The sequence below is a fragment of the Aulonocara sp. 'chitande type north' Nkhata Bay genome, linkage group LG17 (assembly GCF_057382095.1).
Source record: "Aulonocara sp. 'chitande type north' Nkhata Bay isolate Kocher_YH1m ecotype deep benthic linkage group LG17, A_spYH_male_GT1.1, whole genome shotgun sequence".
Classification (NCBI taxonomy): Eukaryota; Metazoa; Chordata; class Actinopteri; order Cichliformes; family Cichlidae; genus Aulonocara; species Aulonocara sp. 'chitande type north' Nkhata Bay.
In genome coordinates this window covers 12,052,465-12,122,580 of record NC_141360.1, presented here as the reverse complement: position 1 = coordinate 12,122,580, position 70,116 = coordinate 12,052,465, and the positions used below count along the sequence as shown (strand labels likewise).

Here is a 70,116-nt window from a genome sequence, read left to right as displayed (position 1 = left end):
GTTCAGCTGGTTTGCTAAAATAGAGTGGTGAAATAAATACATTCACTTATAAGAATAAGAATTGTGTGTAGCATGTGGACATTATCAAAGATGGACTTAGATTCCAGGCCTAAAAAGGTTAGACAGAAGGAAAAAGCCTTAAACTTGCGTTCTGTTTAACTGCCAGTAGGGGGCAAACTCTAGAAGTCTGTAAGAAAATGATTTGACCTCAATAAATACTTTACAGATGAGTTTATGGCTCCAGTCACTAATTTCAGATCATATTTAACAAAAAGAAACAAACAAAAAAAACATAGTCAATTTTCTAAATTAGAGTTATTCTAAAAGCCAGAGCTGAGGATTAATAATTGGCCTATGAGCATGAGGTTTCACAGTCAGGCATGCCTCCTGCTTGTCATGTTCCGTTTCAAGATGGTGAAGGTAAAAACACTCAACCTGAGGACTTACGTGGACCATTTCAAAAAGAAATGCTGCTGCAGTAAATGAAAGAAATCAGTCAGCACGACTCTTTGGCCTTTTTTGTAGGAAATTGTAGGAAATACACATGTAAAAATGTCTGGAAACGTTCTGGTAGCTTGTTGCAATGATTGTATTGTAATTATACAATACATTTATTTTATTAATTTATTAATTTTATTGTAGACACATTGTAAAATACAGAAGACTCTATAGTATATAGTATACTTTGTTATAAATATACATTTAGGGCGCTCAACTGTCGTCTTTTCCAGGTTAATTCTGGCCTCTGATGTTTGACACCCATTTTATACCGTCTATGGTAGGTTTGCACTCTTGCCTTGACTGTTATATTTTTCTTATAATCTCTAAAACTGTAAATGACTTGCTCCAGTTGCCTGAATCAGGTCCGTGTTTGCACAAATGGAGAGTTAAATGTCACGTGTCACAGCGAGCCTGACGCAGACAGCCTAAGTTAACAGATAAAGTTTAAACTCATCATCTCTAGATAACATTTGTTGATGAAGGCTAGGTCAAGCTTGCTCCATAGATAGTACACCCCTCAGAAGTAAGGTAAATAACACCTAGTTTGAGCCACTTTGGGTATGAAGACATATTGTGTACTTGTGTGGTCTCGTTGAAAAACAGGCTTTAAGAGAAACAGAATCTCTGCTGTTTTATTCTCAAGCAAAGAAAAAAAAAGAAAAAAAAAGAATTAAAATAAATTACTCGCAAAAGTGTTTTTGAGGACGAAAAAAAGCTTCTACAACTTTCTCAAAAGTGTTGTTTAAAGTACAACCCATACTGTAGCTACTGAGGTGTGAAAGAAGGACAACAGGGACCTAACGACGGTGACAGAGGTGGGACCAAGTCATTGTTTTGCAAGTCTCAAGTAAGTCTCAAGTCTTTATCCTCAAGTCTCAAGTCAAGTCTCAAGTAATGTCAGGCAAGTCAGAGTCGAGTCTCAAGTCACTGGTGTAAAAGTCCGAGTCAAGTCACAAGTCTGAAATTTTGAATTTCAAGTCCTTTCGAGTCTTTAAAAAAAAAACGAAAAAAAGAATGTTGCAGTTATGCTAAATGTAAATATTAGACCATGTAATTTTTAAATCTGTGTTTTTCTCAACACATGACAAAATAGTGAACTTAGAAAATATACACAAATTGTGAAATTGCACCTCTTTAAAATGCAGCTCAATTAAACCTAGCTCCAAGAATAATTTTCACCGACAGTTCTGAGATAAGCTGCATGTTATTCTTGGATGCGGTTGTAGGACCGGCTTTAAAATCGCATGACAAAAATATCATACATATTAAAAAAAACTGCATCACCAACGTAGCCTGGACAACATTTGCTAGTTAGATGAAGTCAGCTATCTCATCTTAGCATATTTATATGCATATTTATAATTATACGCTTCTTGGAATGAGTGCATACACTCGTGAAGTTTAGTAACTTCAGGTCACTGCAACAAGCCCAGGTACAGTTTACCGCCGGATGGGTGCAGGACCTTGAAATGCACCGTGTAGAACGAAAGACCATCGTACGTATCATAAGTTTACCAGTCTCACAAATCGTCGTCATGAATACACATTCGTTAACCGTTTATTAATATAACCTTTGAGCTCAACGGTAATTAATTAGCAGTGGAAATAATTTCTGGTAGCATCACAGAAATGCAGCAGTGACAATAATACTGTATGCTGTAATCGTACTGGGCAATTAGTGATACAAAACAACTGTTTTACCCTGTGAATAAAAGTATATGTTTTTGTCAGTGTACCATAATAACAGAAGCGAAACACAATATTGTGTCAGGACAATTCACTATTTATGCACAATAAATAAAGGCGCATAGCGCGACAATTTCTGTTCAGCGCCAGACTTGCTTGTAACCTATATCACCAGTTATGTTATGAAAATGACGCATTAACTACAACAGCAGACTGACCTTTGTGTAAATGCTTGGAGCAGACTAACCTGTGAGCTGGAGTGTTCTGGGACGTTATATTTGGTCTTTGAATGGCTGCAATCCAGGCCACCCGTCGCCTCTTTGTTACTTCGGAAACATGGCTCGAACAATTTCTCTTCAACGACGTAATCCGATAACAACCGATCTCTTTACCCGTCGGCTTCCCGTGGCTGTCATGCGACCGGCTATTGCAGTTAATAATACAACGGCTTCTTGACATTTTTGTGTTTTTTTTTATCGCTGTATAACTGATTTTAATTGAAAGCCTGCGTGCGCTAGTACCTCTTGCCACGAGTTCCCAGAATCCTTTGCGGTTTTACCCCTGAATGACGTCACATTTTCAATCTCTATATAATATGCATGTTAAATTTTATATTTGGGGTAAAATATCAAGTCTTTTCAAGTAAACCGGTTCAAGTCCAATTCAAGTCCCAAGTCATTGGTGTAAAAGTCCAAGTCAAGTCACAAGTCTTAGAACATTTTTTCAAGTCAAGTCTAAAGTCATAAAATTAATGACTCGAGTCTGACTCGAGTCCAAGTCATGTGACTCGAGTCCACACCTCTGGACGGTGATAATACTACAAATGTTCAGGGCTGCATTACATGTGTAAAAAAAAAAAAAGTTCATATATTTGTGACATGACTTATATCAACTAATGGTTACTTCCATGGCCTCTGTGAAAGAGGCTTAAATCTAAGAGCCAAGCTAACTAAAGATAATGTCAGTTTTCAAGATGTTCATTATAAAAATATAAAAGTCTTCTGCCACCTTATAAGTGGTTTAAAGCATTTTGAGGATATGACCTCAAGTGCTTTCAAGTGCAAATAGAGCCTGACAAGAGGTTTGATTTCCTCTATGGAGGACAGTCACTGAGAATGCAGAAGAGATACTGTAACCATACATGAAGAGCTGATGAACTGCAAGTGCTGAAGAGTCATGAAAAGCTTACTCTGGAAATTTTGGAATGAAACTGAAAATGTAAGAGGCCTTTCAAAGAGAAAAAAAGAAAAGCATACACCGAGGTGCTTTCCAAAGTTACTGATTCAGCTATATGAATGCTTCTCCTAATCAGCACACCACAGCCTGCTATGAAAAGTAAACAAATCCAACAATGGACATCAAGAGTCCTGGGCCTGATTTTATACAACAAGTGTAAAAAACATGGAAAGTAACATGTTCCAGCAAGGAGTCACTATTTGTAAGTGATTTAAGACTTAATTCCATAGTGATTTTTTTCATAGGGAGCTAATGTCACTGAATAAGACTGGAATAATTTCCATCAGCCATTCTCAAAGTCAAAGTGCTGCAGCCCACTTCAAAAGCAGAAAATCCCACAGAGGCCCATCTGACCATAAATGTTCGGTTGAATCCAAATACAAGAGAAACTGAAGTATCTATCTATCTATCTATCTATCTATCTATCTATCTATCTATCTATCTATCTATCTATCTGATAGATAGATCAAGAAAACTGTACATACCTCTGTACACTGTACACTTGCAGTATACGTTTGGTCCACCAGAGGGCCACGGTCTACATAATGGGAATCAGTGATTTACATGAATTTTCCATAACACATAGCACCACTGCATCATCCATGTAAGCAATGAAGCATTCTTCATACTCTTGTAACTTCAATATGTGAAGCAAGCTGACACCACCATGCTGGTTAAAATAGTTATTTATTTACTTGTTTATTTTTTATTTATTTTTTGTGGGGGAGGGGGGTTATGGGTTAAAAACATTTGCTTTTAAGCATATAGTAAATTCCAGCTGAAGTGACTTTTTCTAAAAAAAAATAAAAATTAAAAAAATAAAAAAAATAAAAAAGAAGAAGAAGAAGTGAGTTTATTTCTCAAGTTTGCAGCCCATGCTGATTGAACATGTCCCTTTGATGGAGATGCAGGAGGTTCTCGGTTCAGTTCAGGTAAGAGTGACGATTGGACCCAACATTCAGAAGACTGCTTCCCTCACACACGTGTCCTGCGTTCAGTTAATGGGTGCTTAGTGAAGGTTAGAGAGGATTTTTCATTCTTTCCATCACGTTCTCTCATGCACATAGAATAAAATAGCCCTTTACAATGGAACATATATTGCACAGATATCGTTATAGTGAAGAATGCTCAAATTAAGCACGGTGCATGTAGAGGTAATGCCTCTAAACCAAAAACTCAGGCTTCAGCTACCAAAGAGATGTCAAAATGACAGATATGGATATCCTTAATATGGTCCTGTCAGGCAAACAGCCATGATCCGTCTTTCAGATTTGCTGCTTCCAAGAAGAATCCAGATCTGAGGGAGGGGAGCTAAACCAGCTACCTGGCTATAGAAGGTGGACTGACAATCAGAATTATCTCTATTGGCCAAGTATGTGCACACATACAAGGAAACGTGCTATTATTTTGGTCCCAGTGTTCATAACAGAACAGACAATAGACAATAGTGACAATAACAACATGGCACAGACAATAACAATATGTATAGCATAATCTGCAGGATGGCTGCTGTGTTGCCTGGGGTTACTCCTCGTCCCCTACCCATCCCTGTGGCTTGTCATGTCTTCCACAATGTTGTGCTGTGAACATTCATGTGCTTTTTTTGTGCAGAGGAGTTTTTTTGTTTCCTGTTCTCGTGCTGTCCTACCATGGAAGCACAGCATGAGTGGAGGTCTCTTTTTTTCCTCTTGTACCTTCCCGTTGTTGTGTACATTTCAGTCAAAGGAGCTTGCAAAGAAAAGCGTCTGGACTTCTTTAAGTTGCTTGAAGATGTTTCACCTCTCATCCGAGAAGCTTCTTCAGTTCAGAACTGAAGAAGCTTCAGTTCTGAACTGAAGAAGCTGACCTGGATGACTGAGAACCTTCACAGACATATGTACATTTCAGTGTTTTTCTGCAACGCTACTGTTACGGATTCAAATATTGGGGATGGATACAAGAGGAAAAACCACAATAACAACACTGGTCCGGCCGGGTTGAGTCAAACAATGATTTTAATGATCACACGCGTGGGAGATGGACACCATACGCAGACAGCATCAGATCTCAAAATGGTGGAGCATTGATCAAACTCTTATAGCCTCTAGTGGCCCCCACCTTATCATAAAAGCCTAAACATTCACATGCTTTCTCTCACACAGCGCCTAAGCTACGACCTTGGCTCCCTGTTTATCTGCTCCTGCCGAGATGGAGCAGAAAACTCCAGTATGTTCTGTTCTATTCCAATCAGACAAATAAGGCGATGACTTTCTGCGAACAGTATTTCTTATAACTCAGCAGTATAATGCATCATAAAACAATATCCTTCATTCACAATGTAATGGAAATCAGTTTAACAAATGCAATAATTATCACCTTCTTCTAATTCAGGAGAATAATGCAAACTAAAACTACATAATAATTCACAATCTTTAATTAGGGGTCTAACATGGCATAAAAATAATATTATAATCTCACACTACCGATCTCCGACTTGTAACCCCATGTGATGTCTGTGTTATGTGTGTAAGGTCGGGGGGGGGGGGGGGGGGGGGGGGGGGGGGAGGGTTCCCATTTCACTGCAGGGCAACCTGCTTGTGACAAATAAAGCTTTCATTCATTGATATTCACTGTCATGGTGCAGAGTGCAAAGATGGCCCAGCATCTGCTACTTTGAACGGTGAATTATGCAAAGCTATTCTGCTACCACAGACGAGTTCAAGAATAACTACATGAAGTTGGAAATGAGCAGAACAGGTCCTCCTTGGGTTGCTAACAACTCCAGTAGTTAGCATGAAACTTGTTAATAAATGATGATCTTTCCAAATGTACCGACTCTCTGTGGACATCTGTGTTTCTTAAGCATAGTCAGTCATGCGCTTTTTAGTGGCTTCTGTTATATTGTGTTACTTTAACAGCAGAGTAGAGCTTACAGATATTAATCTTTTAGTGGTTACAAGCATCCCACACAACAGCAAAGTATGTAAATGTGTCATTTATTTTCCCTAAAAGGCAAAATATCTGTTTTCATAGCACAACAAAAAAAGACAAGAAAAGTATAAGGTAAAATGTAACAACACACATTTCTCATGACGGAAATTAGCATCTAATTCCCAACTACCGTCATTTATAGTAAAAGGAAAAAAAAAAGATGTATCAAAATGAGGACGGCATGATATAAACAAGAGATTGTGACATATATTTTCTGACCTTATGTTGTGTTTCCTGAATGAGCCATGCACGGAAACCTTTTGTGGACCTCACACATGACATCTGCAAAATGTAGTCGCTCTGTGCAAGCAATCCTGCAGGGAACTAGCTTCTGCCTGTCTGATTGGTCTGGCATTATCTGATTGTATTTCTGGTGCTAGTGGAACTCAGCATGGGCTTAATACTCAGGAGAGACAGGATAGGATGGGATGGGAGAAAAGGGGCTTGACAGCGAAGGTCAAAATGTAGGAGGAGAAGGAGACAAAAAGAAAAGAGAATCTGTAATTTAGAAAAAGGAAAAAAAGGAAAGCAGAGAAGGATTAGGAATAGGGAGGAGAGTGGAAGATGGGGAGACAAGTAATGAGAAAAAGAAGGATTTGTGGTGAGTTTACAATGAAATAGGGGGGGGGGGGGGGGGGGTGAATTAGGAGAGGCATTAAGGAGAGGAGGAAGGGTATAGAGAAAGAAATAAGTGAAAGCACAAACACTGGAGAAAACTGAAAAGAACAGTGGGATGCAGGGAGGAAGAGGAAGCAGGAAGTGATTGAGAAGAGAAGCATGGCAGGGCAAAAGAAGGGTAGGAAAAAAGATGGGGGTTGTGTTAAAGAAGGAGGGCTCAGGGGCAGAGAAGCCCCAGCAGGTCGATGTAATGTGAGCAGCCGAGGCAGAGATAATGCCCCGGGAATTTGGGACTCGGAGGGGCACGAGTGGCAGAGTTCACAGTGGGTGGGAGATAAGGCAACCGAGTCTCTGCTGACTCCCACCAACTGTTCCTTCTCCCCCAACTTTACACAGTCTCAACACACACTCCCACAGATTAACTTCTCCTGTGGCAGACCTTCAGCGCTTTAGCACAGAAGCTTTAGAGATACGGGGCAAGTGATGAAAGAGTGCTTTTATTTCTACGCTAGCTTGTAATCTAAGGATGCAACAACTTTTCCCGTGTAGCTTTCTCCCAGCTAGTGTGCCAACGGGTGTGTTAGTGTGGGGGGAAAAAACAAAGTGGGGAAAACCACGCTGTATCATTCACAGAAAATATTTGACACAGTTATCGCTGTTGTTTTTTTTTTGGTTTATCAGCTGTCGGTGGTAATAGGGTGCAAAGAGGGAATACAATGTGCGAGAGAAGGAAAGAGGAAGGATTTAATAATAGCTATAGGCTTCATGAGGAAGGAAGTACTCTCAAGACGTCCATTCAACCTCAGTGATACACTAAGGCACACTACGCTGCCAAAATATTCACACACTTCACACGCATATGAACTCGAGTGACATCCTGGTCTTAATCCATAGGGTTTAATAGGATGTCGGCCCACCCTTTGCAGCTATAATAGTTTTGACTCTTCGGGTAAGGCTTTCCACAAGGTTTATGAGTGCTTATGGAAAATTTTGACCATTCTTTTGACCATGAGGTCAGACACTGATGTTGGACCAGAAGGCCTGGCTCACAGTCCCCGGTCCAATTCATCCAAAAGGTTGAGGTTAGGACTCTCTCTGACTGTGTTTTGGTGGAGAAGAACTCGGCTAGCTTGCACAGTCATCCATGTCTTTATGGATCTTGCTTTGTGCATTGGTGTGCAGTCATGTTGGAACAGGAAGGGACCATCCCTAAACTGTTCACATAAAGTTGGTAGAATGACATTGTCCAAAATGTCTTGGTGTGCGGAAGCATTAAGAGTTCCTTTCACTGGAACTAAGGGCCCAAGCCCAACTCCTGAACAACAACCCCACACCATAATCCCTACTCCACCAAACTCTGGCACAGTGCAGTCAGACAAACACGTCACTGCATGCCTTCCATAACTGAAAGGCAATCGTATTTCTGTTTGTGTCGACAATGTGCTGTGCCTCAGCATCCACCGACACCCCCCCCCCCCCCCCCCCCCTGTGATGTCAGCTCCCGAGAGCTTAGATTTATACACCTGTGGCCATGGAAGTGATTGGGACACATGAATTCAATGATTTGGATGGGTGAGTGAGTATTTTTGGCAACACAGTGCATCATTTTGGAAAAAATAATATTTTCCTTCATTTTATGAGTATTGTGATTAAGAACCAATCAAATGAAAACAAAGTAGTACCTGCAGGTGGCCTCTAGATGGTAAATGGCCTGTATTTGTATACTAGTCCCTAAGGACCCCAAAGTGCTTTACACATCCAGTCATCCACCCATTTGCACACACATTCACACACTGGTGATGGCAAGCTACATTGTAGCCACAGCCACCCTGGGGCGCACTGACAGAGGCGAGGCTGCCAGACACTGGCGCCACCGGGCCCTCTGACCAGGTACTGTTTGTGCCTGAGGGTAGTTTCCTTTTTTTGTATCAACTGTTTGGGTAATTAAGTCTTGCCTCACTCTGCATATTCTTTTAGATTAGTATTCACACCCAACCACTAGATGGAGACAAATGCCAGCTCTTATCATTTCAGCCTCATATGAGACGGGTATGACATGGATCAGGCAGAGTAAACTATACTGCACATTTTTAACTATTATTTTTTATTTCATTTGCGTCTCTCGGACCTTTGAGACCACATGTTATGCTTAGCATGTTGTGTAATTATACCTGGAGGCTTTGTGGGTTTTTTGTTTTTTTTCCCCAAATCTTATTTTGAGGAAAGGCAGCAAGCTTTTTAACCCTCTGAGGTGCTTCTATCCTGGAACATGGTTCTGTTGGCTGTGGAGCTTTGGTTGCTGGGTGCTCCAAAGAGTCTTAAGTAGGCACAACCAGTGTGTGGGCCACTCTTGTTTGCGCCGTTGTTGGTCCTTCAAGCAGCCACAGAAAAGGGCCAAACTGAGGCAGAGTGTTTAAAAACAATGAAAAGTCTCCACTGCAGCCAATCTCTGTTCTTTCCCTGCTCTCTTTTTTGATCTTTGATAACTTCTTTTGCACTTCTTCCACTCTTAGTGACTTTTAGTGGCATTCCCTTCCCTGCTCCAGCCCACTTTTCAACCAATCATTATTCGATCTACACATAGTCAAATTACTACATGCTATAGCGGTTTTTGGAGTGCAAATAGTTCCATAACCTGTAGGAACACAACCACTGCACCATAAACCGAGAATAAGTTGCCATCAAGCCTAACTCTAACCTTAGGTCAAACTTTACATACATAGAATGAGCAACTTTTGTGTTTACAACACTGCAGGACTCGAATGAGCACCAGGTTGTGTATGTTCACAAGACTTTTGAGAGATTTCATCATTAGCTATGCTCTAAAAACAGGAAAGTGTCATGTGGTAAAAATTCATGCTGACACAAAGAGTGACACTTGCGGCACAGGCTCAAGTCTGGGGAATGTAGATGACATGATAAGAAAATGACAGTCTGACTTCCCTCCAAAACGGCCTCGTGTCCATCAGCTATAGAAAGCCGTTTCACTTCCACACAGTGTTCTGGTGAAACACTTGCGACACCGATTCCTCACAGTGTCAGGCTGCTGAGACAGAGGTGGTTTTCAATGTGACCAAGTTGAAGGTCAGCACACCAAGAGACATGATTTTAAATGTAGCAGGACTATGAGTGAAGGTCTTTGCAGACTCAGCATGCAATTTGTGATATTGTCTATTATATTTAATAGCATCAGTTGTTTACATATTTAGACTTGGGTTAATAGCAAAGCTTTAGAGCTCAGTAGCTGATCTTTAATCGTGGGTGGAAAAGCAGGAATATGATCATGCTGAATGCAATGTGCGCTGCTAACATCACGCTGCATACAGCTTTCTCGAACTGTAACGATGTTGAAAATGAAACCTGACCGGCTCCTCATCCCACCTCTCTTTCACAAGAAACAAAACCTACATAGGCGCTTCCTTTGAGCTGTGAGTCATGTCTCTGTGTGAAGCCCCCCCAACAAAAAATTATATCACAAAACATTTTTTTGTTTACTCGGTGAAAGAAACTAAAAGAGACTCCCAAAAAATCCCTTTCTGGGCTTTTTAAATTTGAAACACAGAGCCTTGTTGTAGAAAAGAGTACTAGAATTCCTCACTTCCTCTTGCGAGCTGGTTATTCATTCACACTTGTACCTCATATAGACATGACCATGTCCAACATGATGGAAAAGCTCATTCCAGACAGCACGGAGGATCAGCTCTGTGCGTCTCTTCCGACTCCCAATGCGACACTTTTACGAGCGACCCTGAGGCTCAGTGGGACGGCATGTCACAGTGACCACAGTTTTTTTTTTTTGGTTTGCAATCATTTATGTGGTTGGCAGAAATCATTTCCAAAAACAAAGATAGGGCTTTTTTCTCTCTCTTCTAGCTCCTCGGGTTGATACGATTGTGTCGTATGATGATTAAAATAGTAAAGGGTCTTTTCTTGAGCCGTCTGAGTCATGCATGCAAACAAAGCTTGGTGCCAATTTAAACTTGCCTGTGATTGATGAGATAAAATCTAGTTAAAAGCTGTTATTCCCCACAGGGCAAGCAAGCACATGAGAGGATATGTTCAGATCTGTGGGCAACATCAATGCTGTTCTTCTTCTTATCACTGTGAGGCTTACGTCAGCCCCAAATCTAGCCCTGAAAACTACCCCTGTGGTCTGGAAACAAGCAAAAAGTGCCTTTCTGTATATTCACAGAAATGTCTTTTTTCCAAGACGGCTGAGATAATTTAATGAAAAAAATACATAATTTGATAGCATAAGCTTAGGATCAGAGAAGGGTTTAAGTGACTGGGTGATGATGAGAATTAACCCCATCCCTGATTCAATATCCAAACTACAATTTCTGATTGCTTAGGCTCGGTTAGAGGTAGGGGTTACTGATAACTCAGAGGATTCCAGTGGTGAGGGGTATCACTAAACCCTCTGAGATCACCTGTGGTGAAGTCCCCAACCGTAACACCATCATCGTAGGCAATCAAAAGATGTAATTTTTGTTTTATGACATCTTTTTCATATGTTTTTGTAACAAGGGAACAAGGAAAATAATCAATCTGACACTCATGTGTTTCTCCAAAACATAGGGTTGGGCTCAGAGTAGGGTTAGTGCTGGTAGCTGTAATGACCTGAAAGCATCTATAAGAAAACAGAGTTTGTTCTTCTTCTGTGAAAGTGTAGAAATCAAAGAGCTGTTTGAATTCCGTGTAAGAGTAACAACAGCGTTCCCAGTACTCACAGCAAAATCTTAAATACCTCTCTGTCATCTGCGTAGAATGAAAACATGCTGGCGCTTTGTTTTTGTTTTGTTTTTTACCTAGTAATAAATTAATTAAACATAATTATTGCAAGCTGTTCCTACAAAGTTAAGTGAAAGTGACAGAACCTTTTATGGTCTCTAGTTTTTTTTTTTGTTTCAGTTTTTTTTTTGTTTCCACCACATTATTACAGCTGCTAGAGTTATTGTCTCACCAAGTCCACTTCCTGTCAGTCAGTCAGGCCTGATATGTTGAAATGTTTCATGAGTTTCCATTATTATGTAATGCTAATGTCACAACCGCACTTCTGAAAGGTAGTTTTATACAGCAGACTAAGAAAGAAGGACATTATTGAAAATCTGGGGAAATTCTAATGCAGTAAACATACTTGGAAAAAACATACGACACAAAGAAAAGAAGAACCACGGTGTTTAAAATGCAAATAAGTGGTTAAATCAGAACAAGAGTAAAAACACTGCTCCTGGTAAACAGCAACTAGCTAGCACTGTCTCTATCTACATTAGGTATTTAAAACCTTGCTAAAAACTTTTGTTTCTCCTTAACTTCCAAAACCAAAGCTGCAGAACCACTGCTACTGCATTACCAGTAGCCATTATGTAGTTTAATAAGTTATAACAGTGAGACCATTAGATATTTAATGGGAGAATACAAATTTAAACTGAAAAACCCTAAAAAGGAGGTAAACCGGATTGATGCATGTATGTTCTTTTGCACGCAGGTGGGAATGAACTTGATTTGATGGAAAGTATGTGTCAGGTTCAACAAGATCTACAGAGATATTAGTAGTCTAAAAATAGCTCCTCTGAATGGCTAAATATGAAAAGAATGTTCACGACCATGCTTTTTGTTCAGTCAGATGCCTGTGTTTGTTGTTTTTATACTGCTATTCGTCAGCGGAATATTTGACTCAATTCGTTAGTGCAAAAATGACACGTAGTTTTGTGCTTCTGTGCTGTCACCTCAGAACAGTCTGTTACAGATAACATTACTTGATTTTCTAAGGACTGCACTTGACCAGGAAAATAGCAAAGATATAATGTTAGAATGACGTTAACAGACACAGTAAGTAAAGTAGAAAATAGAAAAAGGAGTCACTAAAGATGGTATAATTAATTGAGTAAAATAAGCATTTTCACATATTTCTAGATCATTTGTAAATGAAGTTTAAACGCATGTGGAATCATTTTAACTACCACAAAATCTGAATGAAACTCATGTACAGTATAGGCAAAAATCACCCGAGTGCCCTGTGATGCAAAATTACAATAAAGTTACTGCTGCAAAAAGGCACGTTGTTCGGTTGCTCTGTTGTACGACCGTGCAACACAAGAGGAAATCAACCCACTGTGTGTTTCCATTTGTTTTTAATTAAACTGTCAGTCAGGCTAGCTGATGTTTTAGACTGAAGAAGACAAGGCTGTAGAGCCACAATGTTTTGCAAGTGTCACATGCAGCCGCAGAACTGGAAGTGCCCTGCCCTGCATGTTTTTTTTAATGTGTTGTAATCAAAAGGCTGACTCTCATTGATAACCCACCTCTTGACTGAGTAAGCTCCAGTGTTTCACTGCGGAAGTTAAAATTTTTCACCATCTATATACAAACAATTGAGATTTTAGTCTATTAAAATCATATTACTTTATATATTTAAATTGAAAACAATTCGAGAACAAAAAGGGCACAACTGAAACCTGTTTTGTTAACTTGAAGACGTCTCATTACTAGCGTCACTCATCACAAGCTTTTTTTTCCACTTTTTTGTAAATTGCATGAAAAAAATTTAATCTCTGGATTATTTTATGACTCCAATCATACTTTTATGAAGCTGTGGAGTGGTTTTGTTGTAATGACTCCTGAATGACACCTGGGCCACTGAATGGGTCCCGTGTAGTTTACCTTATAAGGAATACAATCTGTGTCAGGATCACTGAGATAAGCTGGCTAGCTGTTGCTCTTCTTTCTGGTCTCTTATCATTTGCCTTTCATTTTCATTTAGAAACAGCATCAAGTATAAAAATACTAACAGGAAATAATTCATGTAGCAGGTTGTTGCCCATTTGCAAAATCTCAAGCCGGCCCAGGCACACATGAACATTTACTTTAAAGGCTATAAAAACAAAGCAGGGTGAGATAAATAAATTAACCAAGATATTAATGCAAATTTAATTCAGTGAAAAAATATCAGCCAGTCATGATAAACTATTTCAAAAAGATAACTAAATAGAGCATTTTTAAGATGTATTTTGAGACACAATGTTAAAAAATGGAAAATGATTCAATCTTCAAACACATTTAAACTTCCAATTTTAGCTTATTCCTTAAGGTAAAGCTTCCAGCTTACTAATTTTCTTCTATGCCTAAACTGCTTTTTTCTGTAGATCCCACAGAGACTTTCAGTGGGATTCAAATTCAGATATTTCACATACTTGATAAAGGCATGCTTGGGATTACTATTTTATTAGAAATTATCTTAATTGCTGAGGTCAATTCATGCACTGGGAAGCTTAAATGCTGCTTTAAAATCATGTTTCAATGTCTATTATTTAAAAGAATGCTGAATACAAGTCCTATAGTAAAATGAACCATTTCTACAATGTGATGGTCCTTTCTGTATGTTTGATCCTTGGGATAGTCATACAACCCTTACCTTTCTAATTCTATCCACGGTCCAAAGAGTTCCAGTTTAGAAATTGAATTGTATGAACTTATCATAATTTATTTTAGCCTGTATTCGGGTCATATTATTTACATTTATTTGACTAAAGAAATGATTTCAGCATATGTTAAAGCATGAGGCTTTCCCTTGTTTAGTGTATTTCATTTAGTCTATAATTCTCCTGTAACACAGCAGATGCTGTAGTATCCTCTATCATATGTACAGGCCTACATAATGCTTCCACTTTAAACTTACTTTAAAAGGAACTTTAAACTTAAAAGAAACTTTAAAAGTCATGTTTGCTACTTATGTTGAACAGCTGCAAATACAGAACTTTTACGTGCATCACACCTGAAACACATTCTGTTTCTGGCAAGAGCTACACTTTAACATAGAAAGAGATTGTTCAAAATATGAAGTTTGATTTAAATTATTGTCAATAGAATGCAGATGAAAAAATACTTTGTATAACCAGTTGTTCAGTAAATGCCATTGCAATTAGTCTAAATGACCCTATAATATTTTCTTTCTAGACAACTCTATATTTTCATCTTGGTTCATTATTTAACTATTATCTCTACATACATATTCAATTTATTGACTCGCAAAATAACTATATGTAAATCTTGTCCTTTTGAAAAACACCTGGTTACAAGGTCACTGCAGAAGCTAGTAGGTAGCTAGGCATGGTAATATACACTGCTTCTGGAGTTAGGACAGCAATAGAAAAAAAATCTAATAATCGTTGGCTTACAATTTTGATATAGATTTTTAAATGTGATTGATAACCTCGCTGAATGTTTCTCTACATTATCAAAAGCTCTTATTTCTTTTGAATGTTACAAGATTATTGTTGAATCTAGTTAGCTAGCCATGCTATTATCTATAGCTTGTGCACAGTTAGCAGATTAACAACCTATTTGGGTGTACAAGAGACATTAACCTGGAAGTGGGCAATATATCAAAGCTAACAATGATAATCCAGATTGTACAGTATTGTATAATGCTAATACTTTATATAGACTATTAAAATGCCATTTCCATTTGTTACAACTTAATGAACTTGCGACACAACGTTGCAATTTCACAAACTCAATGGACCCATGATGAAGACATTGATTAACAAAGAGCTGTTCTGTATTCTGTGGATTTTCTCATGCCCTGGTGTGAAAGTGCAGTTCAATCAAGCATGCAATATTAAGGGTGTTGGCTACTGAAAATTTAAATCTCCAGCTTCACATGTGCATCTACTACGGCTCCTGTAGTGTTAGAGGGGAAAGTTTGAAATAAACCCACTTCAACATTCTCCTAACCACAAACACAGCAGTATACCCAACAACGAGACCCCTGAGGGAATCTTGAAAAGCACCAAATGGATACACCTGATTTAACGCACCCACCCAAAAATGCACACAAGCACCGACTTTGTGTGTTGTAAAATTTCCATTAGTATATCAATATGGGTCATCAGAGAAGAGGAACTTTGTCTACACATAGTCTAAGGCTTGCATGTTAAGGCTGATGGGGACAGTAAAGAGGGAACATTTGTGTTTTAGGAGTCGTTCTCAGAACTGTCTGGGTCACTTGCTTCAGGAGTTTCAGTACTTATAGAAACTTCCCTACTAATATCCTGTGCCTTAAAATGCTGCTACTCTGTCCTTGTATGACTCAGTGCATGTTTCAGTTTCTGTGCGCATGTTTTTCGGGCCATCACAGTTTTCAAAACAGCTTTTTTTGAGTTATTCTTTTTCATTTTTTGGTTGTCCTTCTTATAGCCAGCACAAAAATAATGCTGTCTTTGATCTAAAGAGCTTCCTGCAAATGACTTATTGGGCCCTATTCCTCAACAATACCTTCAAAGGCCCAACTTGGTGGTCAATTGTCCAGGAGCCTGCTTAAAATCAGAGGGCATTAGCTCTACAATGTATTGCCTTGCAACCCAATATTTAGGGTGTTAGAGTTATGCCGCTCTCACTTGAAAGCCACTTGTTACCATGACGTTCAATTTATTGTTGGTATGCAGAATATATTTAACTTATCATTTAATCAAATTAGCAAAAAGAGTGATTCAAGGGTGTGGTACTTTAGCAGTTTTCAAGCACATTCCAGCCTTTTTATGCCTTGTCTTTGTTTCTACTTTTATTGTTTTACACAAGAAAATGTACAAGTCTGTTTGTCCAATTCATCAAATACTTTTAATATTTTGAAAATCAAGACTGTCATGTAGACAGTTTCACAGTTTTGCTCCCTCTGATTCAGATCCAGCACTCTGATTCAGAAATAGGTGAGGTTTGTCTCTGAAGGCATGGTTGGTTCCTCTTTATTTTCTGTGCACAGTGATAGCATTAGCTAATGTTTGCCAATGGGTGGCTTAGGGCCTGTGCCTACAAATACAAACTGACCTGTAGTGCCTAATGTTCTAGACAAATCTAGACAAATGAAATTCCGTGTTCACAGAGTCCTCGGCAAAAATAAAAACCCCAAGTTCATTTTTGCTTCTGCACTCAGCTCAAAACGATTCAACTTTTGAATCTTCTCTGCGCTCATCCATGTTTAATGTCTCTCGCCAACTAATCAAAATAAAGTGGGGATTGAACTAGGAAGGAAAATGTTTATTTGTAACCTGGCAACAAGTGTGTGCAAGAAGCATCAGAAGATGAGGTCATAGGTATTTTTGATGGGGGAAAAAAAAATTTGTGGATGCATGGGATTGTCTTGGTAATCCGTAGATGCTTTGTCGACATATAACAGCTCTATACCATATCACTGCTACAACAGTGTCAAAAATGTTTGAGTGAAACAGTGTTAAAAACAATTGACATTGTTCACTGCAGCCATTGTCAGCTATGTTTTTATCTGATGGCATCATCTCCTTGGCGCCCTTCCTTTTCAAGATTATTTGACCTGTTAGTACCTCTGGGCTCACTGTATGTGTTATCACATCTTCACCAATTGGTTGAATTCCCATAATTTTTCTCTTCATGTCATCACATAGCAACAAAAAATGGACATAGATACAATATCCAATCCCTGTTTTACTGCATGTTTACATCCCAATACAGCTGTTTTTTTTTCCTGGGTTTTTAAGATCGTGGGTCATCTCTGCTGGTGGTTAAGTAATCATAGCCTCTTTCACACAAGCAAATCTTGTCAATCACGGTCAGTCGGTTGCCTTTAACAAATGTTATGCCTTTTTTCAGGGACATGAATGCATGCAAACAACTGATCAGTAAATTAACTGCTAATTCGTGACTTTGCCCTGCCATTCATTGTAAAAATGAATCATGATTCTCACAAGATCCCACAGCACACCTGGACTTCCCTTACGGCACACCCATGTCTCGGCACACCATTTGTGAAGTACTGATTTAAAATATGGCATAGGTAGTGCATCTAGAATCTCCATACAGACAAGTAAAAGGCAAACGCTCATATCGCCCTATATGGACTACACATACATCACGCAGTCAATCAGTCACCTAAATACCTTTTTCCAGAAATCTGAGTAACGGAAAAAAAAATTCTCCCATAGGAATTTTACAGCTGTGAGTCAGTAACAAGGGTAGATCAGTCTAACAACAGACATTTGTATTCGTATCCAATTGGCATTTAGATACAGGTACCAGCAGGCCCACAGCGTCATAGGTATACCTTTCCTGGCAGTTTAAGGACAAGCCCAGGAGGGAACAGTGCTTTTACACATATCACAGCAGGCTATTGTATCTCCCTACAGGGAATTACAGGGATATTAAAATGCCCAAACTCTTATTTTCAAGGATTCGACTTTACGAATTTAAGGATTTAATGCCCAACATGAAGCAGCCACGAAGGTAAGCCAAGCACACTAATGATACTAAGTTTACATTTATAAACTTTACATTAACAAACATATTGAACTTGAGTTTGTTTTTAAGGTTTGACATTGTACTGAACTGCAGGAGGCGTAAGAAGGATATCCAGTGTGTCAGTGTACAGAAATGTAATGATGAGATGTACTCTTCAAAGCTAAGGTATCATATGATTGGAAGTGTTAGTTATTTTCATCTCCATGGTGTATATTATAAAGAAAATAATAGCCATATATCATTTCCTTATAGTTGTCAGACTGACCATGAACTTCACCTGGAAAAACTGCTAAAAGACAAAAGTAAGAAGTGTTACTCTTCACAAAACTGAGCCATGTGATTCTACAAATGAATTTCACGTAATGAATAATTCTGTATGTTTAACCCTTTCCCTCTTTGCAGAGTATTTAGCAGCATTCCACTCTTTTCTGCAGTCTGAGTTCAGTGAGGAAAACATTGAGTTCTGGCTCGCATGTGAGGAGTTCAGGTTGACTACCTCACCAGAAGACCTTCAATGGAGAGCAGAGGAGATCTACCGGGAGTTCATCCAGCCTACAGCCTGCAGAGAGGTCAGTTTGTCTGTTATACCAGAGCTAAATCATATTTCATACTTAAAAGAAGAAATTACTTTCTTGGACTTTCTGAGTAACTTTGTAAACTAAAAGTAGGCCCAAATATAAACTGCATTTTATCAAACTGGCATTACAGAAAAGAGGAAAGTATGATTGCATCAGAGAAAAAACTGTACAAAACTTTTACAAATTCAGTGAAGCAATGCAGATGATTACCAAATTTCATAACTTCCAGTGCTTCTGGTGCTTTTAGTACAGTATTTTCTGTGCCATATTTTCAGGGAAGATGCACTGAATCAGAATCAGAATACTTTAAGAAATCCCAGAGATAATTATGTTGTCACAGTTGCTCCAAGACTACGGAAGAGGATTAGGGCCACTGGAAAATAAATCTGAGAAAAAAGTCAGAATTCTGACTTTAATCTCAGAATTCTGACTTTAATCTCAGAATTCTGACTTTATTCTCAGAATTTAGGAAAGGAAGAAGAAAAAAAAAGACGTGCCCACTTCTTTTTTTTTTCTTTTTTTTTTTTTCCAGTGGCCCTAATCCTCTTCCGTACAAGACAGTAAGAACAATACCGAACACGTAAAAATACCAACAAACAAGTTAAAGTAGAAGAGTATGGAGGGAGGTTATGTAGTGTTTTATTCATTTCAAATATGGCACAGAATTTTCCCATTGTGAACCACAGACTGCACACAAAATATATACATTCCTAGTAAGAAATCACTTAGTGGTGGCAAGTAAGCAGCACATGTATCATGTGGGGTTGTCAAGCAACGTACACTTGGATACTAATTCTACTACACATTATTATAGGATTAGATATTTGTGTTAGTTTTTTGGAGTCAGATGTGGCCATATTTGGAGTTTGGAGTCTATAGCTAGCGTGCTAGGTTAGCAACCTGCAATCATAAATTGAAACACAAACTTCTAATACAGGTTGTACCTCACAGCATGCTATATTATTTGTTAGGTAATTTAATTAAAGTCCTCTAAAAGGCAATAACACAATAGACAAAGGGAAGAGGAAGAAGTCCACTTTAATAACTGGAGTTGGAGAACTAAGGCCACCAGCTGCCTGTGACAGGATAAGCAGTCACACTCCTACCTCCAACATCCACATGAATAAGGTATTTTTAAAAAAAACCATTGTCTTAAAGAGGGATTTTACCCACAGAGAATAATGTTAGGGTTTTGTTTTGTTTTTTTTGTTTTTTTGAAGCAGGCTGTTAAAATGTTTTTAATGCTGTATTTCGTGGAAATATAAAAGTCTATGGGGAACTGATTTATGTAGCCATTCAAGGAACTTCCACAATGGTTTCTTATTTAATTAGTTGCAACTTGAAGTGAAGCAAGACCAATACAATAGTAATCATTCAGCTAAATGGCAAGCCAAATGTTTTATATATTCTTCAATGTTTCTTTGAAAGAATGAAGTATTTCAATTACAAAGAAAAAGCAGAATCCAAATACAAATGGAGCAAGAAATAACATAGTTAAAAAAACAAAACAGGACAGGAAACTCTTTAGGGACAAGTAGTGTGTGTGTGTGTGTGTGTGTGTGTGTGTGTGTGTGTGTGTGTGTGTGTGTGTGTGTGTGTGTGTGTGTGTGTGTGTGTGATCTGTCTCAGCAGCTAGAATTCTGAATTTCATGGAGTTTCATCTGAGTTGAAAAGCATACAAGAGAGCTAGCAAGTTAATGTTTGATTTAATGTTTTTTTTTTTTATTGTACCAGTAATAAAATTGACCACAAAATAGACTTTTTTTTTTCTCAAAAATGTAACCCTAGGATTCAGAGGTATTTTCTTACCTCCTTCCAGGGGTGTATTTTGCACATCTTGGTGGTGGCATTTTAATTATTTTGGATTTAACGTTTTTCAAGCACCTTTTTACAAATTGAAAACAAACACAGCCAATTTGGGAACCCATTACATGATGATATGTTGACTTGTCACATTTGTTTCCTTCTCAGATCAATGTAGACCAGCGTGTTAGAGAGAAGATCAAGCAGGCACTTGAGAAACCCAACCTTTCCTGCTTTGACGAGGCCCAGAAACATGTTTACCTGCTGATGGAAAGAGACTCTTGCCCAAGATTCCTGCACTCAGATGCCTACCTGAGTCTAAAGCGCAAATCCAGGACTCTGTGGTACCTTTAAAGAGAGCTACCATCCCTGGATCAACTAATTTACTGTTTCACTCTAAACCCAAACATAAAAAAATATTTTTTAACAGTGTGCAATATCATTTTTTCTTTTTGTACTGATAAAATGCCGTGGACTTTAGTACAGCAAGGCAAACACAATGACAGAAAAGTAATGTGAGTGTGGAGATATGTACGTATAAAGAATGTTGGTATGTGTTAGTACTTTAGAGGAGTTCAAGGTTCTTTGAAATACTGTATGTGTTAACTGAAAGTCTAGGTAAGTTAAGCTTGTTTCTGATGTGAAATGTTAGGACTTCTTGCCCAAATTTGGCTAATTCAGTCAGTAACTGTAGTCATTCATCATCTATAAGTATTCTTTTTATTCCAATATAGTCAGAATTATATTTATCTGACTGACTAACTGAGACATGAGGAAGGGCATGAGTCAAAATAAAGGATAACAGTTTCCACAGCTTACCCAGCAAAGGGATTCTGTTTTCAGTCACATGTCTACTATATCCTTTAATTAGGTGTGGGCCTGACTCTGTACACCAACATCAGGGTTTATTAAACTGGAAAAAAGTAACCCCCCACTCTAACCCTCGATCCCGCTCTGTTCTGTAAACGGCCTTATTCCTAAAGATTGTGCCTTAAAAAGGAGTACTGAGGCAGCTAATAATAACTCAAGGGCTTAAATGACAACACAGGAGTCATCAGACAACCTGATGCGTAACAGATCAGCCCTCAATGTGCTGCCTTGTTAGGGGAATAATCTCATCACCCACAGACAATGACTGGGGAAAATACTACAAAAAGAGGAGTCTGGGAAAGGTTTTTTCAGATGAAAATAGAGAGACTGTGTATGTTAAACAGTTCCACGTTAATAAAGGTTTTTGTCACATCGGTTTGTACTCATGGCCTGATGTTGTTAACAAATTTAAGCAGTTTTTCCAACCATGATGAGTACTGTGGGGCAAAAAAAGAGGACGTGGTCATAGAGAATCTGCTTCATCACTTATCAGACTTGATAATAAAAGGACAGTAGCTTATATTTTTTACAACAGTAAGCGCCTCATACCATTACTCAAAAGGATATTTGAACCCTATCTGGTCAAAGACTAATAGCTTTATGACTGAAAATCCTATTTTTAAAATACTATATTGAGGCATTTGCTCTGTTTTTAACATAAAGGTGAAAGTCCAGAGTTCATGTACTACCATATGAAAGAGAACACCAATGAAAGGTATGAAAACAAACTATGAAGCTCACTTTTTTGTAGTTCCAACACAAGTGAAGAAGGCTTTGAAACTATGTTGCTATATTGTTTCCCCATGTTAGCTAGTTTACAATCAACATCCACTTCAGCATGACACAAATATTTGTGTCATGGCAGTTGAGTCTAAACACATCCCAGTCTGTTAGTCAGCTGCCATTATAGGGACGACAGATTGGGCCTTTAGGTGTATATTCAGTTTGAGTTTGCCTGTTCTAGTTACTAGTCATTAGATAGAAATGCATATGGATTTTAAAAAGCGATGGTAGATTTACGTTTTCAGACAAAAGCCAAAGGTTTTGGCTATTGCTTTCCATGCAAACTATTTACTTTGATGTGAGAAAGGTTGCTCTAATGCTATTTGGACATTGAGGGAAATAGAAACAGAAATCATACACTCAGTATAACAGCAGAACATCCTTTATGGTTCTATGGGAACATGACCCCTTGGCTTCCTCGATGTATGACCTCAATAAAGACTTTCTATGGTATCAGTCTCTAGACTGAAGTGTTTTCTATATCATGTTCATTTTGTAAACTATGGTTGCCATTAGATTGAAAAAAGGATGATAAAGTCTCAGTCAAATTAGCCGCTCGCTCTTCCAGTTTTAAGTTGCCGAGCTGACTACAGCGAAAATGCAAACTTTAAAACTTTGCAACTGAACCTACAATTAGTCATGTCCCAAAATCCATGTTTCATAGTCGCAGAGAGAAACCAGAAAGCTTCAGACACCAACCTACTGCAGGGAGAAATATCTTTATAGAGACACACCCACTCATACTATTTTTCTATGGACTAGTAACCACAACTCTTTCTTTTAATAACAATATTATTTTTTTTTTTATTATATCCAGGGCCACTTGTGTTTCAGAGATATAGCTGTTGGAAAGTTTATTTTGGATCCTTAATCTCATAATTACACACAAAAAAAGAAAAAAATACTTTTCCCTCATGAACATAAAGCAATAATTTTGTGTAAAATGCAACTGAAATGTTCAATTTAAAGGTATAATTAATCAAATAATTAAGCATTAAAAAATATTCTTGGTATAAACCGAATGTACACCAATCAACAGATTCCATTAAATTTAATGTTTTACATTATTATTACATATGTAGCAAATTACATGGAAAATTTACATGTAAGCAAATTGCTTAATAAAGTCAGTATTTTGTGGAATAATTTTTTGAATGTAAACTCTGAAAGCATTACAATTAAGTTAAAAGGTTAAAATTAGTTTTAAAGCAGGACAAAATCCATGTGTGCTATGAAAAGGTTGAAAGTGCTCACTCTAATTTTATGTGGATACTGTAGGAAATGTTATGGTTGACTTGGTTTTGATTGTAATTTTGGGCTGAAACTATTTGCAGGTGTACAGTCGTACGTCAGAAAACTCTCAGTACACAGAGTGTCACGGGTTGTTCCTGATAAACGACAGAGGTCTCACATCTCCTCCATCACATGGCACACAATCTGTCACTGTTTTCTCATAGCCCACAACCGTTACCATGGTAGCGAAAAGGAAGTGAGTACTGCTGCTGGCACAGTGTTAGTCAAGACGGTTACGGTCGGGAGGAACTTTCCTATAAGAGCTGGATGCTGAATGTTAAATCTTATACACTGATGTGCTTGTCCACATTTTAACTTCAGACAGGGAATGCAGCTTTCACCTCTCAGTGTTTGGTGACTATCGCAACGCCTCAGTACTTATAACCGTGTTTGGGCAAAAAAGGGAAGCCTCAGTGAGGCAAAGCCTAAGGGTAGATTATAACAGGGTAGCCTATGGCATCAGGTTTCGAGTGGAAGCTTTCAAAAAGCTTTAAAGACTTCAAATTCCCCAGTTAGGAACCAAAGTTCGCATCTTAGATCTGTGAAATGCACTTGCTTTGGGCTTTCACACCTCTAACAGTAAATCTATTCACACTACCAAATATTAATAAGATTGCAGAGTTGCTATTTTTGTCTGGTTTTGTGTATTTGCTACAATGTCAATGCAAAGCTGTTTCTATTGATTTGGGGGGGGGGGGGGGGGGGTGAACATACATTTCTGTGCTATGTGGTCAAGGATGAGAATGAATAAAGCACCAACATCCTCTCTCTATACAAAATCAGTAGGAAATCTTCTGCAACATGTGAAGGCAGAGGCAGATGGTGTGACTCAGTACTGTCACACTCCCAGCTAGGGTCTACATGGAAGTGCAAGGCTATGGGCTACATTTGATAATAACCTGATCTATTTTTGCTTTAAATGTAAACTGACCATAGTGACTATTGTCAGTACATTGATTAGAGTTGTAACCAATGAGTGATAACCCAGAGCGGCCTTGCTTGTTTAATGTCCCATAATTGTGTTTTCCTACACTGGGCGATACATTGCAGTGAAAGCAATGCTGTTGAAAAGTTCTGCAACTCTGCAGATCAAAAGCCATTGCAAATTACATGCAAACTTCAACTTGTGCCAAACTGACCACCAGAGTGTTGAAGCCCAAAGGGTATCAAAATCAAACAGGCTACTATATACAAACTGAGGCATATATGAAGATTTGCTGCAAACTACCCGAATTGCGAGCATATGCCAGTACAATGTGTTTTAGCCCAGTTGTAGCCCCTTCATCTTGACAGACAGGAGGAGGTCCCATATGCAAACTAGACCTATAAGCGCTCTAGTCAAATAGGAACTTCCTGGAAGAGTTCCTGTGCTGTACAAATGATAAAATTCAAATCAGGGATGTTTTTTTCTTTTCAAATTTTGTTATAGGTGGACTCCAAAAACAATAATAATGAAGCTGTGGTTAAAAGTTTACTTAAACTCTTCATGGTCATAAATATCATGGTAATTTTGGGCTTCTAACAATTTCTATGATTTTTTTTTTCCATTGTGTAACAATTGTGCAGCATACATCTTTAATCATTCTAAAAAAAACAAAAAAAAAACAAGAATTCGGTGCACAACTGAATTTATTTTTGGATTTTCTCAAATCCACACAGGCTCAAATATTATTACTTGGTTAAATGTCTCTTAACAAGTTGCTCTTGACCTGACGCTTTTTGTAGCAATCAAAAAGGTTCTGGTGTAATTTTGGCTGTATGTTTAACCACTTTTCTTGGCACATTTCCTCATAAATTGGTTGGTTCCCTGGAATGGACCTGGCTTTTAAGTGTAGTACACAAATTTTAATCAGGGTTGAAGTCGGGGGTTTGACAAGGCCATTTAAGAAGGCAGTTCCAACTTGTGCTCAAGTTTCAACAATCTAGCTGTTCATCTGAGCGGAAGTTGGAAGAGTTTGGAAGTATTCTTCCTTCATTACTGCATCCACTTTCCTGGCATCAAAACAGACCCACCCATGAAGCTACCACCACCATGCTCGACAGCTGGTACAGTGTTCTTAGGTTTGAATCCCTCACCTTTACTCTTCCAAACATAGCGTCATTGTGGCCAAATAGGTCAATCTTTATCTTGCATGAACATAAGAATTTCTTCGTGAGGCATTTGGCTTGTCAAGATTGACTGCATGTTTCAGTAAGGCATGGTTGGTTTTGAAACAGGGGCTTGTTTCATGGTTGGCGCTCTTTCAGTTTGTAGTGATGTAAAACTTGCTTCATAATAGACAGTGAGACTGGTGTTCCTGCTTTTTCCAATAAATGGCAGTCCCTGTTTGTTCCCAAACATCCTAACCAGTTTCTGCTTTTCTAAGAATGATGTCCTGGGTCTTCTTCTATAGCTTGACAAAGTTGTGTCACATCTATAAAAATTCTACTTATGTTATGATGATCTTGATCTTGGGATCTGCAATTGTTTAGAAATGGCTCCAAAGAAGACTTCTCAATTTGTGTACATCTACCATTTTCCCTCTTAGGTATTCGCTAACCTGCTTGGACTGTATATACACAGGCTGTTTGAGCCTGTGTATATACTTTTCACCCTGTGTGGATTAGGAAAATATCCATAATAAATTCAAAGTTGTATACCCAGTTCTTGTTTTTTAAAGTGATTAAAGACTATTTAAGTATTTAAAAGTATGCTGTACAGTTATTTCACACCAGAAAAAGAACAGCTAAGAAAAATCCAGAAAAGCCCCAAATTCCAATTATATCCATTCCAATAAATGTATGTAAACTTCTGACCACACCTGTATAAGCCCAGCATCCATTTGTCTATCCAAATAGACAAATCGCTTCCATCTTAAGGTGGGTTTCAAACAAAGACCTTCGCTCAACAATCATCATTTGAAACCTTGACTGACAACACCTTAAACCAGGGGCTTTCTCTGGCAATATCGTTAGCACATTTAGAAGTTTCAAGCATGAGCATGAGACCAAGAATGCCTTCTGACATTTACTCTACTAAAGAGCACACTGTTCTCATCCAACCATTTGCTCCAAACAGTTTACTTGAAACCTTCAGATGTAGCCGAAAGACAAACACATAAATTAGTTTATCTTTAAGATAAGAGTTTGGGATTTGAATTCCCACAGTTCTTTTCTGTGCTACAATTATCAGCAGAAACGTCTACTTAAATGCCAGAGAAAATATCTGTTGTAGATCACCGCAAAACTGAAAGGAACATGAAATGTGAAGGGTCACCACAACTAATGCTAATTTCAGCTAATGCTAGTTCTTGCCAAGACCCCATCCAGTTCATTAAAGGTTCTTTGGCCACAGCCACAAGTTCTGGCTGACCTCGGTTGGTTCTCCTCACTTCTCGTCTGTTCCCCTGTCCCTTAAATAAATAACAGGCTCAAATGTAAAACATTGGGGCCCTTCAAATATGTATGGGTCTCTGACATTGGCAATGACATCATGCTCATTATCATAGTACTTGACTTTGCTGGATGTCTACCTTTTGTGTGGGTTGATGTTACACTTTCTTCATTTTAACGGTAAAATCTGCCTAAAATTTAACTGTACGTTTCTTTTCTTTCTTTTCTTTTGTAATTTTTTCTGTAGTTTACAAATCGTGCTTGATGTGAGGGCTGACAGAATACCCTCTGTTTTTTGAGGCACTTCCAAACCCTTCTATATTTTCTGGAGATATTTGGCATTGGATTAAAGCTGCAACTTTTTTTTCCCGCCTTTTACACTAGTTTTAGCCACCATATAAGGATTTCCGCCTGCAGTTTGACGATGGTGGAAGGCTTCAATAATAAAGTAATAACTCTGCAGCTGAAAGATGAGAGTGGTCAGGATATGATGTTCTGACAGTCTTTCTGGCTTCCTGCCTTGCGGAGCCTCTCTGTTGCAATCAATTTGCTGTTTCCTCTTTCTCACTCATGACTGTAGCCTTGTGTTGTGCACATTTCTACCACATCTTGACGAATTTCCCTTTTTTGGGATCAAAAAATGTTAAATATGAAAGACAGAAGGACAATCCCAATATTTGGTTTCAACCGCCTTCTCTTTTACATCCCATTTAATGGACTCACTACACAAACAGCGTGCGAAGGTCACGATTTGCCTATCAAAGTCACTGTTGCTGTCATTTGCATCTGTGCTGGCAGACTAAAAATAATGGGAACACAGCAAGCTTTCAGCCACAGAGAGTGCTGTTTGTTTGGCTAGTCCGGTTAGGAGGCGGGAAGGAGCAGCAACAGCAGAAGGGAAGGAAAAGAAGCAGAGACATAATAGGGAGTAAGGCATCAAGGCGAGGGAGGGAGACATGCATGCAAAGCACCGAGTGAGTATGTGTTGTTTCTAACTGTGAGGTAGAAGGAGGAGGAGAGGGAGGGAAGGAAGGGGTGCTTCCTCTTTAGTTTAAGCTTCTGATGTATCCCATCAACCCCAGACCGTCAACAGGAAACCTTGGTATAAAAAGCTGCATTGCAGGGGGAATCCTCCTAAGTGTCTCTCAGCCACAGCATGACCAGGACCGAGAGCCCGAGAGAGTGGACTTAATAAAACAATGCCAAGCTTAATCGTCGAACCACCCAACACACAGCGCTTCATCATGGACAGAGATGACAGGAAGAGAAACAAAAACATGTGAGTGAAACTTTTGACTTTAACGCTGAGCTGGAGTTTCCAGTAAATGTGCTGACTTGGAGCTTGACGAGAAAATCTCGAGCTGTTTAATAACAAATAGTGTGGTGACATAAAAAATATGTTAAAAATACTTCATACTATCTCTGACAATAGCCATTCATCTTATATAACGGCACAAGTCACTGTCTTTTCTAAACACCAGCCCTCCTAACATTCTTTGACACATTCATTGGAAGCTAATCGAACAGCAATAAACGCAACAGGGATATATTCATATATTTTTTATTCCCTACACAGTGGAAAGAACTTTATGTGCCGACTCCAGTGCATGTTCTCTCACTCCTCCAGCTCTGAGAGGTAAGGAGACTTATGGAGTGTTTTGCATACATTTCAGTTTTAAAATAGCCAGCCTGCGCCTATGATTTCCATCTATGGCATCATTGAAAGGATTCAAATGATCCTGAGACACCATGTTTGCTTTGGCACAGCACGCACACCAACCCGGCATATCCCAGGGTTCGGCATTTTTGTCTGAATTCGATAAGCCCATCTGCTATGCTTTCTTAATGAGTGTGCTTCTGTGTGACTCGCACCCTTTACAGCTTCGCTTTGCTCAAATTTGATTCTGTTAAGTAATCCAACTTGCATTCTCTCCCAGCAGGCTAAGTTTAGAAGATACCCAACAATGGTCACAGTCACTGGAAAAGCTTCTCGAGTCTAAATGTAGGTTCCTTTTCCCCCTGAGAGTGAGAATGCTGCTAAAACAATATTGTGTTTGTAAGAATGACAGTTTGGGCAGACTGATTTGGGTTTTTTCTTCTTTTTTTGTTTTAAATAAAAGCTGAAAATGGGCTTGTTTTATTTGCTTCACCTCAGATGGACTGGCTACTTTTCGCAACTTTCTCAAGTCCGAATACAGTGACGAGAACATTGAGTTCTGGCTCACGTGTGAGGACTACAAAAAGATCAAGTCTTCATTCCGAATGTCCTCAAGAGCCAAGAAGATTTATGAGCAGTTCATTAAAGCAGAATCGCCTAAAGAGGTAACTTCAGAGTCACACACAGACACCGTTTCCCTTACATATTGTCTTTATATGTCAGTGCAAGCAGTCCTCTGAAAGAGGAGAGAAGTGCCAGCTGAAATGTTGAATCTCACATCTTTTGCTCTTGGCTCAAATCCCCTCATTCCTACCTTTGTGCTTCATTCCAGATCAACATCGACTATCACACCCGAGAGCAGATCAAAAGGAACGTCAAGACTCCCACCATGCACTGCTTTGACGACGCTCAGAAGATCGTTTACGGGTTGATGGAAAGAGACTCGTACCCGCGGTTCCTCCGCTCGGACATTTATAGAACTCTTCTGGAGAGCCTCGCCGCCGACGCCATGAAGGGATGAAAGCACGGCAAGAGGAGGGGAGAGAAAGGACATAAAACCCATAACTGGAATGTTTGAGCTCCTTCAGGTGGAAGGACTGACAACAAAGATGGAAGAAGGGCCAACCGGCGCAGCACACGCGTGCAGAGGACTTGTTCCTCAGTGTCCAGAATCAGCCCTCAAGCCCCGTCACGGAAGTATCTCCCCCCGACTCCCTGCCACCTCACACTTAGCATCACACACGAGGACTATATAAGAATGAGAAGCACAGGCAGATTTCTCAATATCAAGCATGTAGTGTGCATTTTCGCACTGGATCATGAGTTTGTGTGCGCACTTTTGACAGTGAATGAATCAGCGGGCTGGTTGCCTCTCGGTCTGACTGTAGAGCTGCGTAAGCAAACCATTCAGTAGACGCCCTTTGGCCTTTTTTGGAGACGTGTTTCCTATGCAGATAAGGATAGAGGATGTAACATGTCACGGTCACACTTGAGAAACTGTGTGTATGCGTGTGTAAAGAGGGAAAGAGAGCGAGCATTTTAGATGTAGTGTTTTTAACCGTCACTGATTCAGAATAAGCTGTCATGAAAAGAGCCGCCCAGTTACGGGATGACAGCACCAAGGAAGACAACAAATCTATAGATTTAACACTGATAAGCAATCATCAGTAAAAGCATGCAGAAGGCCACCTAGCAAGAGCCACTCATGGACACTTTCTGGGTTTTTTTTTAAATAATGTAGATTGCACCGATATGGGGTTTGAAAAACTGATGATTTAGGTTTTTTTTTAGTTTAAGCTGTCTATAGGCGTTATTTTGTGCCGATATTTAATATCCTTTAGGGTTGTTTTGAAACTACAAAAAGTAAAAATAGTTTGTTTCAATAAAAATAACTATTAATGGTATAGTTTTGTGATTGCAAGAAGCCTAATCATGTATATTTTTTGTGTGGGATCTGAACTTGCCGTTTCTAGCCGCTGACGTCTAGCCTAGTGACGCAGCGTGTAAAGACTAAAATCTAAGCAGAAACCTTACAACGCTGAAATGTCATGAGTTGTGATTTTGTTTATTTAAGTTTTCTGGCGTGGAATGATTATAGAAATAGGATGTCTCACATTGCATGCCGGGATGTCAAAACTCCTTTTATACCATGAGAATAGGCCCGATTGCTGATGTCCAAAGCGCACTGTGTGAATGTACTCTTAGGGAGCTGATAGTTAAGTTAACTTAAAAAGTTCAATGTTGTGTTATTTATTTTTCATTGTCACCATTTGAGTACAAAGTTTGCTGCAGTGTTTAAGTACTTGTTAAACTTGTTAGGGATTTGAATTACATTAAATTATTACATTGAACCACATTTACATTATTTTATTTGCCTACCTGCAACTAAGTGAATTTTTCAGTGTTGTGCACCACCCTGCGGTGTAGGTCCTTCTCACTCACAATGTCACTTTTAGAATTCTGATTACAGTTTTGTGGTCTATTTATAGAAGGCTTCAAGACACTTAGAGTGAAACAGTTCTTAACGCATTTCATTCAAAAAGAAATGGGATGTTTGCACGTGGTTGTGGGTTTTATGTTATAACAGACATATGCAAACATTTGCATGCAAACATGTATGCATGGGAATGTATGTACCTAAGTACAGATTAAGCTCATTAACTTAACAAAATCCTTTCAAAGATCACAAAGAGTGTTAACTTCTAGTTTTAATTTCAGTTTATGAAATGACATTAGAAAAAAAAAATCTCTAAAGATATCGGACCAATATATTGATTTCTCGCAGTTTCCTGCTATCCTCTTTTTTTTCAATCACTGAAAGGCATCTGGTGTCTTGAAAATTAAGCTCGTAACAGATATGTGCTGTTTCAGAAAAAGGAAGGCACGAACTTCCAGTTTCTTGTGAAATCAGACATTGTGAGAAATGAGATTTTCTCTGCCTGACTTTGTACCTTCTCTGTTCCTTCCTGGAACGTAGTGCAGCTGAACAGGCGTCACTGGAGCAGATTAACAAGGCTCACAAAGGCTGAAGATGTGACATGATATTCACACAATACACAATAAAATACACAATCATTACAAACTTTTTTTTGTGGTAATTTTAAAGAATTCTGTGCCAAAATTATAATTTTTCAGTATCTTCACACTGGGCTTGATGCACAGACTCGATAAAATGATAGTGTGAGTCACCTTCAAGTAACGTAGGCATTTAATATACTCAATTTTAGCTTTATGGCCATCGCTATCTTGATTTTTTTTTTTTTTACAGCAAAAAGAGACCATAATAGGGTGAGAAAGTGAACCCATAATAATGCAAACTTTAAGTTTTAGGTTTTAAGTAATAAAATGTAAAGAGCTGAGCTGTAAAAAATTTCCATGCAAGTCTATGTGGATTGTTTGGAGGCAGCCCATAGACTGTAAATAAAATGACTGATGTAGCGTGCAGGCATGATAAGTGAAACTAGATGACAAGTGGTTTTTAATGGCCCTGAGGAAGCCCTTAAAAACCAGCTCCCTGTGACCACTGTAACTACTTTTTCTGATGATTTAATGGTCTAATTAGCCCTTTTATGATTTTCTGATTATAATATACAAAATTAACCTCATGTTTTATTGATTATGACTTGAGACAATCCAAAAGACCGCAATCTCATCAGGTTTCTTGATAGTTTTTAGTTACTGCAGAGCAAGATATCATATTATAGATTTCTACACAAATGAACTTTGATTAAAAAAAAGAAAAAATTCTATACAGGATTTGCTCTCTGCTGGCTATTTGAAACCATCACAGTTTCAAGTATTTCCACACTGGGTTCACTTTTCAGAACTGGAATCTACGTCAGTCTTTTCTATACAGGCTTATAGGCCAACATCAAGTGGCCCTTCAAGGACTTGCAGCGCTTGATTTTTTTCAGTCCTGGATTATTATGTGGTATGTTTGCACCACTTAAAGGTGCAAAATCTAATGTTGGCAGTGCCTTAGGTCAAGTTTCTCTCTGTGTTTCATTCCGCCAAGGTCTAATGAACAGGCAGTAATGCATTATAAAGCTCACATGTGGCATGTTACCACATTAGCCAATGGAATTTAAATTATTACCTGCTCTACAAAGTTTACAAAGTAACAATTAAAACACCTTTTGGAGATCAGTTGTACACTAAAGCAGAGAAGGCCGCCAAAGCAATGCTAACTGTTTTGGTCTCCTTTGAAGATCATCTGCATGCTTAAACACAAGCAGCAACAGGGTTTGCGTGGTTGAGGACAGGACGCTTGTCAACACAGCAGCAGGTGATTTGCTGTGGTACAGTCTTTGATTAAAATGCACCCCCATCAACACTGTTGTCAACTTAATTATGTGCTTGTTTCACAAATACACTGTTGGACTGGGCTCAGCTGGCAAAGTGCACCTTCATGTGGGCATGTCAACACTATAAGGACAGTGCCTCACAATGGGGGGAAATTTTTTTTCAGTAACGTGGTCCAAAAATATCGGTACTGTGCAGCATGTGTTAATAATTTCTTGTAACTTTTGACTAACATCAATGCTAAGGGTGCAGCCTTCATTTGTACACACAGTGCATTTTGCATGCACTCTCTGTCTGACTTCCCAATACAGTACATGTCTGCCATTGCAGAGTATGAATTCATTACACAACTTTGGCCACATCTTACATTTCACATCCAAAACACTACCGATCAATGTTGTTTGTAGTTTCCAATAAAAGGATTGAAAACCAGCTAAATTAGCCCACAGTGAAAATTTAATTTTGAAAACGTAGCTAAAAGATGTAAGTATTGATGAGCATTGCTGTAGCTAGGATTTCAGCTAAATACAGCACACAATAAAAAAAAAGATTTTAAAGAAATTGTCAAATGGGTAATGTAACTATTTAATGTTTTCTCATTGACAACAGCTAGTCACACAGTTCACGCTGCAAATATTGAGTTTCCCTGAATAAAAGAGTGCCACTCAGGTCAAGAATGGTTGGTCAATAACAGTGAAATAAGGCATATTGCCGTCACAGTCACATGTGCATATATTATGGATTTTATTGTGTTAGATATTGGTTGCTTTTGAGCTTCCCCTTGACATGACATATTTTCTAATATGCAAAAGCTTGGCATGAAATTTGAAAAGGTTTAGAATTTACTGGGAAACCTATTACAAACAAGGTAAAAATAAATAAATAAAAATTGGCCATATCTACAAATGCTTGTGAATGCTGGCTGTTTGAGGACCGAAGAAAATAATACATCAGTCATTTCTTCATTAGTCTTAAGTGGACAAAGAACATAGTACTGTAAAACCTCTGAGAGAAACCCTGCCAATATTTACTTGGAAGCATCAGGACTGTTTTCACTTAAATTAAGAGTCACTTATATTTTTGCTACTGCATGTCCTAATATGCATTTGCTTAGAGTGCAATCTGTACAGTACCACTGCTAAGGATTGCAGATGTGAGACAGCTTAGTTCATACCAACAATTTTTGATATTTAGAACCAAAACTAAATCCAACTTAATAAAAACTAATTTGTGTGTTTTGCATTAAGTCAGAAATAAATGTAAGCTTATGTGAGTAAATGTGAGCTTTAAGTTGGCAGTGACGCCTTTGACTTAAGCCTCTAAGGATTTTATACATGACTAGAAGAAAGATGCCATTTCTGACAAACTGACTAAAGCGTTTCTTGTGTAAAGACACTAAAATTTAGTGTAAAGGGCAATCCACATTCTAGTATGGCATCTTTTTAGAGGTCTTTTGACATCTGTGACTTATTGTGCCTTTTATAGTGCCTATAATCATAACCAACATGAAATCGAAGAAAGCTCCAGAGTTACACGCTGTAACTAACAGCTAAAAGTTGAAGAAAACAAACTGGTGGTTTTCATGTTTCAGCTTCATACTTTATGGTTATTACTGTGGTGTTGAGAGAAAAGTGATTGACTGAACAATTGAAGATGCAAAATAAAAGTTGTTACTATGTAGGTGACATCATCTGCATATGTGGGTATTTGTTGTAGATGCAGATTAGATTAGGTGTAGTTTTTACCCATTTTCCCTGACTCTGTACTGGCCTCCACTATATAAACAAACGGCTTTTGTGTTTATTTTATTGGTGCCACAATGAATTGTTGCTGGCTCTGTCTGCCTCTTGAGCAATATCATGTCCTCTTGTATTTCTTTCAGAGTTTTTATGGGTTAGTGTTGTCCTCTATGTTGTTGACTGCCCGTACTGCCCCTGTGGACCCATGAAATTTATCATCCTCTGCTGCCAGTGACCAGCTACGACTTTTATGACTCCGAGAATTAAATATGTCCACATGATAAACAAATGAATAAATAATGACGATAAAAATACAATGAGCAGCTTTCCATAGTAGAATGTGCTGAAAATGGCATCCTCTGTCAGCCCACCTGACACAAAACCTTTCGAGCCTTTGTGTAAGATGTGCCAGGACCTGAGTCTCAAGCCACTGAGTTAGCAATTATGGAGGCAAATTTAGAGCAAAATGCTTGAGCTAATGAAACAGGCTGCCAGTATGCACCACTGTTTATTTTTTCACTTGGACAGGATCACTGTTATGAGTAAGCCAGCAACCTGTACTTCCTGTTAATATGCCAAAACAACAACATAGCAGAATCAGTTGCCATGGAGAGGTTTTTGCTATCCCAGGGCCCAGCAGACTAAGCATAAATAGACAGTATATACTATTCTCATCTTAGCTTTGCTGATACAGAAAAATACAGGAAATAGGGGTCAGAGATAAGTGACAATGCAGAACCTTTCGCTTTCACTTGTATACTCAAGATGAGGCCTAAAGTTGGGGACTTCACATGGCCATTACCTCTCCTTTCTGTTAATCTGATGGCATCTTAACCCGTCTTAGTAAAAAGTTGCGGCAATAGTCTTACTTTGTCACACCAAATGCCAATAAAGTATTCAAATCACCCAGCTCAGGTCTGGCTGCACAAAGGATAGCACACATTGCTACATTATGTGTTCAATGAGCACTCAGTGAGCATACACTGTGATGACCTCATGTGCCATTTTATGTACTTTCCATTCTTGGACTCCGAAATTTTCATGCATCTGTCTCTCAGAATCCACAGGGAACATTAACATAAAATGTACCTGTTTAAAAGACAGGATGACATCAGTGGGATTTAAGCCAGCAATATTACACATCCAATGTCTAAACAAGGGCATAGACAGACACTCACAGGATGCTCCGCAGATAACACACTCCACCAGTCATGCTATAGGGGGCACTTTTTTTTTTACCTTGTGATCTCTTGTGTCACAGTACCCCAGTTCCACAGTACATACCCCCATGGGTAAGCACACTGGCAGTTCTTGGTACATGCAGAAAATGATAGAAAGCTCGTGCCACCAGACATTTTCATGTAGTCTTTGACACAAGGATGGTAAACTCAATACCAAAGCAAGTCCAGGACCTTTTGTTTATTTCTTGTCCATTTTACATCACGAAAATAGCCCGATGGTTTAGAAGGCTAATATTTGCTGATACTGGTGTTAGCTACACCCATAATCCCAAAGCAAATGCCTTGTGTCCTGTGGAAATTACAACACTTGTGCTACGTAACTCCAACGCTTGAATGATTGGTTCTCTGTTATATGGGCTGACTGTTAAAAGTCAGTAAAGCGGAACTGGCTCTGCGGAGGCATCAGCCTGAAGAAAAAAAAAAAGATTTATCAATTCCTCATCTGAGATACTAAAGCTGCCTCTTTAGATTACGTAACTAGGAGAAATGGCACTTACTTGTGAATAGTGCTCAACAATGTATGTATCCTCATGTCCAGTGAAGAATAAAGGAGAGTCTCTCGTACTAATACATATATATATATTTATCTGTGTTTTCTTTGTGTCCTGATTCATGATAAATAGCCTGCAATTTACTAATGATATAATTTTTTTTGACGATTCATTTCAATAATTAATCAGCTTCTCCTAGCACGTAGGAATAACCAGTATCAGGTGCTTCAGAGCAGACAAACTAGCTTTGAAATAAAGGTGATAGTAGCTTGTGTTAGTTTGCAGAATGTGTCTGCAGCTGCCCACTTGGGATTTTGTCTTGTGTTTATGAGATGAACTTTAGACAAGTAGCACACATTGGTGCTAAAATATAGAAAGTCAATTTCTAAGCAAACACTATCCAAAGCTTTTCTTTAATTTATTTTTATCACCTATTTGTTTTGGAACGAGTGCGTGTGAAGCAGCCAGAATGGCTCTTAGGGATTTTTTTCCCCCCTATGGTCTAGAGCAAATCTTTCATTAAGGGTTTGGAGCTCCATGCTAACTTTAGGATGGCTGTCGGCACTTGGCTCGGTGCCGACAGCCATAAAGCACGAAAGAAAATCACCTGGAAGGGTTAATGAGTGCAGCTGTAAAGTCCAAACACAAAGAGGACAAACTCTGCAAACCGGTGCTGGGAATCACCTTCTTCTGCGTAAGCCCTCTTTGGACACAACTCGTGCCTTAATGGAAACTTGGCCCTGCGCTTCATCCACTTCTAGACAGACAGCTGCTTATACACTGTCTGCACATCATAATAAACATGTGAGGCGAACACCAGTGTTTTCACCCTGCAGAGCTCCGAGCTGAGAGAGAAGGAGGGAGGACAACGACTATCACAACAGTACACAGCAGGTGACGCAGTTGCAAATGCTGCCAATACTGGGGGACAAAATGTGAGGATTTTTACATACGGGCATCCCATTCAATGGCAGAAACGTTCTTTTAGGCTTTCTGGGATGTGACGTCACTTTCAACTCAAGTTCCCAGAACAAAGGGTTCACTAAGCTGAACAGGTGACCTTTACAAGCAGCCGTTTTTAAAATGTGATAGATGTTGTCCAGATGGTTGAACCAAGTGGACCATCACATTACTTCTCCTACTTGATCACCGCTCAGGTATATGTCATTACATAGAGTAGTATTTTTTATGAATGGAAGCTCTGCAGTAATATTTTTAGTCTTCCTTTATCTCCACAAAGCCGTGCAGACTCTGCATTCAAAACTGCGTTCATGAAAATGTTGTCATGCTATTTTAGGTAAAAACACCAAGCTAGTGGAAAGATGGCAGGGTTAGTGCCACGTGAAGGTGGTATGGGTTACTCTTTGACTGTATATAAAAACCGGGCCTGCAGGTTTAGCAAAACAGTTACTCATCTTCTTTACATGACACCTGGCTATTTGTGTGCAAGGATACGCAGGTTTAAACGTGACTGGCACGTTTGGTAACAAGAACACAATGTCCTTTCAATAATATCAGTAACGTAGTCAAAACCTAGCCCTATGTTGCCAGCAACATTGAATTTTTTTCTGGCTCAAAAGTGAGCTCATATCAATTCAGTTTCTAGTGCTAGCTCGTGGCTGCTTGAAGAAAATGATTAAAAGACAGAAAGCAAAGTGTAAAAAAGACCAAAGAAAAAGAATAGGCTTTACCCTAAGAGAAAACATTTAAATACTAGGTAGAAAATAAAACGTTAGCGGTTAAGAGCTATATGCTTGAGTTACATGCATACATCTCACAGACAGCCTACAAGCGCAAATTAATGCTGATAACATTAACATTTACAAGTATTGGTTATATGTATATATATATATGCTTACTAAAGGTATTAATTGCTTGATAATATTTTAAGATGTTCTAATTGTGTAGATTTTAGTCAAGTAGCACACTCCATGGTTCAAAACAAAGTGAACATAGTAGGGCTTGAAACGTTCGACCACTATTGGTTTGATTCAAATTCAATTCAATCTTCACAGACTTTCATGTTCAAATGCTCACATTTATATCAGAAACAAACATCTTTCCTGGTAAAAACAGTGGTCTTTGCCCCTCATTTTCCTTTCCTGACATTTGTAAGGGAATGTATTTTTATGTAAATTACACATTTAAATTGTTTTACACGTTAAAGTTATGAATAATTAAGGCCTTGAGGCTCTGGGTGACACGGATGTCATTTTTTTCTTACTGAGCAACAGTTCTAAAGAGTCTGTTTAGTTTTTCCAGTAAACAAGCCTGTGTCTTGCTAGTCAAATCAGCATGCCATTCGTGTGTGTGGGCTCATGGTGGCTGTATCCATGTTTTATATAAAATCTAATCAAGTATCAGTGGAAGACTCCAGACAGGAAACTCAGCGTGATCAGTATCAGATACCTCAGTCATACTTTGTAATCTCGTGTCTGATCAGTCACCAGCATTATTCTTTGGTATTCATAGTGGTGCCTGAGAAAGCTTTGATAAGTTGAATCTCTCGCAGGTGACTGCTGATACCTTCGTGCTAACATAATTGGGCTGGAGTGCTACTCAGATCTCTGCCTCTGGTGTTGAAAGTTTTTGGCTGTCTTCGCTTTAATAAAATCTCATGTTTGAGCATGTGTTTGGTGAAGGCGGATCAGTTCTTTAGCAGCAGCTTACTGCAGCTCAGATCCCTCTGAGAGCTCCCTCAAAAGGCACGGCCTTATCCACTAAATCTCGCCTCCATAACCTTCTGCTATAAATGGTCAGTTCCTTAACTACTGTGTTTCTAACTGACTAAAACACACTTCAAGTAAAGCAGGTAGTACTCCCCTCTAGATAAGGTTATGCTTTAAAAACAAGTAAACCTTTTTTGAGCTTTATAACAATACTGGAGGTAACCACCTAAAGTTTACTGGTGGACTCAATTAAAGCTTTTTTTATTAGGATAAAATGTGAGGAATGAAAACATTGTTCCTACATTTTTACCTAGAGAGGTAAGAGGATATTACATCATCACGTTTGTTCCAACTTGCCCATATCTAACATGCCATCAAGACAGGAGTCAGGATGCGAAGTGACTGATCCACACCCTCTATGAGTAATTAATTAAACATCAACACAGAAGGTAGCAACGAATCACCTGTTTCATCTATTCATTTCAAATATATTTTGTTTTCAACTCACCAATTACAGTCTTAAAGATATTGTGATTGTGTCTGGCTATAAACACAGGGGGGAAGAAGAAAAAGAAGAGAAAAGTTCCATTACTCTCCCAACACAACTTTATTTTAAGAACAGGGGCACTGAGTGTGCTATATACGTCACGTCTTGACCTTACTCTTAAAAATGGAAGCCCGCAGGCAACTCAGGGAGGGAATATTTATGCAGCGACAGCCTATCGTTGCTTCGGGCTGAGAGTCACAGCGGGGCGAGCTGCTGTTTACTCAGGGAGAGCCAATCACATTACAGACCTGCCGTTCTAGTTCCGCCTTGCTGCGACGCATGATTCTGAGCTATAAAGTTGCCAGACAAGTCAAGAGGGAGAAGGAGAGGAGGACTGAACAATGAGAGAGAACCTTGCTAGTGTGTCATCCCCAAACATGGCATTTACGGACTGCATGAAACCAACAGAGCTGGCCGCAGACAAGGGGATCAAGTAAGTTGATGCAGTCTTTAATGAGCACGTTCCTGGTCACTATGTCCTTGTAAAAGAATTGCACATCTTTAAAAGCAGATGAGTGAACTCTTTTTTTAATTTTCTTTTATAAAGGAGGAAAAACTGGAGGAACAGAATACGACTTCTCCTGAAGACAAATTCTACACAGCGTGTGAAAAACAGACTCTGCCGGTAAGCCCTGTTTGTTTTACAAGTTGTTTTAAAATGATTTCTGTGGATTTAATGTCTCAAATTTCAGGTGTTCAGTTAATTTGCATTTTATGTAAATTAAGATTTGGCATATTTTTCACTTGTGCATATAAGTGAGAACTGTACACGGCTCATATAAGTCCTTAAATTCTTAATGGAAAAGATATGAGAGCATCAAATGGCTGTAAAATAATTCATCAAACAGTTTGCAAAACAATCATGCAACACGATCATGCAATATGATCATGCAATATGACTTTCAACTTTGATAAGCAATTCTTTACAGTGACACTTCACTAACGTAGTAGTTAGCGCTACTATAATTATCTCTTACGTGAGCTGCGTTCTTTACCCTCAGGCCAAGTGTAGATGACGTGAACCAATGGGCGCAGTCGCTTGACAAGCTGCTCAGTCATAAATGTAAGTATCATTCACGCTTCTATTGGCACATTGAGTCACTAAGGTTACACGGTTACTGTGAGCCGAATGAAATCTTTTTATAGTCATCAGTAAAACAAAGCTGCCACTCCTTTCACCTACATGAATGGGCAAAGAGCCAGTAGGTGTGACGGAAGTAGTTTTCTAATCTTTCTCTTCTCCCTCTCTATCTCTCACGCAGATGGGAAAATTGCATTTTGTATCTTTCTGAGGTCCGAATTTTGCGATGAGAACATTGAGTTTTGGTCAGCCTGCGAGGAGTTCAAAAAGATCAAGTCACGGAAGGAAATGGTGTCCAAGGCAAACCGCATTTACGAGGAGTTCATTAAAAGTGAAGCGCCAAAGGAGGTAACGGCTAACAGATGGCTTCGGATTTGTTTGTTCTTTTTAAGCTGATTTTAATCAGAATTCACGCACTTTTAATAATAAAGATATTCTTTGTTAAAATGGGGGTCAAAGGCTCATTCTGGATGTTTTGTCTTTGGTCACAGGTCAACTTGGATTTCCACACCAAAAATGCCATCGCACAGAGTCTCCACAAGCCCACTGCAACTAGCTTCCTGGTAGCTCAGAGGAAAATCTACAACCTGATGGAAAACAACTCTTACCCCAGGTTTATCAGCTCTGACCTCTACAACGAACTGTATGCAGCTGCAGCAAGAGAGGACATGGACGTTGAGTCCTAGCATAACTAGACACCCACTTGTGGAGTCATTTGCTTACCCCTGTGACTGTAAATAGACTGTCCACCGTGTTCATTCCAGGCGCTACCTCGGTATAATACAGCTGAATGCAAATTCGTAGCATAAACATTAACGGGCGAGTGTGGAAAATGCAAAGTGCTGTCAAGAGCTCTCAACGAGGAAGCGGGAATGATTTGGCCAGATCCTGTATGTCGCTGCAGACAGTGCACAGACTGTCTCAAGCAGATGGGACTAATGCTAAGCTTTTATCACTGAGCCATTACCTGAACCTTCTTTTCAATACCAATAGACATTTTGATCAATGATGCAGATCTAGTTCCACTGCATTCAAAGTCAAAACACTTGCCTGCATCTCTTGCCTTACATCAAACCAAACACAGTGACAGGAAGTGTTTTCTGTCACAATATCCATTTGAAGGCTTTGTATGGTCAAACACACCTCGCGTGTACCTCTAGTTTTCATTTCTCTGCTGGTTGCAGCAGTTTACATTAAAACAAAATTACAATTGTAATTTATATGACACAGTTTCATCTAATGCCTATGTTTGGCCTGAAATTACTGTGATACTGTAAGATACTGTAAATATGTGATGTTGCACTATGTGTTTAATGTGAATTTAAGCATTGAGCAGCTGGACTGTTTGGTTATTAAAATGTTTTCTTCAACACTGAAATGTTCTGGATGTGTTTGTTTACCAGTTTAATGCACAAAATATGTAGCACTGAAGAATGCACGAGTTGTCTGAAAAAGTAGTACGTCAGCAAAAAGGGATTTAAGGTAGCTCCCTAGCTGGATCCTCTTTTAGCAGACTACTCGGAAATGTAAAATCTACATTACTGCTAGAGTGAGTTTTTCTTAACTCACTTCAACAGTAAATTTTAAAATAATGAATTAAAAAAAGAAAAAAGCTAGCTGACGTAAATAAACTAGCTGAGGCTAGCTTGTGCCCAAGCTAACTTTTTGGGGTAACTGGGGCCTGTAAGAAAAACTCAAACATAGTCGACATCTTTTCAAGGTACAAAGCTAATATGTGCGAAGTGTTTAGTATACCGTTGCTTTAAACCACACTACAGAATAAATATAGTCAAATATAGTTTGTCTGAGTTTGCATACTTACAACTGAATGTACTACGCTATGTACATTGAAGCATAGGTACTCGTTTTGCAAAGTGTTGACAGAGTACTTTTGGCTCAGACTCAACACCCAACGTCAAATGTTTCAAACAGGAAAGACTTCACGGAAATAATGACTGCCTTTGTCACGCCAGCTCTTTTTATGCAGCATTTGCAGAGTTCATGACAGAACACATTATCATATACATATAACACATATAATACTAAATTCTTCTACTCTAAGGTGATATTTTCATATACTTGAACACCTGTGCCTAAAAATACTGTTGTTAGCTAGCTAGCTAACACCAGCAGTATTGAAATCAGATTTGCTGGTGGTTTTTTACTTTCTGCCATGTTACCTAATATACTAATACAATAAGTTAGTTTCTAGTCTTTAAACTCAAATTTTGGTCTCCACCAGGCCTCAAGGGAAATACGTCCTTAGCTGTTCTATATTTTCTTTCCATACATTTTCTACATACGAGTTGTTTCCCAGTTCCTGCAGCATGTCGAGGTTGTGCACAGTAATGCGAGCTCGAGGAAAGTGTTACATTCAAAATACAAATGAACGTATGTGGAAATGCTGAAAAAATACGTACAAATACAAAGTTTTAGAGGACCTTTAAAATCCCAAATTCTTTGTTTAAAATAGAAATAACAAATGATTACTGAGATAAATGCCTCGCAATGTTTAACAGAGCAGTCAGACTTATTAGATAACGTGCAGCATGTTCAGTTGCCCAACAACAACATTCCTCGTCTTTTCTGGAACATTGCATTCCTTTTTGTACAGTTGAGTTCGCACACTGTAACAGTAACCCCTTATGTTTAAATTTCTAAGTGTAGGAGAAGAGGGCCACCTGACTGACAGGGAGAGTCCCCTTCTGTGAACTCACAGTGGTGGCTGACAGTGGCCAGACACCCAGACCTTCCCTTCTGCTCTCTCTGTCAGATGTCTGCCCTGCTGTCGTGACGAGACGGAATAATCTTTTAAAGCGGCTGCTCTCCAGAACCATATGTTCTGCTGTTCTCTGTGATGTGAGCACCATCAGCCAGCGATTTTATACCAGTGCGTTTAACTCTGCTCTTTCTTTGTTTTTGTGCTGGATTCATGTTCCCATAAAACTGCAGGACATCTATGGGGTGAGGGATGTTTAGGATATGGAGTCTCCAAAGATGTTTGATACACCAGTAATTTAGGTGAAACTTTCTTCTAGTCACGTCATATTTATTTGTTTGATCCTTTCATTTATACCTGGAAACCTTTCATGCTTCTATGTATGTTTTATTCAACTGATTCAGGTGCAGTTTGCAGTGGCAGCAGTCTAAACAAATGCCGAGACCTCCATTGCCTTGGAGACCCCCTTCCCTTGGGGGGGGGGGGGGGGGGGGGATACTGAGGTACTTTGAAACCAGCCAGTATGTCGTAGTGACTGGACATGTCTGAAACACCTTGCCTAAGGCGTGTCTACTCAAATCCCCTGGTTCCTTTCAACGTGGAGTAGCAACTCTACCCCAAGTCCGTCCCAAGTGACTTATCTTATTTCTAAGGGCATGTCCCGACACCCTCCGGAAGAAGCCCATTTCCGCCTCTGGCATCTGTGACTGTTTTCTGTTGGTGACTTTCTACAGTTCCTGCCCACATACGTGAGGGTAGAAACACAAATTTACAGTAAATAGCTTTAATTTCAATGCTTGGCTTTCATTTTTAGCTCTCTTCACCACAACAGATGAAAGCTGCTTTCTTTCACTTGGTTTGAAGAGTGAGCTGAAGGTTAATGCTCAATGAAAACAAATAAACCCCCCAAAACAAAGTAAACTAATGCTTTGTGTTTAGCCCATAGATACCTCTCCAAAGCACTGCTAGACTTTTTATACAGTTTGCACATCTAGTTGTCAAAGGAGAAAAGACATCTAGAAGAAGTATTTCTTCCAGAGTGTCTATTTGCCCCCCAAAGATTTATCATGAAAACCTATGAATCTTCCTAATCTTAGTCAACAAACAATGCCAAACATTCGATGGTTCCTGTTTCTCAATGCTTGTGCGTCACTGTGAAATCGAGTTCTTTTGGGTTTTGAAATGCTGGCTGAACAAAAAGAAAGCAACCGAGAAATTTAACAGTAAGGGAATACAAAAAAGTGAATTGTGTCCTAGTGCTGATGTTATTCTGCCACACATTTTCTCCATGTCTGATTATGGAACCGTCATCGCTTCAGGCCTCTGAAGACCTTTGAGGAATCATATGTGATAATGAGCTGTGCAAATAAACTTGCCTTGACCTTTAAAGTAGACTTACCCAGCACACATTCCATTACGTAGATGCCTGGCTATTTTTAGAATCTTAATTCTTTTATCTAACATCTGCATCCATCTACCACATCATCACACTCATTTTTGTGACAACAGCCAAATAAAGGATACAATAGGCGTGAAAAAAAACAATGGCAATTGGTGTGCACAACAGCAGATAGTCCAAAAAAAGCACAGGGTGTTGGTATTCACAAACGCAAAACTGGTATGTCATCATAGTGAACACCTTTGCTGATCCACATGGCTTGATGCAAGAAAATAAAACTGTCTTTGCCTCTCTCTCTCTAAACTGGTAGTAAAACCTGTGGGTTCTCATTTGTTGCTATGGACGATCATGGCAACAGACTACTGGGATCAGATCCAAGGAGTACTCAAAAGGTGTGTAAATACTGGATCCAAATTTAGAAACGGGCCACGTCCTACTTTGGTCAGCACTCTGCATATACGTCAGTCTGCACAGGCCTTTAGACGCACACACTGTTCTAGAGCAGCCAATTTCTGTACACCGCCGTCTCGAATTTGATTTACTTGACAAATTAAGAGAAGATCCTTTGCCTTCAGTGTTAAAAAACATCAAAACACTGCAATGGGAATGTATCCAAAAGCCACACAGACGTCATTAAATTTCCAGTCCATTGTTGATGATGCACTTATAAGGACCTGGCGGCTTGATTGTGTCCTCCCATCAGGTCCAGCTCTAAAACAAAGATCTGAATGTCTGATTGCTTAAGTAGGAGCTCTTTTAGAAAAACAGCTGTAGTACGAATGTGCCACCATGTTAATTAAATGACAAAGCCTGGAAAAAAATAGTCTTGATACACGGCCTTCAAGAAGTACAGTAAATACATGCCCTGCTATTTCAACGCTACACCACCAGATGGAGCCAAAGATCCACTAGTAGAAATTTAGCTACACAGCACTGATGGGTAAACTATCTGCAGACACATCTAAACATCAGGGGAACGCATAATACAGGTCCATAAAAGCAAGCAGTCCGCAAACATCTAGACATTTTTATTATGAAAATAAGACAGAACATCATTTGATAACAGCTTTCCTTCGAGCATGCATTAGAGCTGATGGACACATGATTTTTCTTTTTTTCCTTGCCAGACAGTCTTTTGGCTACACCCGAAGGGCAGTCCTGGATGGTTTAATGGGTTGCCATGGTGAGAGTGTGCTGCAGACCATCTTCGGTCATTAATACATATGTGACAGGTACAGTGTGTGTGTGTGTGTGTGTGTGTGTGGGAGGGGGGGGGGGGGGGGGGGGGGGGGTGACTGTAGGGTTTAGGATGGACGTGTGTGTGTGTATAAATCATAGTGTGCTCTTGTTCACTTGGCCTCCTGGGCTTTTTTGGCACTCTGTTTCTCTTTCGCCTGGGGAAACAAACCCAGAGACATTTTTATTAATAGCAACGGAGGACCTTCTCATTTCAAATGTAATTTCTTTGTATAATTCCTCTGGTTATTTCCCATTAAACTATCATAGTCACAACAATTAAACTCATATGCTCTAGTTACAAATAGATTAATAAACACATTTATTTTCTGTTTTTGTTGTCCAGTTGGAATCAATTAATGAAATGAAAAGTTATTTCCCATGAAAAGGTCCTGTATTAATAAACAGAAATTACTTCACTCAAAGACAGCGCCTACTTTTCAAATCAAGTTTGCCACCTAGTGGACACAAAAGCCAATTACAGTCTGGCTTTCTACACAGTTTCACTAATCAGCGTGTTCTTAAAGAAATGCCCTCACCAAAATCTCAAAAGGGAATTCTTAATTCACAGAGACCCTTCACATTAAGAAAAGGTATTTCATTATCACTCCTCCAATGCTCATAAAAGCTACCTGCTGGCAGCACTCGGCTTATTAATTAAAATAATGTGCTTGTTAAAAGAACAATCTTTTAAAATGTCAAAGTACTCGAGTCTTCTGAGAACACTCGCCTGCTCAAAGTAAACAGGGCTGTGGAAAGCTGGAGAAAGTGGGGGGGGAATTACCTTCTCCACCAAAGGTATTAACTGCTGGTACTCTGCCAGCGTCTTCAACAGCTCCATGATGAAAGGAAGGTAGTTGTGCTTTCGTCGAATATTTTCAATCTGTAAGAAAGAAAAATAATAATAAAAAATCCGCATCCACCAATCTTTCTGGAAGGAGAATTACTTCTTCATGGACCGGCTTTCTGTAAGACACGTCACATGCAACATTATGAAATTATTACTGAAGAAGAGACCCACCTTATATCTTTTTAGTTTCTGATTTTCTTCTTCAATAAGGAGCTGGTACTTGGCAATCTCTGACTGGATGGAGCTGAGGAACGTGCTGCTCTGGTCTGTGTCCATTGGTTCATCCTGGAAACAGAAGGCGGGAGAAGGTTTCCGTCCACTCACTGAATACTTGCACTCAGAACAAACGGTGATGATAAGTAGATGAAACGCACGCAGCAGCTAAACCTCTGCAAACGGCTTTAATCACCAAGATATGGAAATATAACACAGGCAACGATTTTATTAGTCTTAACAGAAGCAAGACACTAGATAATGAGCTGCAGTGAACAATATGTTTAGTCATTTTTACATTCTTCCACCCATCATTGAGAAAACTTTTGTGAATGTTAGGTGTGGTTAGTTACAGCAACATCCCATAACAGTGCACAGGACCATGGCAACGGCCTAAAGCTTTCAATCAGAGAGAGGCCAGCTTTCTTTCATCACTCTCTTAAGACACCTGCTCTTCTCTGGCAGGCCCCACTTTGAAACCCCAAATAAAAACAGCTCAAACCTACGCCCTGCTATTCTGATCAGTCAGCAGGACCAGCCTGAACTAGGGCTGTTCATATAACGATATATATCGGATGACGATATAAAAACGTCTATCGTTTCATTTTACGCCATCGTTTGTTTTGTGGTGTCGCAAAATAAACTGTTTACAGCAATATATTTTTCATTGTTTTGATGGTCACTGTAGTGGCTATATTAATTTCTTAAAGTTCTCTCTTTCTCTTATATTTAATATAACCACACTACAGACAGACAAGCGCCTGTTTTTATGCGTTGTCGTTAGCAACAACGATGGTAAAACCATCATCGCGTGTCCGCTTGTTTGTTTTCCACATAAACCTTTCACAATAAAGCTCAAGATCCTGTTGAGACTTTTCAAAATAAACTGAATCACGTGAAAGAGTTTGCAGAATGTTTACGGATGAGAAGCATAAAATAGCCGTCAGGTGCTAAAAAAATAAACCTTAGACTCAAACGTGTCTAAAAATGTATCGTTTCATGCATCGGTTAAAACACTCGACTCCAGGTACACGATGCCCAGCTGGAAACACTTCACACACGTCGAGCTGCCCGAGATTCACAGAATTTACAGAAAATGTTAAATTTTTGTGATTTATATCGTTATCGGGATGATAGATGTCTTATATCGGGATTTTGGCCATATCCCACAGCCCTAGCCTGAACTGTATTTAAATAAAGGTCAGCTAAACAGCAACAAACAGGCCGCTTTCTAACAGTGCAAAAGGTGCCAAGTTGTATTTGTTCCAACTCTTTCATTTTAATTTGAAGTTCAAAGATTCTCTCTCTTAAAAAGGGGGGAGCGGGGACTTAAAATCCTTAACCCTTTACAAATCACAGATTTTGTGAAACTTCCAATCATTAACTGAATGTGAACAGATAAATAAATGTCAGGCAATTTGCTGATAAGCTGATATCCATGTTTGGCTCATGTATCTGTGCAGCCCCTTTCATATACATGAAATCCCATTGATTTCATAAATATGAAATCTTTCACTCATGTCAGGTCATGTAAACTCAATATTTTATCTAATATACGTTATCAAGCAGTGGAATAAGGTTTGACATTTCAACCAGTGTCAGAGCGTAAAGATCAGCCGTAGACAGTCTTAAACTCCTTTTCTGAAACAAGTTCCTACAAATGTTTGCCTTCAAAAGCTTTAAGAAAATAAATTTCTGTGCAGAGAGACTAAAAAAAAGGAACTGTCTCACTATTAAACAGAAGGAATGAGAAAAGGCCAGTTATGTTCAGCAGAGTATCCATTACTGTAAGATGATATGCAGTTCTTGTGTTGTTTGAAAAGTTGGGTTAACTTTTAGTTTTTACTCGTGTAAGCCAGCAGCCGATGTAAAACTTTTCCACGCTTGTCTTTTTGATGCAATCTCTGATCCTGAACCAATGAGCATAAATACTGACAGCTAAAAGGAGTCTTGAACCACAGCCAGAGCCACATGGTGCTCTCTGCTCATCTTCAGTGGCTCACTGTGGTTTTGAATTAATAATGGGGGGCAAAGAAAAAAAAAATAGACGAATATGAAAATGAACAGTGGGCATTTCATTTTTATTCATCATTGATGATGACTGATGTCGAGCTTATATAGATACAAAAGTGAATGTTTGCATCACCTGCCTTATCGTCTCAACTTTCCTGAACCTCGACAGTGGTGGGGAGCACAGCTGTATACACATAAATGGCAAAAAGCTCCGTTCCCCAAGCTTTGGGCTCCACATCCAAAAAAGGAAAAGTGACACAGAAGAAGGGAGAACTTAGCAGTGAACGGAGAGATCCGCAGCCGGACTTTAGCCTAAATTTAATTCAGAGCGGCTTGCTTCTTTTCCTTTTACCATTTTAAAAAGCTGTTAGGCTGTCGTTATGTACTAATACATAGATGGGCCTCAAAGTGGCCCGCAGAGCTTCTGTTTCACAGTAACCCTAACAGGGTTGTTTCTCCCCCTCTACAGCCGTTCTGCTTGTATATTCATTCAAAAGGTAAAACGTTTTCAGTACTTCAGTCCCATCATTTCAGCACTGATTTAAGGTGTGCGTTGGGGGCCCCTGGTGGGACATGATGGTACTGCAGGTCGGCCACAGTAATAACAGAAATTCAGTTTGAAATTAATCACAAGTATGTACAGTTACACATTTATCTCAATTTATTTGTTCATATAAAAAGTGAGTTTTTTAAAAAGCTTTTAAACATGTAGCTTTTCCACCGAGGCGGAGCAACAAAAGTCTGTTTCCTGTTTGAGAAGACTGAGAATTTACGTTTGTTTCACAGGTAGTTGCTAGCCCATGCAAACGTTTGGACATCTATAGAACGTTCCCGCATTAAGAATATAAATGGGTATGGGATATTGTATTTGTTTTAAATGTTATATACTTATGTGGTATGTGTATTTTGACTTTCGTTGCCATGAAGCCAGGTCTCTCTTGAAAATGAGATTTTTAATCTCAATGACATTTTTTACCTGTATAAATAAAGGACTAATAATAATAATAATAATAATAATAATAATAAAGTATACCCTGCTATGAATGTTTTGTAGTTCAAACTTGAAGTGTACATTTGAAAGTTGGTTCAGATGGAGCTCGGAACCTCTCTCGAGGTCATTTGGCAGCTGTTTTGAAACAAGAGGGACAAATGAATTTCCTCTAGGGCTGGGGGATATGGCCTAAAACCCCTATCATGGTATAATTTGAAGCATGTGCGGTAACGATATATATCGCGATATATTATTTTCTTCTCTATAACGTATTTTACACACTATAAGGCACATTTAAAATCCTTTAATTTTCTCAAAAATCGACAGTGTGCCTTATGTGTGAATTCTGGTTGTTCTTACTGACCTCAAACTGATTTTATGTGGTACACAGCACTCAAAAATCTGTCAAAAATGTTTTAGTACAACTTTGGTAAGCTACGAAGCTGCACCACCTGATGGATTGTCGGAGCATTATGGCTGTCGTTGTCAGGAGCCTTGTGAAGTAATCTGGGTCCAAAACTCCATCTGCTTCAGGTCCCACAGTAAAACGAACACTGGGGCATCAATGAGAGTTAAAAACTGTCTAAATTATTTCATCTTTAATCAAATTATCAGCGTTGCTGCTTTACCAGGTGTAACAATTAAGTTTAACATCCAGGCATCCATGAAAACAGAATTTATTCAATTCAACGGAGTTAGAAGTTAGCTCGCTAGTTTCCACCTAAACATGATAGAGTGGGGCAAAAAAGTATTTAGTCAGCCACCGATTGTGCAAGTTCCCCCACCTAAAATGATGACAGAGGTCAGTAATTTGCACCAGAGGTACACTTCAACTGTGAGAGACAGAATGTGAAAAAAAAAAAAAAAAAAAAATCCATGAATCCACATGGTAGGATTTGTAAAGAATTTATTCGTAATTCAGGGTGGAAAATAAGTATTTGGTCAATAACAAAAATACAACTCAATACTTTGTAACATAACCTTTGTTGGCAATAACAGAGGTCAAACGTTTACTATAGGTCTTTACCAGGTTTGCACACACAGTAGCTGGTATTTTGGCCCATTCCTCCATGCAGATCTTCTCGAGAGCAGTGATGTTTTGGGGCTGTCGCCGAGCAACACGGACTTTCAACTCCCGCCACAGATTTTCTATGGGGTTGAGGTCTGGAGACTGGCTAGGCCACTCCAGGACTTTCAAATGTTTCTTACGGAGCCACTCCTTTGTTGCCCGGGCGGTGTGTTTTGGATCATTGTCATGTTGGAAGACCCAGCCTCGTTTCATCTTCAAAGTTCTCACTGATGGAAGGAGGTTTTGGCTCAAAATCTCACGATACATGGCCCCATTCATTCTGTCCTTAACACGGATCAGTCGTCCTGTCCCCTTGGCAGAAAAACAGCCACATAGCATGATGTTTCCACCCCCATGCTTCACAGTAGGTATGGTGTTCTTGGGATGCAACTCAGTATTCTTCTTCCTCCAAACACGACGAGTTGAGTTTATACCAAAAAGTTCTACTTTGGTTTCATCTGACCACATGACATTCTCCCAATCCTCTGCTGTATCATCCATGTGCTCTCTGGCAAACTTCAGACGGGCCTGGACATGCACTGGCTTCAGCAGCGGAACACGTCTGGCACTGCGGGATTTGATTCCCTGCCGTTGTAGTGTGTTACTGATGGTGACCTTTGTTACTTTGGTCCCAGCTCTCTGCAGGTCATTCACCAGGTCCCCCCGTGTGGTTCTGGGATCTTTGCTCACCGTTCTCATGATCATTTTGACCCCACGGGATGAGATCTTGCGTGGAGCCCCAGATCGAGGGAGATTATCAGTGGTCTTGTATGTCTTCCATTTTCTGATGATTGCTCCCACAGTTGATTTTTTCACACCAAGCTGCTTGCCTATTGTAGATTCACTCTTCCCAGTCTGGTGCAGGTCTACAATACTTTTCCTGGTGTCCTTCGAAAGCTCTTTGGTCTTGGCCATGGCGGCGTTTGGAGTCTGACTGTTTGAGGCTGTGGACAGGTGTCTTTTATACAGATGATGAGTTCAAACAGGTGCCATTCATACAGGTAACGAGTGGGGGACAGAAAAGCTTCTTACAGAAGACGTTACAGGTCTGTGAGAGCCAGAGATTTTCCTTGTTTGAGGTGACCAAATACTTATTTTCCACCCTGATTTACGAATAAATTCTTTACAAATCCTACCATGTGAATTCATGGATTTTTTTTTCACATTCTGTCTCTCACAGTTGACGTGTACCTGTGGTGCAAATTACTGACCTCTGTCATCATTTTAAGTGGGGGAACTTGCACAATCGGTGGCTGACTAAATACTTTTTTGCCCCACTGTATGCCATGTTCTGACTGAGAGATATTTGAAAAAATTAAAACGTACAGCTCTGCTATCACTTCCAACATAAATGAAGACAGAAAACTAAGCAGTGACATTTGTAGGGTTACTGAAGTTGGGCTAGATGGTATATAATGATGTCCTACGTGATCGCTAGCGACACAGCTATGTTAGCATAACATTAGCACAGTGAAGCTGGAGGATGAACGCTAAGTTTTTTCCACTCGATAAAAGTAAACGTGAGGGTTTCTGGTGGTTAGGGGCTATACACGGACCAAACTTCAGTCAGGAGAACAACTGAGATAATCCATCCAAAAAAACGAGGTTAGTCATTAATATACTGCAACAACACGGGAATAGAGCGGCTGCAAGAGAATTCAGCATTAATGAATCAATGGTAGGGAAGTGGAGGAAGCGCAGTTTTTGGCTTTCCTCATATTCCAAAAGTGCTTTGTGTCTTTGCTATGACTGTCGCCCGGCATAATTTGCAGATGATGTTGTTTGCAGCCGCTGCGATGCTTTCGACCAAAATAGGTGCAGCTTGATGACACCATCAACATGCGCTATCGCGGTTAGGGATGGGTATCGAAAACCGGTTCTTGTTGAGAACCGGTTCCCACTGTTTCAATTCCTTGGAATCGTTTGCCACTTTTAAAAACGATTCGCCCCGAATGACGTCATCACGTTGAGTAGCGTCTTTTACCCAGTAGGAAACACGGCGCCTGAGCGGCACAAACGCTCAAAAGTTTGGTTACACTTTATGAGAAAGGATGACAAGAGGGCAACGTGCAATACTTGCAAAGTAGAGATTTCATCAAAGGGAGGAAACACTACGAACATGCAAAAGCATTTGCTCAAAAAACACGCGATTGCTTTCAACGAATGTCGTGTTTTTGATCCGCTCCGGACTAGCGAAGCTCAACCCAGCAGCAGCGGTAGCGTTTCCACGTCCTCTCCCGTTAATACTGCAGGTAACTAATCAATTAGCATTGCATATTATGTTAGCGCGATTTACCTTATTACAAAACCTGCTATTACTGTGCGTTGCATTTAGATAACCATGATGAGAGAGACAGAGTCTGGCTCAGATGCTGGCAGTTCTCGCTGCAGTCTACCGGTAGCGTAGACTGCTACGGTAGCGTAGACGAATGTCACCGAGCAGTGACCAAGTTTGTGGTCAAAGGCTTGCACCCATTTGCCACAGCAGATGCCCCCGATTTCACTTTGGTAAGTGAATGTGTTTAATTGTAGGCAGGACATTACTGGATATTCTTGTGTAATTGCTACAGAATAATTTATGTTAAACTTTGTTATTGCTACAGGAGAATATTTATTTTATTATTTTACATATACATTTTTTTTCCTGGGGACCCTGTGACACCCCATTGAAGAGCCGTAGGCTGGATCTCTTAAGATCTCACTGTTGGGTTTGTAAGGCCATGTTACTCCTAAATTTCTATCTTGTTCAAAGAGAAGATATAAAACACAGTTCTAAGCTAATCGACTTTAGTGTTCTCCTTTAAAAAAAAAAAAAAAGAATCGATAAGAGAATCGATAAGGAATCGAATCGTTAAACAGAATCGAAAATGGAATCGGAATCGTTAAAATCTTATCAATACCCATCCCTAATCGCGGTAGAGTGGTATAGTAAAAATCTCTACCATTGGCCAAATTTATATCGTTTCTACCGTATACCGTTTATACCGCCAACCCCTAATTTCCTCTGCAGCAACATCCCTGCTATATTTGTTTATATTCAAGCAAGCACCGTGCTTCAGTCCATTTTTGCCTGTTGTATTGACAACATGACACATGTGCAGTCTGTTTCGGTTACATATCCCCATAAACGGACTCTGTTCTGCATGTTATTTTGGTTCAGCTGGGTTTGAAATTGCAATGTTATTAAGTTAAATGAGATGACAGAATTTTTACAACCCTGTCCATCAACATGACAGACAACCGAGTCCCTCTCTGACCCATCGTATTACTTATGGGAAAAAAAAAAGAAAAAAGGAATAGATGAAGTCCACAAAACATTTCTTGCCTCAATTCTTTCTTTCTCTTCACTTCCAGTGTAGCAGAGCTTTATGATCTCCAACTTTTGAAAGCTGCTGACGCATTATACAGGTTGCCTCAGAGGCAGAAAGCAACAGAATAAAAAATGATTCTCTGTCACATCTTCACTGGATTCAACCCCTTTCACTGCCTCTCACCTCAGTAAGCTGGGCCTGGAGCTCCGCAATTTTCCTCTCATATATCATTTTTCTGTCAGACACGATGGCCATTAGGTTGAACCGGATCTCTCCCTCACTGTACCTGAAGAAGGAAACAATGACGTGTAATTACAAAGTATCTGGTTAACGCAAGCCGTTCGTGAAATACATGTACAACACACAATGTTTACTTCTGTATTCTTTTCTCAATCACAGGGCGGACTGCGCTGATCCAGTCATCCTGGTTGCATGCACCTGGTGACAAAAAACAGGAAAAAAATAATAATAATAGCGCATACACTGACACCTGCACTAACCCCAAGCACGCACTCTACATCATCATAAAAAACAGGCAGCTTTATGAGGAATGGAGCACAGCCAAGAAGACAAAAATCAGCTGTGCACAGCAGGGCTGCACACCGAGGGACTTTAAACATTAAACTGTCAGTTTGTACTAAGCTATTAAAACCATAATGAAAAAAATAACAAAGGACATTTTTCTGCTTACCCAGGTCGATCGGCCCCTCTCGAAGCCCGTCCAGCTCATATAGCCTGCCATTTACAGGAACGTAGCTCACAAAGTGGAATGCGTCCTCGTCCTTCGCCGAAGACTTTGCATCAAATTCAAACATTTGCTGTCTGCAAACGCAAAAAACACAATTACAAAAAACCTCATACACAAATTATCGAGCAAGCGAGGATGCAGGACAGAACAGAAGTGACTCTCACATTTGCCCGTCTTACAAAAAAGGCACACTCGTCCACTGACAAACAAATCGACCAATCTCTTTTATTTTTCATCTTCCCCAGCTGGAAATGACAGGAGCAGAGCCTCACCTGGCAAAGCTGTTGTGAACTTGTCGGATCACTTCTGAGTTGCTGAGAGCCAAACCTTTCATCTGAGGAGAGGAGAAGATGCTGATTTTACGGGTCGTCACAAGACACCACTTAATTCTTTTCTCATCATGTGTTTAAATAGCTTGTTAACAAGTCATTACAGTAAATTATTATATTACTGACTGCTACCAACGTATAGTACATATAATAAACCGACTGATGCTACTGTTCATTAGAACAATGTGTCAACATGATTGCGGAGCCGCCGAGCCTTCCCATGTCCGTCTATAGAGGTCGAGGTCCGTATACAATTAAAAACATAATCCTCAGATCTCGTTGAATTTTGAACTGATCTTTGTTACAAATGCATGAACTTTGACAATGATACAGGCTAATGAGTTAACATCTTTAAAATGGTAAATGGACTGGTTCTTATGTAGCACTTTTATACTCAACTTGAGTGTTTTATACAACATGTCTCATTCTACAAGTGTTTCTTTCCCTTGTCTATGTTCTTTCTATCCAACACTAAGACTCCAATAAATGAATCTTGCCCAAGAATACTGCTGTGGTCCATGAATAACTCCTAATCTAGTCTGTGGATTAGCTGGGATTTCTCTTTGTGGAGTCTGCATCTTCTCAGTGTGGTTGGGTATTCATTTTCCCCCCACAATCCACAGACATGCATGGGTGTGAGCGCTCAGAGTCTAGAGTGCAAACCGATGTATACATGGGTAAAATGTGGCTTGTAGTCTTAAGTGCTTCGAGTAGCTAAGGCTTCCCAACAAAAATATTTGCTTATCCCGGCTCTCATAGTGTGAAAGGCTAGCTAAAAAGCTATCTATGCCCAGGACAGGTCACCAGACTGTCACAAGACTGACAATCATTTACGCTCACATTCCCACTTACTGCCAATTTAGAATCACACATGACCCAAACCCACACATGCCTTTGAACTGTGGGAGGAAACCAGGGCGCCAGGGGAGAACTTGCACAGAAAAAAGAGCTCCACACCAAAAAGCCCTGGGTGCACGATGGCTGTTCAAACCTAGGACTAGCTTGCTGTGAGGCAACAGTGCTAACCGCTACACTACAATGCTGCTGAAAATGTTTTCTTTTTTCCTCTTTATGCGATAAAAAAAACAACCCTAAAACAACAACAACAACAAAAAAACCAAACTATACTGAGTCAGTATGGTTCTCATGACAATCTGAAGGACAGATGGCTGAGTCATCTCATAAAATGTATAAAATAATAAAATGTCTTGAAATCTATTTTTCGGTTAGATTTTTCCCCTTCCTTTTTTATTTATTTTTTAAATTTGGATTTGAGACAAAAATACCATTGACGTACAGCTGCATCAAAACTCTGTGAAAACTCTCTGAACTCCGTCAGCGTATCGCCGAGCAACATGTCAGGATGAGAGCAGTTGAGCAAAACACTGATGATGGCCTGGGTGGCACAAGCGTTGTTAATGACCTGGAAACACACAGATCAGAGAGGCACAAAATAAATAGACCAATTAAAAACAAACTATGACACGAGACTGGAAGTGGGATCTGCATGTTGATCATAAACATAATGAACATAAACATTTAACAAAAAAATATAACTTTAAACATTTTCTGCAGATCAGGTATCTCGAGAGAGAGAGAGAGAGAGAGAGAGAGAGAGAGAGAGAGAGAGAGAGAGAGAGAGAGAGAGAGAGATAGATAGATAGATAGATAGATAGATAGATAGAGATATATATATATATATATATATCTCTCTATCTATCTATCTCTATCTATCTATATATTTTTTTTTTTACACTGAGGAGCAGCATCCTTTGGTGTGGGCTTAGTGAGATTTATCCAGCCAAGTAAGATGTGCTGCAATTTATTATCTCACTCATTTTCCAATGTGAATGAACTAGAGCCTTTTGCAGAGCCACTTCATTTCTCGTCTGGTAAGCGCCACCAACACTAACTAACTGGAAAATGCATTGCTTCTGCAGTGAAGATAGTGAGTCAAATGCATCTAAATGAACACAGGGACATTAATTGTAATGCTAAGAGTACCTGCTTGGCAAAGAAGATGTGATCAAGTCTTGAATCCTGGACAATTGATCCTGCTGGCTCTTCACCAGGCTGCCACTTAAACAGGAAAATCAACCCGTGAACGGGTCTGTAACAAAACACATACATTAAAAAGACCTGTCTTTAGCAGAGGCATGCAAGATAAGAGGTGTAGATGAACATACTTCAAGTTTTCAAAGTTCTCTGGCTCCATACTCCATATCTCTTCAACCTGGGCTCCTCTGCAGCCTGACAATGACAAGTGAAGCAGCGAACATTTATTTACATTGCTAATTACCGTTCAAGTAACCATTAACTAACGGAGAGAAAGCATTTGTAGTCTGACAGCTGAGAATGCACGACACATGTCAAAGGGGTTGCTTTCACGCGCGTTGTTTTGAACGCTGAGTAATGCTAGCTATTTAGCTCGCCCAATTAAAGTAGCGACCCAATTATTACAAGCAAATCATTCAACATTAAGGTGTAATAAAGATGCACAGTATGTAAAAAATTTTTCCTGTTGCAATACAAAAGTAAGTAGCAATTTGGAAGCTATTGTTAGCTTTATTGTATCCAGTTAACCACCTAGCTAGCTTGTCGAGACAGCCACGTTACATTCAATGAGCCGCTAGCGTCACCCTACGAGTCACTCACCGAAACCTTTTATGAGCTCCGTGAAAACCCCGGGGTCGCTCTCCATGAGACACCACTCTCCTGCACTTCCAGACATCCTTCACACTGTTACTTATTCAGCCTACAGCACACATAAACGAAATGCTAATAGCTTAGCAGTGCACTGCTCCCGTTAGCCAGGCTAATTTAACCGCAGCACGACAATGACCTCACCGTGATGCGGCGCAATGTGGACGCGATGGTTGCGCGCGTTTTGTTTCACAGCGTACAACGCACGGGAATGGTGTAATTGGCAAAGAAGAAAAAAAAAATTCGATTACTAACATCCTATTAACAACATCCGTGACTACATTGTTTAAAAAAAATAAATGCATAAAAACAAATATAGAAATAATAAAAACAATCTCTTTCTCCCGGCAAGGCAACCAGTACCCGCCCTCATGTGAGGTGAAGCATTGACATATGGAGCGCCCTTTGTAGAAGGGACACATTGCGACTTTATAACGGAATTTCCTTCATATTTAATATGTGAAAATCATTATTCACTCTATTTTTTGTAGTAATTATTATTTACTAATTTAATGAATTCAATGTCTAGCTCTAAAGTCAAAGATTCAGGAACTTCTTAATGTTGGCGTGACCTAAAGATTGTCCATAATGCGTATATTTGTAACAGGATTTCTTATCAGTCTACTTCAGTTCAATTGTGTTTTATTTAAATAGCAAAAATCATAAGAGCAGTCGCCTCAAGGCACTTTCTACTATAAGGAAAATACCCTACAATAATACAGTGAAAACCTCAAAAATCAATTACCCCCTCTTTTAGCAAGTACTTGGGGACAGTAGGAAGGAAAAAAAAACCTTTTAACAGGAAGAAACCCCTGGCAGAACCAGGAACGGGCAGCAATCCCCCGCGACTGCTTAGGGGTGGTAGAAAGCAATAGGACAACTGCAAAAAAAATACACAAATTACTAAATTTATTCACATTTTATGCAAATAACAGCACAATACTCTGCATATTTTTACAAAGTGTACCTCTTTTGCTCTTGCAAAATATGAAAAGTTACCTGAAATAAAAACCAACGGCTAAGGTAGAATCAATACATCAAGATGTTCACAGTTCAGTGAAGTGTAATATTGTTCAATAAAACAAACATGTACAAGTGCTGTACGAGTAATACAGCAATCCCACGCTTTACACAGAGGCCATAACAATAATATTAAAAACAATATCATCATCATTATCATAATAATGTACATCCCTGGATGAAAATGTATTTTTACATCAAGTATCCACCACACTTTGATGCATAAATACTATAGTCATGCTCAAGCAATGTACACCTTGTACCATGAGCTCAAGCAAACATGTGATAAGTGGTGCATTGATAAAAACCGTAAGAACGGTTAGTCATTTGGCCGCCTCAAACTGTCTGGCGCCTGAGCCTTCAGAGCCTGTGGCAGCACAGCAGGAAGCACACTGCTCGATCAGAGGCACCAGCTTTCCTTGCTGATGGAGCTGTTTGGTATCAGACCCGCCCCCAATGCAATGGCCATTGACAAAGACTCTTGGGACCTAAACAGAGAAAAAAAGAGGGGGGAGGGTGTCAGGGGGATACAGACTTTAGCATGCTATGAATGAGTTGCTAATGATCAACGATTTCAGATTAGGTTAGGTTTTTTCCCCCAAGTTTCATGTGCCATCTCACATCTCCAATCTGTCCTTGCATTCAAGACCCACACACAGTCTATTTGTAGCTCCAGGTTTGTTTGTGTTCTTTCTTGGCCCCAACTTGACAGCTGTGTGAGCTGTTAATGAATTTTTACAACTTAAAGTAGGAGCAGCTAGTGATCTAAAGAATACAAGTAGAGGAAATGGGCCACCTCCAAGGGCTCGCTGACTAGGGCTGAACGATTATGGAAAATAATCTAATTGCGATTTTTTGCCCCAATATTGCGATTGCGATGCGATATGCGATTATTTTTTAAGGTCTTTGTCTTCTGTATTATTAAACAAAGACAAGCAATACATCATATAGTATGGCCAATACTATATTACATTAATTTTAAACTGTTCTTTCCTGGAAGACAGACCTCTGTTATGATGACATGAGGTGATGCATGAATTGATGACTGACATTTTTATTTAACTTCTTCAATCACAACAGTATATTTGAACATACACAATAGTTTATTTTTAGCTTACAAACATCTGAGCATAAAGTGCTGGCAAGGAACCCTGGTGTAAACATTAAAATGAAAGTCAGTACAATGTGCAGATTGCAGAAATATACATAAAAAAAATCAGTGGCTTTACCACACTCAGTTTTTCGACATCTGTGAACTACTAGACAGTCATTCAATTAAAAAATAATATTAAATAAATAAAACTAATAAATAAAAAATACACACATCTTACTGATCTCTGCAGTCAGTAACATTACACATAAAGTGCAAACATAATAGCAATTGTATAAACACACACACAAACACGCCTTTAAAGTTTAAAGGCGTGAAATTGGACGGTCTAGTTCTGATTAGCGTCACCGCTGTCTCGGTGGAGTTTAATAAACTCGGCCGTCTGCTTCTTGCTATCTAAAATATAACCAGACACTGGTGTAAATTCTCGACTGTCTCATACTTCTGTTTAATAAGTTTTCTGTTTGACGTTTAGTCAGCTGTGTGAAAACCAAGGAGGAACCCACCCGGGGGATTAATAAAGTTTTATTTTATCTAATCTAATAACTTTAATCTCAGCCAAACCGATTTACTCACGAACAAACAAAACACTGAAAAAAGCCCAACAATAACATTTTTAGGTTGTCTAAGTGACTTATATATTACGTTTAACCCGAGCAGCGAAACTCCGCGGTGATCTGAAAATGATGTGCCGGGAGTTGTGCCGTTCTCGGCCGCATCAGTAACCCTCGAGCTCCCGGCTAGCTGTCGAGCTGGTGGGTAGCAGACGCCTCTGAAAACGTCGAAGCACTTTTGCAAATATGGGATATCTTGATAAACCGAGCAGATATTTGATGTTTACACAACTACTTTCTCGCCTGAAAATATGTTAAAAGTTTATTTTGTGACCCAGAAAGATTAGTATGAGTAATTTTAAAACTTAGTAGCGGCCGCCATTGCTGGAAACTGGCGATAGGGCTGAACGATATATCGTTCAGCCCTATCGCTGACCCTGGTGAGGAGCCTGGTTATTCAGGAAGGACTAACAGTACAGCCACTACTCCTGAGGTGGTTCAGACACCTGACTATAATGCCTTCTAAGTGAGTTTGTTTGGCATTTTTCAAGCGGGAGGAGGCCCTGGGGCAGACCTGGGCAATGCTTGAGAAATTAGATCTCTCTAGGCTGGCTTGGGAATGCCTCAGCTGCAAGAGCTGAAGGAGATGGCTGGGGAGATGGTGGCCTGGGCATCTGTGCTTAGACTGCTGCCCCCACAACCCAGACCTGGACAAGTAGCAGAAAATGGATGGAATTACAGAAAGAGTAGATACTTTGTAATTAAAAGGAAAAAGACAGCATACATCCTCATGCTCAGCAATACTGGATCCAGTGGTCCAGACTGGCCTTTTTGGAGGTGCTAGTTCACGCCAAGGGGCTGCAAGTTTGACATAGTTGTTGAAATCGATGAGCCCCTAAATGTGGGCTGCTGCCCCCTTGTGGATGGTGGGCAGCAAGATGTTGTTCAATTTGCCATGAAAATGTAATGATTAAATATTTAGACTATAAAAGTATCAAGGTGATTTAAATTACGTGCTGTTCTTTATTAGTTACATGGGCTTTGAAACATCTGGTTCGATAACACTTCACAGATAACGTGTACGAGCACAAGGACATGCGTGGCTTCTCTGATAAAAAACAAAACAAATACATACCCTAACAGCGACCCTGAGTCGAGATGCTCCTATTTTGAATTATAAAATTCAATATCAACTTTCACAGCTTTCAAGCTGAGGCCAGGGAACATGAGCAAGGCTGCAGTGGCATACACCTGAAGGTAAAGCAGACGGCCTATGTATGTGTTTTTCAGCTTCATTGTTTTAATGCACAGTGTTCATGTGCGGACAGCCTTCCTCGTTTCCATGTTTTCAGAACTCTCGCATATTGGAAAGTGACTAAAGAGCAACAGAGCAAAGGCTATGATGTAAAAAGATGGGACTTGCTATGGGGATTCATCCTGACTCAGAGTCAGCTATTCTGAGCGCCTATAAAGTCCTCAATCTTGGCTGCAACCCCAACAAAGATGCTTGTTAACTCCACCTAAATTTAACTTGAAGGCAGAGCTGCCAGAACAAACAAGCTGTCAGAGATGTGTGTTTTGATTCTTCTTCTACTTAAAAAAAAAAAAAGCACACGAAGGTGAGGTCCTTCTTACCGTCCTGGCACCGGTCATCTGAGCTAGGGCCTCTTGCAGACTCCGCCCGTCATTGTGCTCATCCAGTTCGATCACTTTGTAGGTTGCGCCAATTTCGTTGAAGACGTTTTTGGCCATTTTACAATATGGGCAGGTGGTCTTGGAAAATATCACAACACAGTTCTGTGACACCACATCCTGAAAGGGCAGACACAATTAGAATACTTAGTTATGAGTGTGGAGTCCAGAAACAGCTTCAGCATAGCAGGAATCAAGTTGGTGAAGGGCGAGAAGGATTTTATCTCCACTTCGGGCAGAGACCCAATTGCAGAATTATGGTGGAAGTTTCACGGCTTCCTTTTTGAGGGCAACAAGCACATTTCTACACCAGCATGACGACGGCTCCTCCTCTTTGCATTCTTTCTAGCAGATTGATGATTCATCACCAGAGTGTTGTCTGCTCTACTCACTTTAGGGTAAGCTGGTAAAGGAGGTAACGTCAGTAACCACAGATCTATAGCTTTAGCTGGAATATAGTCAACAGATGTAGAAAGAATTCTGATTAACCACCAGTTTTATTTGAATTTTTGCCTGTTTGGAACACCTGAATGCAAAGGCCTTTAAGTTTAAGGATGCAGTCAATTTGAATGCACAAGACTTTGTTTTAAAGTTAAGAAGTTTCTAAAAGATTGCTCATTCTTCATGTGGCTAAAACACATTTCTAATTATTGATGAGTCGGTGGTGTCTTAATGGATTTTAGGATGTCACCTCCACTCATAAGCAGACCGCCTTCAAAGTTAAACATGCCACTGACAAGATGACATGCTCTGATACCACAGAGCGACTGATCTGGAGAAGTGTAAAACTGATGTGCACAAGAAAACCTCAAGGCATCTTGATGCATGCAGTTGTGCACTTTGTAATCACACTCAGGTCATTTAATGGAAAGATTTGTTGACTGACTACTGTGTAATGGACCGATATAACACCTATACTAGAGGCAAGTATGTAAAATGCAGCCGCACAAGATGAATGACCATAATTTACTAAATTAGAGCCAGTTTTCCTCATAAATTTCTGCAGTACCTTCAGTTTCTGTAGCCACGCATACCGCCCCCTGGTGGCACTTAAAAAGAATGCAGATTTAAGGCTTCACTTTTCAGACCCAGACCTTACACCCATTTTCATGCAGTCTACAGTAGATGGGCATACCCCTGAAACATTACAGGGCCTTGTCACAGATTTATTTATATTTGTTTGTGAACACGTGTATTCACACATGTCACTTCTAGGTGTGCTGCATGACATATGTTTAATTCAAAAGTCTTCAGGTAAAACATGTATTGAATCAGACAGAATATGTCATGGTTGTGTATCCATAAAAAAATACATAAGCCTGTGAGACCTGCACAACTGAAAACAAGTTACACAAAGACCCACTGCACGCTACCATACCCAGCAAAGTAACAAACTGCTTGTATGTAGCAGGTCTTACCTGAACGTACTGTAAACAGGCAGTGCTGGACAGACCCCTTGGATGGGAGGAGGTTAAATTCCCCATTCTGGAAAAGAAAAATCACACTCACATGATTATAAAATGCAGTGTTTGAGGCAACTGGTCCAGTGCTGATCTTGTGAATCAAGTGGAATTAACTGACACACAAGAAGCAGGCAGAGGTCCATAGACGAAGCTGAAGATATGAAAGGAAGAGACGAAGAGAGGACATATCAGAGCCATCAAAATAAGATCTAACTGAAGGATAACTGCTGCTCTGATTATAACCATGTTTACTGTAGGTCAATTTTAATATTCACTTGTGCCGCTGGTCTTAAACTGCAGTAAGGTTCGTGCGCTTGGTAATCCAGGATTAGCACTGCACTCGCTTCTCATTGGCACTGGGCAAGACAAGCCAAACACCATCAGGATCTGGCAACACTGAGCCGGCGGCACGGCAATAACAAACTAACAACGCTCCATAAAACGTGGCTCTGTATGTTAAATGAAAAGTGACCGCCTTCTTTTATAATCGGCATATCTTTTAGTGCCATTTTTATCGTTTCTTATGCCTAGCTACCACCACTTAATCGAGTTAAGACTGTATAGGTAGCGTTTGCTAACGCTGATAACAGCCGGCACGCCGGGGATAAAGACTGATATTTAAAGCAATAATGTAAAGTTAATTTATATTAAGTATGCCGAATTTTTCAGAAGGATCCTTTTGATCAAGAGGCCGCGAATAGGTGTATTTGTTAATGAGAAAGTCATTTAAAATTAATTTCATGTTAAATCACGGGAAGTTATGATGACAGACGGTAAAGCATGCAGCATGCGGGAGTGAATTAACAAGAATTATGAGCTCCTGGGAGCGGGCAATGTTGTCCACCCATGTAGTATTATTTGCTTACGTTACCAAGCAGAGGAATATTTCTTTATAAATTTGGTGTGGGGGTGATTTTTCAGATCGACAGCTAGTTGCTATAGTCAAACAAGTGAGAATGACCTTCGACAGCCGGTCCATAGCAAACTACGAAGACATCCTGCGTGAAAAAACATGGCGAAGACAGAGCACACCGCAACAAAACAATTACGTCTTTGCCCTGGATAAAACATAAGATTAGTGTAGGAGCCGTTCTGAGGCTACACTAGCCCTGCCAGATGCTATACACTTACTATAGCACGATACTTACACTGTTTACGCCTGATGCCTACCTTACGTGGACACCGGAAGTAGTTTCTGACGCAAGTCGCAGCGTGAATGTAACGCTCGAATTAAAAAAACACAAACAAACTATAAAGCAGTCTTTAAGTACAGTTAAAATAGCAGTGTAATCCTTTAATGGCGGTATCATTTTTTCATAAAGAATACATCATTTGGTAAATTAAATTACATTATATGTCATTTGAGCTTTAGGGCAAATGTAAGGCTCAGGGGCCAGAATTGATCGGGCAAAGGCTCCAAATCTGGACCAATGGACAGCTTTAAAAAAATGTGGAGGCGTGCATAGATTTTTTTTAACTGCCTGTCCCACTGCAACTAACAGATAAACAATTAAATTACAGGAAAGTTCCCCGTTTTTCCATTACTAGTGAGTCCATGGTAAATAAACAAAAACTTTAAGTTTATTATAGGACAGTCTGTATAATGAACTGTTAGAACAATTTTTTGTAATTTTACACATTTGTCATGAAGTTTCACTGGTCAGGTCCACTTAAGATGAGAGTGGGCTGTGCCTGAACCACAATTTTAAATGAGTTTGACAGCCCTGCTTAATATAAATATGTTTTTTTATTACAATACCATTTACATTTATAACTTTAGCTTTCTGAAGAAGGAATTTATTACATTTTGCAACATGTATTTTTTGGGATGCTTTACTATGCTCTGTTGTTTCAGAAAAACACACTGATTTAACCTATGACTGACCTATGACTCATTCTAGCATCAAGAGATGAACCAATGTTTTCTTGACAGAACACACAACTTAGCGAAGAACTAATTTTAAATTTAATCTTTAGGCACTTTGTTACTAACATCCTGTTGCAAAAACACATCATTTGTTTCAATGTCTTTAGTTGAATCAGTTGGGAAGGCGTAACATACTATTTTTGTAGCAAAAAGTTTTGCTTTGTATTTGTTATGTTAGTTTTTGCTCCCTTGTCTCCTGATAATTGTAGTGTAGCTTTAGTGCCATGCTGGTCGCACGCTTTCAAACCCCACTGAACATGATAGTGCTCAAAAGCACAGGCGTTTGTATTCAGCTTAAAAGAACAGCAGCATATTCTGACAGAAGTGGTAAAATGTAATATTGTTAATAACAACCATGACGAAAATATAGTCATTAACTGTGTGCTGCAGTCTGATCTTACTCCAGGGCCATGTAGGAAAACTTAGTCTCAAAGTGATTACATCATGAAAGCATGATTGGTCAGTTGCTGTGCTCTTCCTGGAAATCTGCTGTTTTCATTTTACTTTAGTGTCATTTAGTGTGGGTTTGCCTTTTTTTTCTTCTTTTTTTTAAATTGCATTTGATTTTTATCTATTTGATTCACTTGCTAAAAATGTGTTTGTTATAGGTAGAATGACCAGGGTGGTATATGTCAGTCTGAAGAAGCTTTGAACAATGTTGCATTTGTTTTTCATTTAGTCTAAGTGAACTCTAATAACCTTGTTTCCAGAACGACATCATTTATGATGTCGGAACAACAGCAACACAGCACTGTCAGAGATGCTCATCCAATAGTGTGGCTACCTTAAATGCACAGCTTTCCCTTTGCTCTCCTCTCTACCCATTTCTACTCCTCACTACCTTAACCTGCTGAAGCAGAGAACCATCATCACTGGGTTTCCTCCCCACTGTCACAAGGTGCTTGCATGTAGAGGAATTATTGATCTTCTCTCTAAAATACTGCAAATGCCTTGAGATTACCAATAAATCTGAAGCCAAAAAAGATGCAACCTGGGATGTTTGAAAAGAAATCAGTGGAAAGACAGTATAATATTCTTCCCATCTCACACTCTGTTTGTAGAGCACAGCCATGAAACCTGGCGTGGATGCATGGCTTCTTTTGTATCCTCAAAGATTTCTGTTCCCCCTCCCTCTTCAAACACAGGAGAGGGAGGAGGAGTTAATTCAGGATTAACTGTAACAGCAAAATGGGAAACATTTGCTGTGTTAGTCTGTGCTAGGCTGAATAAAAAAACAAATCTAAAGATACGTGACGAGGCAGCACAGGAGTTCTTCACTTCAAATGCCTTCATTCCTTCAAAGCCGAGGAAGAAATGCATCACGGATTCGCAGCATCAAAGACATCAACAGTTTTTCCCTGGAGTGGGTAACATCCAGAGACAGAACCAAAAGGTTATGAAAGAAAGTGGAGAATTGCATTACGGTTCAAACACTTGCTCACAGCATTGATAGATGAGAGAGCTGTCTAACCACACCAGTCAATCAGCCGCAACATTACCACCACAAACTTTAATGTGGTGCTGGTCCTCCTCAAAGTCGCCAAAATAGTCCTAACCCATTCAGGCATGGATTCCCCAAGACCTCTGAAAGTTTCTTGTGGTATTAGACACCAGCACTTAAACAGCACATCCTTTAAGTCCTGGAAACTGTGGGGTCAAGTTGTCATGGATTACTTGTTTTTACATCCTCCAGATGTGTGAAACTGAGGCCTTATCAAATGAGAACTTCTTATCATGTTCCTCAAACTTTTTTTGAGGCCCCCGCCATCAAGGAATCTGCTTATTTTCTTACTTGTTCCTGTCATTTGGAGTTTCATATTCTAACCTTATTTCCATGATGTTATTCCCATTCTCAGTTAGATTGTGTTTTCTTTTGCAATTATAGTTATCCTTTTAGTTGATTCCCTGAGTTTATTTTCCTGACCTCCTGTATTCTGCGCAGAAAGTCAATGTTTCGGTGTTAGATGTACCCGTGTTCAGTTACTTTCTGAATTTATTTTGTTAGTCTTTAGTTTTGTTTCCTGTGTCTCATCTTCCATGACTGGTTTCAGCTGAGTTTCCCTGATGTTATCCATTTCTCTGATTACCTTATAGCCTTGTTCGTTGTTGCCCTCATCTGTCATGACTGTGTACACCCCAGTTCTGTATAACTTACCACAAAGTTTCTTGGTGTACTTGTATCTCCCAGTGATTCTGTATTTTCTGGCAATGTCTAGTATTTTGATTGCCGTGTTTCATTCCCTGTTTGATCCTGAGTAGCGAACAATCACCATTAAAGACTCGTTCTGAGTTACTATGTTCTGCACTTAGATGTTCAACAAATATCTCATACTTGACAAATGTCGGTACTCTGAAAGGTAAGGTTTCCATCTATTTGTGTTACAAAAACTCTTGCCTTGCACACCCATGATTGTACTACCACTATGTTGTCCTTTCTTAAACCACTTTTGTAGGAACACTGTGCCATTCATCATGTCACACGTTTGCCCTTGTCAAAGTTACTCACATCCTTACACTGCTATCTTTCCTGTTTGCTCCCTACCTAATATACCCCAGCCTTTTGACAGGTGCCTTTAAACAAGAGGAACTTACTCACTTCTCCCATCCATGGTAAATGGCCTGTATTTATATAGCGCTTTTCTAGTCCCTAAGGACCCCAAAGCGCTTTACATATCCAGCCATTCACACACACATTCACACACTGGTGATGGCAAGCTACATTGTAGCCACAGCCACCCTGGGGCGCACTGACAGAGAAGAGGCTGCCGGACACTGGCGCCACCGGGCCCTCTGACCACCACCAGTAGGCAACGGGTGAAGTGTCTTGCCCAAGGACACAACGACCGAGACTGTCCAAGCCGGGGCTCGAACCGGCAACCGTCCGATTACAAGGCGAACTCCCAACTCTTGAGCCACGATCGCCATCCATGGTTTTAATTTTGTGGCTGACTGGTGTATGACAGTCATTTTGAGGATTTACTTACTGGGAAGGTGCCTCTATTGTCTATCATCTTCAGTCAGTAGTGTGCCAATGCATAGATTATCATCCTTCCCAAAGATCATCTTTGAAACATTCAGTCAACATAACCTGGGGTGTCCATACTGTACATTGTCCAAAGGTTGGCCAAAATGCAAGAAAAGAACTGTTTCTCACTGGCTAATAGTTACCAGTAACAGGCACATACACCTTAAATGCATTAATGTCATGTACATAGAAAGCACATTTTTATTACCGGACTTCTTAAGCATCATAAAAGCATGTTATCTCACACTGGTTTAGATGCAGCAGTCTTGTAATATTTTCCAAGTACAGCTGTAGAAAGCATGGTGGAATTGTCTAAAAAGCTGTTGGCCAGAGGATATGATAATCAGCTTGAACACTTAAAAGTGACATGAATTTAAAAAAGCTTAATTCATTTAACATTTCAGACACATACAGGAAAATGTGCTCTCCCCCCACATGTAAAACAGGCTGGCAAATGAGACATCCACAACCATTTCAAGCTGCAGTGATATGCTGCCATGATATGACGAATTGTCGGTACATGGATTTGCGCCACTGAATGCTATAGTCCAATCAAATCCATGAGACATATGTGATGGAATGGCCACCAACACATATAAACAATCCCTTGGCATAGTGTGATTTATACAAGTTTACGTAAGCACCATAAATATCCTTGCCATTGTAAACTTTAACTGCAGGATGCTGGTGACACAACACAAGACAATGAACTGCAGAAAAGCCTTACATGGACATTTCATAGTTTCGACTATTTCTGGACACTTTAAGAGGAGCTTTAAAATCTGACAGTAGAAGCCAGAGAATAGACTTTGTCCGCTGTGGATAATTTGTCTTTTTAGAAAAGAATGAGGAGCCATTAGTGTGATCTATATCACACATCTCATTTTCATTAGTCCGCTGATGCTTCACTCTGACGAATTAGAGTCAGCATGGGGTAAATTTTTAACTCTGCTTCTTCTTGTTTAACATTATTTGAGATACAAATCTGTTTCAATGGACTTCATTTATCTGTGTCATTTGTTTCTTGTCAGGGTCACG

General features: G+C 39.5%; 6 protein-coding genes across 16 annotated transcripts in view; 4 read left to right on the top strand and 2 right to left on the bottom strand.

Annotated features, from left to right (window-relative positions):
- Window positions 1-230, top strand: part of LOC147309717 (regulator of G protein signaling 8-like) — a 14,178-nt gene extending 13,948 nt beyond the window's left edge. For both annotated transcript variants that reach the window (XM_086269426.1, XM_086269425.1), the window contains one exon: window positions 1-230. This exon is cut by the window's left edge and continues 1,239 nt beyond it. The gene's annotated coding sequence lies outside the window, so the exon portion shown is untranslated.
- A 17,845-nt stretch (window positions 231-18,075) lies between these two features.
- Window positions 18,076-21,905, top strand: LOC147309716 (regulator of G protein signaling 21). Of its 3 annotated transcripts, none has more exons than XM_086269319.1 (5): window positions 18,076-18,264; window positions 18,337-18,444; window positions 18,532-18,581; window positions 18,682-18,848; window positions 20,829-21,905. In XM_086269319.1, exons 1-5 carry the CDS (start codon window positions 18,188-18,190, stop codon window positions 21,012-21,014), a joined length of 588 nt encoding a protein of 195 aa, XP_086125445.1. In that variant the 5' UTR covers window positions 18,076-18,187; the 3' UTR covers window positions 21,015-21,905. The 3 variants fall into 3 exon arrangements, with proteins under 3 accessions (XP_086125445.1, XP_086125447.1, XP_086125446.1); XM_086269321.1 differs by having other exon boundaries at window positions 18,077-18,264; window positions 18,373-18,444; XM_086269320.1 differs by having other exon boundaries at window positions 18,079-18,264; window positions 18,349-18,444.
- Window positions 21,906-27,790: 5,885 nt separating this feature from the next.
- On the top strand, window positions 27,791-30,991 carry LOC147309715 (regulator of G protein signaling 21-like). Of its 4 annotated transcripts, XM_086269265.1 has the most exons (6): window positions 27,791-27,952; window positions 28,061-28,257; window positions 28,555-28,614; window positions 28,916-28,980; window positions 29,134-29,300; window positions 29,468-30,991. In XM_086269265.1, the coding sequence occupies exons 2-6, from the start codon at window positions 28,178-28,180 to the stop codon at window positions 29,654-29,656; spliced, it is 561 nt and encodes a 186-aa protein (XP_086125391.1). In that variant the 5' UTR covers window positions 27,791-27,952; window positions 28,061-28,177; the 3' UTR covers window positions 29,657-30,991. The 4 variants fall into 4 exon arrangements, with proteins under 4 accessions (XP_086125391.1, XP_086125392.1, XP_086125390.1 ...); XM_086269266.1 differs by lacking the exon at window positions 27,791-27,952 and having other exon boundaries at window positions 28,034-28,257; window positions 28,919-28,980; XM_086269264.1 differs by lacking the exon at window positions 27,791-27,952 and having other exon boundaries at window positions 28,034-28,257.
- Window positions 30,992-39,908: 8,917 nt separating this feature from the next.
- rgs2 (regulator of G protein signaling 2) lies at window positions 39,909-42,083 on the top strand. Its single transcript, XM_086269545.1, has 5 exons — window positions 39,909-40,057; window positions 40,172-40,249; window positions 40,626-40,687; window positions 40,887-41,053; window positions 41,197-42,083. The coding sequence occupies exons 1-5, from the start codon at window positions 39,966-39,968 to the stop codon at window positions 41,389-41,391; spliced, it is 594 nt and encodes a 197-aa protein (XP_086125671.1). The 5' UTR covers window positions 39,909-39,965; the 3' UTR covers window positions 41,392-42,083.
- Window positions 42,084-45,836: 3,753 nt separating this feature from the next.
- On the bottom strand, window positions 45,837-59,037 carry uchl5 (ubiquitin carboxyl-terminal hydrolase L5). Its single transcript, XM_086268632.1, has 11 exons — window positions 58,239-59,037; window positions 57,770-57,833; window positions 57,588-57,693; window positions 56,881-57,006; window positions 55,527-55,588; window positions 55,198-55,328; window positions 54,881-54,944; window positions 54,690-54,792; window positions 47,081-47,194; window positions 46,844-46,942; window positions 45,837-46,217 (listed from the first exon to the last, which is right to left on the bottom strand). Exons 1-11 carry the CDS (start codon window positions 58,312-58,314, stop codon window positions 46,173-46,175), a joined length of 990 nt encoding a protein of 329 aa, XP_086124758.1. The 5' UTR covers window positions 58,315-59,037; the 3' UTR covers window positions 45,837-46,172.
- Window positions 59,038-59,178: 141 nt separating this feature from the next.
- glrx2 (glutaredoxin 2) lies at window positions 59,179-65,344 on the bottom strand. Of its 5 annotated transcripts, XM_086268638.1 has the most exons (5): window positions 65,088-65,268; window positions 64,245-64,277; window positions 64,082-64,148; window positions 62,607-62,783; window positions 59,179-59,794 (listed from the first exon to the last, which is right to left on the bottom strand). In XM_086268638.1, exons 1-5 carry the CDS (start codon window positions 65,195-65,197, stop codon window positions 59,630-59,632), a joined length of 552 nt encoding a protein of 183 aa, XP_086124764.1. In that variant the 5' UTR covers window positions 65,198-65,268; the 3' UTR covers window positions 59,179-59,629. The 5 variants fall into 5 exon arrangements, with proteins under 5 accessions (XP_086124764.1, XP_086124763.1, XP_086124759.1 ...); XM_086268637.1 differs by lacking the exons at window positions 64,245-64,277; window positions 65,088-65,268 and adding an exon at window positions 65,275-65,344; XM_086268633.1 differs by lacking the exons at window positions 64,245-64,277; window positions 65,088-65,268 and adding an exon at window positions 65,297-65,316.
- Between the last annotated feature and the right edge of the window lie 4,772 nt (window positions 65,345-70,116).

Excerpts from the sequence above, each read along its gene's own strand:
- LOC147309716 (XM_086269319.1), top strand. The coding sequence starts at position 18,188 with ATGCCCAAACTCTTATTTTCAAGGATTCGACTTTACGAATTTAAGGAT. Across the intron at positions 18,445-18,531 it reads ATGTACTCTTCAAAGCTAAG|TTGTCAGACTGACCATGAAC; the intron begins GTATCATATGAT and ends ATTTCCTTATAG. Across the intron at positions 18,582-18,681 it reads AAAACTGCTAAAAGACAAAA|AGTATTTAGCAGCATTCCAC; the intron begins GTAAGAAGTGTT and ends CCCTCTTTGCAG.
- glrx2 (XM_086268638.1), bottom strand. The coding sequence starts at position 65,197 with ATGTTTTATCCAGGGCAAAGACGTAATTGTTTTGTTGCGGTGTGCTCT. Across the intron at positions 64,278-65,087 it reads CTATGGACCGGCTGTCGAAG|CTTCGTCTATGGACCTCTGC; the intron begins GTCATTCTCACT and ends TCATATCTTCAG. Across the intron at positions 64,149-64,244 it reads CCTCTGCCTGCTTCTTGTGT|AATGGGGAATTTAACCTCCT; the intron begins GTCAGTTAATTC and ends TTTCTTTTCCAG.
- uchl5 (XM_086268632.1), bottom strand. The coding sequence starts at position 58,314 with ATGTCTGGAAGTGCAGGAGAGTGGTGTCTCATGGAGAGCGACCCCGGG. Across the intron at positions 55,589-56,880 it reads CACAGAGTTTTGATGCAGCT|ATGAAAGGTTTGGCTCTCAG; the intron begins GTACGTCAATGG and ends TCCTCTCCTCAG. Across the intron at positions 55,329-55,526 it reads GTTCACAACAGCTTTGCCAG|ACAGCAAATGTTTGAATTTG; the intron begins GTGAGGCTCTGC and ends TTGCGTTTGCAG.
- LOC147309715 (XM_086269265.1), top strand. The coding sequence starts at position 28,178 with ATGCCAAGCTTAATCGTCGAACCACCCAACACACAGCGCTTCATCATG. Across the intron at positions 28,258-28,554 it reads AGGAAGAGAAACAAAAACAT|TGGAAAGAACTTTATGTGCC; the intron begins GTGAGTGAAACT and ends TTCCCTACACAG. Across the intron at positions 28,615-28,915 it reads CACTCCTCCAGCTCTGAGAG|CAGGCTAAGTTTAGAAGATA; the intron begins GTAAGGAGACTT and ends ATTCTCTCCCAG.
- rgs2 (XM_086269545.1), top strand. The coding sequence starts at position 39,966 with ATGAGAGAGAACCTTGCTAGTGTGTCATCCCCAAACATGGCATTTACG. Across the intron at positions 40,688-40,886 it reads CAAGCTGCTCAGTCATAAAT|ATGGGAAAATTGCATTTTGT; the intron begins GTAAGTATCATT and ends TCTCTCACGCAG. Across the intron at positions 41,054-41,196 it reads AAAGTGAAGCGCCAAAGGAG|GTCAACTTGGATTTCCACAC; the intron begins GTAACGGCTAAC and ends CTTTGGTCACAG.